Source organism: Urtica dioica, chromosome 5 (assembly GCF_054948205.1).
Source record: "Urtica dioica subsp. dioica isolate 48M chromosome 5, U.dioica_male_clone48M_v1_H2, whole genome shotgun sequence".
NCBI lineage: Eukaryota > Viridiplantae > Streptophyta > Magnoliopsida > Rosales > Urticaceae > Urtica > Urtica dioica.
The window spans coordinates 5,245,879-5,317,775 of NC_142760.1; the positions used below are offsets into that span (position 1 = coordinate 5,245,879).

Below are 71,897 nucleotides of genomic sequence, written 5' to 3' on the forward strand. Positions count from 1 at the left end.
GTCTTCGGCCAGAAGGTTCCATCTTGCCCATAAATAGAAGAGGAGACGATGATTTTGTTGGGAATATTGCCCACTTGAAGATAATGAATAAATGATTACTAAATTCGATAATAAGATTACTTTATTAGCATTATATGATTAGTGTGTTGAGTTCCAAACAATTAGAATCAATAACAAATATCTTCCATAGCCTCCGTATCTAACTCAGTCACGTGCTGGGCACCTGAGTTCGGGCGGTGAGCTAAAACGAGGTCGATGACTGATATACGCCTGGAAAGCTATATCTAAAGTCATATATGTGGAACACATAGGTGAAGGCTGATCACTATGTGGGAGCATTCTACACTTGTGGTAAGTGTACGACCTGGACAGTTCTTGGTGTAGATGTGTCGTTTAAGGACCATTACGACACACTAAACGATGCCACTATGATGGTCACAGTGAGACTTGATCTAAATCTTAAAGTGATCATGGACACTGGGTTATGTTACTGAGCTCTTTGACTCATTCGCTAAAAGGCTATTCATGCTAATCATAGCTTATGTGTTGGGAGTTTTCTCATAGCATAATTCGAGTGGGAAGTGATTTACAGATACAGAATCCAGCCTTCCTGAAAGAAGGTTAATGTTCACTCACCTAAGGGTTGATTCCAGAACCGATAGGTTGCTAGCACTTTCGAAGTAAGTAACGTTCGAAAGAATCTTTCGCTGGGGAAGCAACAATGCTTAGGGCTGATATGTATCAAGAGAAGTATAACGGATAAATTGACTTCTCTCGATACGGGTTGAACCTGGAGGATCTTGATCACAACTGACTATATCAGTGGACACTCGTCACGATGAGTAAATATAATTCTAGTATAAAGGAGAGTTCAGTCTTGGCTTACAAGGTGGAGTATTTGACCAAGATTAGACGAATCGATGGACAAAAGAGAAAGGACTATTTCGTCTTTTTCATCGGATTTGTTAAGCTCCTATTACTAGGTCCATAGTCCCCGATTCGGCTCTGATAAAGGCGGATAAGAACTTTCGTATAATAATGTTTATCATTATTAATCTCACTTGCTGTAATTGTGATTGACAGCATTAATTCTGGAAAACGGGTATTCGCATAATTTAATAAATATTTATGGTAGAATTGTTTATTTATTGTTTGATCAAGTAAATAAACAATTATTAATTATTTGTTTATTATTGGACCAAGTAAATAAATGATTAATTGGGTTTTAAGCAATTGGGCCTTGCACACATGGAAAATTCGAATTTGGCTATTTGGCACTAGGGTTTGCGCAAATCTCCTTGGCCGTGTGCCATCGAATTCGAAAATACATAATTGGTATTTACCAATTTTTTCTCTTTAGTTGTTTAAATAAAGGAGAGAGAAAAATATAAGATATTGTCCTATATTTTCTCCTTATTTAAAGGAAAGTATTTAGGAGAATAATATATTCTCCTTTATTATCTCACTAAATAAATTATTCTCTATTTAAATAAAAGAATAATATCCCATAGATATTGATCCGATGGATGAGAGAAAAAGTAGGATTAACTTGTTGAGATCCAACTAGATTAAATCCTCTAGTGTGAACACAATAAAAAGAAATAAAATATTCTGGAAGATTCCATGAATATCTCCTTTTACTACTATAAATAGGGGTTCATGAGAAGGCAAAAATAAGCAATTATTTTAAGGAATTTTGAGTGAAAATTTCGTGCATCACTAGCCTCCCTTGGCCGTACATCTGCCTTTCCCTCCCCTCGGAAATTCATTTCCATTCTTAGTAAAATAAGAGAGAGAGATCTCGAAACACCTAGTTTCGTGATCTAGTGAGATAAAGACTGTGCCCACTCATCTTTCTTATTTGTCACGGAGATTACGTTTCGGAAGACTAAGGTGTCATCCTCGAGTCCTTCATCAAGACGACGCAAGGAGTACGCGATTGGATTGGAGCGTTCTGTAGTTGAACCGAAAATCAATGTAAGTACTCGTTTACTCTTATATCGGTTGCTTGACTTATATGCTCTCGTGAATTAAATTAATTAAACATAACTAGATCTTGTTAATTATAACCATAATTTAATTAGCTTATGATCAGTAATTAATTATTTTTCCGCATTAATATGGTTATATGGTGGAATAATCTCAAACGAGTCGCATCGGAGCGATCGTCCGTGTCCGATGCGAGCTCGATCCACCGACAGATTTTCGCACATGCAAGTTTTCAGTCTCATTTTCTCAATTAATTCTATTTTGTATTCTTATATTAATTCATGGTCTTAAGCTCGTCTTGTTGAGCTCGTCACCTCGTCCCATTTGTAATTGATTACTTGATTAATATATTTAAATTAATATTCTTATATTATTATAATTTCTGCCTTCATATTGCTTCTTATACGACGTCCTTCGAAACCCCACCTAAATATAATACCTTAACAATCTTTTATTTATTTTCGATTGTTGATCGTTGTAAAAATCGACATCAACAAAATTCCTCCTCGGTCGTGTGCCAAAATTCGTCCATGCTATCATTAGTACTTACCAATATTTTCTCTTTAGTTGTTTAAATAAAGGAGAGAGAAAAATATTTAAAAGGAAATAAGATATTTTCCTTTATTCTCTCTCATGAATATTAGGAGAGAATAATATTTAAAAGGAGATAAAATATTTCCTTTATTCTCTCATTAATAAATATTCTAAATTTAAACAGGAAACAAAATCTCATAGATATTGATCTGATGACTAAGAGAGAAAGTAAGATTCATTAGATGAGATCCAATGACCAAGCTTTAATTCACTAGAACACAATAAAAGAAAATAATATATTTTGGAAACTACCAAGAATATATCATTTCCACTACTATAAATAGGGGTTCATGAGAAGGCAACAAACACAATATTGTGATTCAGAAAATTCGACCAAGAGTCTCTCCCTCTCTCTCTTGGCCGAATTCTCCCTCCCCCTCTTGGAAGTCCGTGATTCTAATCTTATGGCTAAGAGAGAAAGTAAGATTCATGAAATGAGATCCAATGGCCAAGCTTTGATTCACTAGAACACAATAAAAGAAAATAATATATTTTGGAAACTACCAAGAATATATCATTTCCACTACTATAAATAGGGATTCATGAGAAGGCAACAAACACACTATATTGTGATTCAAAAAATTCGACCAAGAGTCTCTCCCTCTCTCTCTTGGCCGACTTCTCCCTCCCCCTCTTGGAAGTCCGTGATTCCAATCTTATAAACACGGTGCGATCTAAACACGTGGTTGTAGATCGTAGTGAGACAAAGATCGCGCCCAATCATCTTTCTTATTCGTCTCGGAGATTACATTTCGGAAGATTACGGTGTCATCACTGACGAATTCAAGAGCATCGAGAAAAGCTAAAGCTTGATGAAGGAGCTAAAAGCTTGAAGATAGTCTTTTAAGACTGAAGACAGGGGAGTCAAAGCTTGAAGATTCAGTAGCTGATTCGAATCCTGTAAGTATTACTGAATCTCTGAACCTTGCTCTTAGTGGTTGCTTGACATTGCTTTCATGAATAATTAATAAGTAAATCTAGATCTTGCTAGATAACCATAAAATAAATTAGCTCTTGTTAGTGTAATTAATCTTTTCCGCACTTAATATGGTTATCAAGGTGCAATAATCACCAACAACAACCTTTTTATTGGCTATGACCCACATGTTATAATCATCTCTTAAATTTTTAGAGGCATTAGCACAAGCAAAGGGATGTCTATCTTCAGTGAGGATAAAGCGGATGCTTCCACTCACCAGCACAATATTCAGGTTTGACTTCCACTTACAAAAGTTTTCACCACTGAGAACTGTCGGGGAATCGAGCGCGTATCAGACACGAACAATCGTTCTGATGCAACTCGTTTGAGATGATTCCACCATATAACCATATTAATGCGGAAAAATAATTAATTACGCTGATCATAAGCTAATTAAATTATGGTTATAATTAACAAGATGTAGTTATGTTTAATTAATTTAATTCCCGAGAGCATATTTATCAAGCAACCGATTTGAACGAAAAACGAATACTTACATTGATTTTCGGTTCAGCTACAGAACTCTCCTAAACCAATCGCGCACTCCTTGCGTCGTCTTGATGAAGGACTCGAGGATGACACCTTAGTCTTCCGAAACGTAATCTCCGAGACGAATAAGAAAGATGAGTGGGCACAGTCTTTATCTCACTAGATCACGAAACTAGTTGTTTCGAGATCTCGCTCTTATTTTACTAAGAATGGAAACGAATTTCCGAGGGGAGGGAGAGGCAGATGCACGGCCAAGGGAGGCTAGGATGCACGAAATTTTCACAAAATAATTGCTTATTTTTGCCTTCTCATGAACCCCCCTATTTATAGTAGTAAAAGGAGATATTCGTGGAATCTTCCAGAATATTTTATTTCCTTTTATTGTGTTCACACTGGTGGATTAAATCTAGGCCATTGGATCTCAACAAGTGAATCCTACTTTTTCTCTCATCCATCAGATCAATATCTATGGGATATTATTCTCTATTTAAATAGAGAATATATTATTTAGTGAGAGAATAAATGGGAATATATTATTTTCCTTTAAATATATTCTCCTAAATACTTTCCTTTAAATAAGGAGAAAATATAGGACAATATCTTATATTATTCTCTCTCATTTATTTAAACAACTAAAGAGAAAATATTGGTAAATACCAATATTATAAAAATCGGTTTTTAGGCACACGGCCAAGGGGATTTGCGCAACTCCCATGCCAAAATTGCCAAATCCGATTTTCATATTTTGTGCAAGGCCCAATTGCTTAAAACCCAATTAATTATTTATTTACTGACTGCAAGCTAGAGGTCTCATTAAGAGGAAAATAAATAACTTAGATTTATAATAAGCCAAGCCTTGATCTCGGCCTTACTTAAATTATCTTAAACTTTGAATTATTTATATGTAAATCAAGAGTTTGGTTAATATTTTTTTTTTTGCGAGTTTTGCACTCGACTTCTTCAACAATGTCTCATATGTCAAGCTTGAGAGTTGAAGAGCTTGACTTATGTATGCGAGCTGAAGAGTTCATCTTACTAATATGAGCTGAGTAGCTCGACTTATGTATGCGAGCTGAAGAGCTCAACTTTTATTGTATAGAGCTTTTTTGAGTCTTCAAAGATATACTTTAAAACTTAGGCATTTTAGGCGGATGCACGAGGCGGTTCGTCCTTACCCTCGTTCAAGAGATGATATAATGACTTTTGAATTGTTTGTTTTGAGATTGGGATGAACTAAAAAGGGCTTAGCTGAACAAACCATTTGGAGTGGGATGAGCTGGAAAAAGCTCAGCTTGCTTAACCCATTCAGTGCAAGATAAGCTAAAGATAGCTGATTTCTTTAAACTTCTTCAACGCAGCCTAAACTAAAACGAACTCAGCTCAGTGAAAATATTCAAGGTGGACTGAGCTAAAACGAGTTCATCTCAACATATACATTCGAGGCAGGCTGAGCTAAAACGAGCTCATTTCACGAAACTTACTCAAAGTGAGCTAAGATAAAATGAGCTCAGCTCACTAAACGAATTCTAGTTGGTCTGAGATCAAGCGAGCTCAGGTTACAAAACTTATTCAAGGTGGGGTGAACTAAAACTAGCTCAGTTGAACAAATGCATTCGAGGTGGATTGAGCTAAAACGAGCTCAACTAAAACTAGTTCAGTTCAAAAAATAATTCGAGATGGACTGTATTAGAGTCAATATGTTAGTTATCAGTCAACTTGGTTAAACCTTGTCTACAGCTCAACCGTAGGATTAGAATCAGTTGAAGTTGTTAGTGACCGACGGTTGAGATGTAGTCAAGTCTGATTGTATTTATATCAAACAGTTGAGAGGCATAATTCAATGAATGAGAATCAGAGCTCATTCAGCCAAACACTCTCTCTCAATCTCTCTCTCTCTCTCTACTCCAGTTTGTTACTTCGTTCATGGTATCAGAGCGAGTTTGATCGAAACTCGATTCCGCTCAACAATGGCGTCTTCAGGAAACACACAGACATCTACGACGGCGTTTCAGTCTTCACTAAGCAGTCAATTGCAAACTTATCAAAGTTTTGCACCTCACATCAATCCGCTGAGTCTCAAACTGGATCGCAACAACTTTCAGTTTTGGAGCTCACAAGTCCTTTCAACAACACGAGCGCACGGACTGGAAGGATTTCTCCAAGGCACGATTCCAGTTCCAACTCAATCGCTCAACACAGTCAGCGCTGATGGATCAACGATTCAATCGCCAAATCCAGAGTATATGCTCTGGCTCAGACATGACCAATTCCTGCTCAGTTGGCTCTTCTCATCAATTTCTGAAGGAATGCTCGGTCACGTCAATCGATGCCTGAAATCTGCAGATGTCTGGACTACTCTCAATCAGATCTTTCAAACGACGTCCAAAGCAAGAGTTCTACAACTTCGTCTGGCACTTCAAACAACGAAGAAAGGAAGTCTAAGCATTGATGAGTACGTCCTCAAAATGAAGACGATTGGAGATAACCTAAGCCTTGCCGGATCTATGATCAAAGATGACGATCTGGTACTCTACATTCTTGGTGGCTTAGGCTCTGAGTATGAGTCTGTGGTAGTGAATCTGACGAGCAGATCTGACGATCTGTCACTACCTGAGTGTACATAATCAACAGGCTGCCCACTCCAACACTAGACCACAAAAGTCCTTTTGAAACCCTATATCACACTGTTCCAGATTACAAATTCTTCAAAACCTTTGGCTGTGCCAGTTACCCCTACCTAAGACCTTACAATCAAAATAAGTTCAGGTACAAGTCATCTAAATGTGTGTTTCTTGGCTATAGTCCTTTCCACAAAGGCTATAGGTGCCTCCATAGCTCAGGTAGAGTCTATATAGCTCGGTCTGTCCTGTTTGATGAAACAGAGTTTGCATATGACAGTTTATTCTCCTCAAATAAAGAACTCCCAGCTATGTCCAACAGTCCTACAATGTGCTTTTACAAACCTCAAATAAACACACAACAAATTTTTCCTGACCCTATGCAGCAACCTGACACAACTCCTGCTAGCAGACAAACCAGCACTCAGTCCAGTGGACCCAACACACAAACAACTGACCAGCACCATGTCCCAGTCACACCTATTTCACATCTCGAGGTAGTACTCCTATTCCCCAACAATGTCAGGACCCAGACCATAGCCAGTGAACCACAAAGACACCATGAAAACACTGAATCCATTCACAATACTACCATCAACAACCATGCCATGGTCACTAGGTCTAAAGCAGGCATATCAAAAGCAAAACTCTTTAATGTACAATCATCAATTGCTGATATAGTAGATGAGCCCTTATCTGTTAATGATGCACTGTCTAACCCTGGTTGGAAGCAAGCCATGGATTCTGAATTTCAGGCACTACAGAAGAACAAGACCTGGTCACTTGTACCTGAGGAACAAGCAAAGTCCATAGTCAGTACCAAGTGGTTGTTCAAGGTCAAGCAAAACTCCGATGGCTCGCTGAACAAGTTAAAGGCACGGCTGGTAGCTAGAGGCTTTTAGCAGACACCAGGAGTTGGCTACTTTGAGACTTACAGCCCAGTCATCAAGCCATCTACTCTCAAAGTAATCTTCACACTGGCTGTCACTTTCAACTGGGAGATACAACAGATTGACATCAACAATGCATTTCTAAACAGAGTGCTAAATGAAGAAGTGTATACATACCAACCAGAAGGATATGAAGATCAATCAAAGCCAAACCACGTGTACAGGCTTCATAAGGCTTTATATGGCTTGAAACAAGCCCCAAGGGCCTGGTATGAACAGCTCAACTCGGCTCTTATCAAATGGGGATTCTGCAACTCCACATCAGACAGCTCTCTGTTCATCTACAAGAAAGGAGAAAAGTGCATTTACATGCTAGTGTACGTTGATGACATCCTGGTCACAGGAAATTATTCGCAGCTCATAGCTAAGGCAATAAGTGACTTGGAAAAAACGTTCACTCTGAAAAGCCTTGGTTCCATTAGCTACTTCCTTGGGTTTGAGGCTGTGAGAGATGAGATTGGGATGAAACTAACACAGAGGAAGTACTTGAGAGATCTGTTGCGAAAGACTAATATGCTAGACTCTAAAGCAAGCCCCACTCCCATGTGCCCGAGTCACAAACTCTATAAAACAGACAGCCCTAAGTTTGAGCATGGTTCACTATATAGGAGTACCATTGGGTCGCTTCAGTACTTGACCATGACAAGACCTGACATTTCATTTACAGTGAACAAGCTTAGTCAATATGTACAAGCCCCAACAGTCAAACACTGGGCAGCATGCAAACGACTACTTCGATACCTGGTTGGCACACAATGCTCAGGGTTGCATTTCACTCCAGCAAAGCGACTCCAACTCACAGCCTATGCTGATGCAGATTATGCCAGTAATTTGGATGATCGAAGATCCACTACTGGCCAGTGTGTGTTCTTGGGAGATAGTCTGATCTCATGGTCGTCAAAGAAGCAAGATGTGGTGGCAAGAAGCTCTACTGAGTCTGAGTACAGAGCAGTGGCTCAAGCATCAACATAGTTAATCTGGCTTAAGTCACTTTTTGAAGAGCTGGGGGTCAATCTGGAACCAGGTCCAAGTTTAATCTGGTGTGATAACATTGGGGCTGGCTCCCTAGCCTCAAATCCAGTATTTCACTCGAGGACTAAGCACATAGAAGTCGACGTACACTTCATTCAGGAGAAAGTTGCCAACAAACAAGTGGAGATTCGATACATACCAACGACAGAACAAATAGCTGACATATTCACTAAACCCTCTACTATACCCTAGTTTGTATTTCTATCTTCCAAACTTAACATGTTACACGATGTATAAGTTTGAGGAGGTGTATTAGAGTCAATATGTTAGTTATCAGTCAACTTGGTTAAACCTTGTCTACAGCTCAACCGTAGGATTAGAATCAGTTGAAGTTGTTAGTGACCGACGGTTGAGATGTAGTCAAGTCTGATTGTATTTATATCAAACAGTTGAGAGGCATAATTCAATGAATGAGAATCAGAGCTCATTCAGCCAAACACTCTCTCTCAATCTCTCTCTGTCTCTCTCTACTCCAGTTTGTTACTTCGTTCAGACTGAGATAAAACAAGTTCGGCTAAAACGAGCTAAGCTCACTAAGTACATTCAAGCTGGTCTGAGCTAAAACGAGCTTAGGTCACCAAACTTATTTGAGGTGGACTGAGCTAAAACAAGTTCAACTCTTTGAGGCGGGTGGTAAACGAGTTAAGCTCACCAAACTTATTCAAGGTGGACTGAGCTAAAACGAACTCATCTCATTAAGTGATTTGAGTTGGGGTCGAGCTAAAACGAGCTCAACTCACTAAACATATTCAAGGTGGACTGAGCTAAAACGAGCTCAGCTCACCAAACTTAACGTGTTTCATTACTTGTTTGTTTATAACATGTTTAAGGTAGTTTTATGTAGTTCAATGTTTGTTTATAAAAGATCCGCATTGTTTTTAATAACATTCAATAAACATGCATTTTGTTTATAAATAAAAGAAACAAATGTAATGTAAGATAAGAATAATTTTCTATATTTTATGGTTATTTTTCGGTTTTTTTTTTTTAATATTTATTAGTTTATAAATGAATCTTATTCATATACTTGTTTCAAACGGACGAAAAAAAAGCTGGAAAATTTGTGCAACAGGCATTCATAAAAGAGGAAACAAGTCAGACGTGCGTTGAAGAGGGGAAAATTATGTTCAATTCTTATATGTAAACTTATTACAAAAATTAATGACTATAATTAAAGGAATCTTTCAAACGTGGAATGTTAGTTATTAATTAGCTTAAAAGGAAACGGTACGATATTGACGTAGAAGTTTTTTTTTTTTTTTTTTTTTTTTTTTTTTTTTTTTTTTTGAAATAGTACCCACAATTAAAAAGAAAAATCTGACGGACTAAAGGATATATAGATATATCTTTATTCTTCTTCTGCAAAGACAACTTCATTTTATCTTAATGATTTTGCTGCATCAGCAATTTAGCTTATATAGATATTCCACTACTAATATTCTCACGTCAGTCAGCGAAAGAGAAGGGAAACAAATTCAGTTAATGATATCATCAATGGAGTAAATTAGTCAATTAACGATAATTTGTAATACTGATAGTCACGAACGAACTAAACATATCGAAATTGACTATCATTTTGTTCGTGAAAAAATTCACATACACTATTCAGTAATACTGATAGTCAATTAACGAGGGCTCCAGGATATATTTGGAGTCACATTTATGTGTCGTTTATGTTCTTATTGATCTTTCTTGTTTTAGTATTTGACTCAAAAAAGCGTTTTGCGATAATTTGTAAAATACATACGCTTAGTACAATACAACAAATTGTATGCATTTTGTTTATAAATAAAAGAAACAAATGTAATGTAAGATAAGAATAATTTTCTATATTTTATGGTTATTTTTCGGTTTTTTTTTTAATATTTATTAGTTTATAAGTGAATCTTATTCATATACTTGTTTCAAACGGACGAAAAAAAAGCTGGAAAATTTGTGCAATAGGCATTCATAAAAGAGGAAACAAGTCAGACGTGCGTTGAAGAGGGGAAAATTATGTTCAATTCTTATATGTAAACTTATTACAAAAATTAATGACTATAATTAAAGGAATCTTTCAAACGTGGAATGTTAGTTATTAATTAGCTTAAAAGGAAACGGTACGATATCGACGTAGAAGTTTTTTTTTTTTTTTTTGAAATAGTACCCACAATTAAAAAGAAAAATCTGACGGACTAAAGGATATATAGATATATCTTTATTCTTCTTCTGCAAAGACAACTTCATTTTATCTTAATGATTTTGCTGCATCAGCAATTTAGCTTATATAGATATTCCACTACTAATATTCTCACGTCAGTCAGCGAAAGAGAAGGGAAACAAATTCAGTTAATGATATCATCAATGGAGTAAATTAGTCAATTTATGTTCTAGAACGTTATCGGTACATAATTCAAATGATTGATGAAACCTCATGCAAATAAGCTGATAATTCTGTCAAATTAAGAAATATTGAGGCACAAATAATCCTAGGCGTTGGGCAAAATATAAATTATTATATTATAGCGTTGTCAATAGTCAATACTCACTGTCCCCACAGACTACCCACTACCCTATGCTATATATATATATACATATATATATATATATATAATATACATATATATATATATATATATATTTTTTTTATTATTATTATAAATGATACAATTGGTTTGATAATTGTGTTGCATAATAAAATATTAAAATTTGACCTTGAATTATAGTTATGCATATCTCTTGTCAATAAACAATTAAGAAGATATCATTCATCGGTTAGGCTTATGTTTAATAGCAAGCATCAAGCTTAAGCTTGTACTATAGCAAATTGGCGTTGTATTACCAACTCTCTATTCGATTCTTTGATAAATAAATCCATTGAGGTCAAATACCATTACGCCATCAAATAAATATTAAGGCTCAATATCTGCAAACCTAACACACGGCATAAGACTTTGGGTAAGCAAAGTCAAACCCCGTTGATATCCTGACATTTGTCAATGCAATTTACATAGCTATACGTCGAATATTAATTAGGTTCCAATGTCTCAAATACGAATGCAAAATTGCGTATATTCTCATGCAAGCAATGGTCTAGAACGAGTACAAAATCAGTACGACAGATTAGTAGTTAAACTAGAGTTGAAACATCACCCGAAAACCCTAATTTAAATAACCTCCCTTAAACCACACTATAATATATATTATACAACTTAGAAAAACAAAGTCAATCTACAATCCATATTGAGAATCATTAATAATGTATTTAAATTTTTTAAAAAAATCATTATTAGTATTTCAAATTTGACCACTCATTGCCTTAGCCAATATCTAATAAAACGTCATGGAATATTCAATTAAATGTTAAAAAAAAACCATAACTGATCACAGATTTTTCATTTCTCTCTGGTTTCTAAAAAAATATGCATTTTTTTTTTACATATAATATCAAATTTTATCAAAAGCTGGGTAAGAAATATGAAATTCTAGCAATAAATTGTTGAAAATCTAAATTTTTAATGACATTTTGATGATTTTTCTATATACTATGAGCATTCTATCGAGCGGTGAGGTTAAGAAAGTTCAAGATTTTTTTTATAATATCAACGTTATAGGTTTCCGCTTGTCGCTGAATTTTAGCAAACTAGAATTGTCAGTATTCATCCTAATGTAGGTTCGGGTTATATGGAAGATGGAAAAACACGATAGTAAGAAAACCATCTACGGTTTAATTTTTATTTCGCCAAAAAAACTCCACGAAAAAAGGACAAAAGAATTTTATAGTTTTTGTGCCAAAAAATTAAAAACTTCTGTTTTGAAGGCCTAAACGACAAAATTGGACGAAAAGGGCCAAAGGTAAGGGATCGTTTCTACTCAGCACCTGATAAGGCAATATCTGACACTGCACAACAAACCTCCATATATTTTAGACCTTTCGTAATGCATCACAACGACAACCAACCTTTTCAACTACAAACATGCAAAATGCAATGACAATTGCGATTTTTATCGTACTGTTTGGTCCGGGCCAAACTTGTCTAGTTACAATTGAAAGAGTCCTAGTTCTATAGGAAATGTTAATTCGGGGATTTAGTCCAGTGGTAGGATGCTCGCTTAGGGAGCGAAAGGTCCCGAGTTCAATTCTCGGAATCCCCATGGGTATTTTTTCATTCAAAAGGGTAATGGATAAGGTAAAAAAAAAAAAAAATTGAAACAATGGTGATAACTAATACATGTTGCAAGGTGAGAAGATAAGAGGCAAGTCAATTTCTTGGATGCTAGTATAGCTCTATGGTTTTGTTACCAAAAGGCAACAAGAACCAGCGAAGCTTTGACAAAATTGATAGAGACTACTCAAAGAAGAGATACCCCAATTTTAGCTCAGCAACTGTGTCGTTTTGTCCTTAGCACACAAAACAAATATGTCGTTTTGTTGTTTTTAACGCAGTAGTTTACATAAAGTGCATGGAGAGAACTATGATAGTAACGGCTTCACTACCTCTCTTTAATAAATACGTGTATTGGTTTCAAAAGTCAATTAAATTATAATTTGCCTTTACCTGTCTCTTCAATCGAACGTGCGAAAAAAATATTTCATATGTTGTATACATATATATAAATGTATCAATGTCAATTACCCTATTGACGATTCATAAAATATATCTGTCTATATATAGCTGTAAATTCTCAGTAGCTAGCTATAAATATCATTATTATAATAAACTCATCCTCATGCATGATTAATTAAATTATATGTTTTGAGTGTAAATTTTCCTAGCTGATATGACACGGCACAATAAAATCCTCTTACCAATGTGCTTTTTTGGAATTTTGTGTTGACGAAAGAGAACCGATTACAATATATCTCACAGTAAATTCATTCAAATAAAGAGACGTTGCATTATTTGATTCGCTAGTGTCTAATGTCAATACACGGCTGCTATTGGGTGTTGCTCCGCAAATTACTTTCTTTATGTTTTTTTAACAGCTTCACTAATTTGATGTGCGAAAGGCCAAATGGAGCAAGATAATTGAACCGTAAGGGTAACTTTGCGCGACCAATTATCGTGTGTAATCACGTCGCAAAATAGAAAATAAAAGAAGGAATTAATAACACGGGTTTTTGTCTAAGATCTGGTCATCATGAGATCCATGAATTACTTGGCATGGGAATTGCTCTTTTAACTTTGCTGTTATTTTTTTGTTTGTTTTTATTCGTCATTATTTTTACATTTTAGTTACGATAAAAAAATGTTCTCATAGTTGATTAACGGAGTCTTAACTGTAACGCTAAACCATAGTGTCATATATATTAACAAAAATGAAGATCTTAAATCCGATTTTTGGCATTAATTAAGGAGAATAAAATTTAGCGTGAGAAAGTATCCAATATCCAATCCTTATCTCTTTCTCTCATCACCTTCGACGCCGCTAGCTAGAGATATGAGAAAGAAAGGGAGAAGGATGAGATGGATTAAATTAATGAAACCAAATAAGAGGCATGATTCAACCTCATCCAAGGCAATGAAAAATAAAAATCATCTTCTCATTTCTTGTTCCAAATTCATGGATGAAATATCAAGATTTTTAGTTTGAATTTCTCGATTGAATGGTGATCTAAGTGGTAGAGAAGTTGATCTATGCGTATATTTGTTTGATGATTCTTTCTAGCATTACATAAGAGAGAGAGAGGTTATCAATCCCGTAGAGCGAATTGATTGACATAGGAGTGACTCAAACTCCTTGCCCCTAACGCTCAATTTACCAAGCGCATGGCTTCTAGGGTTACTAAATTCCTCAGGAATTAACGCTTGCCTCTTTTACTATCTATTTTACGCACTTCTTAGACTTTTGAGATTTATTATTATTATTATTATTTATTTACATATTTCACTAGGGCGGTGATCTCCGGGACCGTGTATTTCCTTCTCGTGAAATACTCATCTTTGCACCACCAAATAGGGGTGTGCATGTTTTGGTCTAGTCTAAAACAGACGTTAAAACCAAAATTGAGACAAGACCAAACCGTTTAACAAAAGAAACTAAATTAGAGATAAGCATTTAAGATCATTCGGTCTGGGTTCGATCGGTTTATTTGATTTTTTTTTACATATTTAATATGAGATTATCTCAAATATATTAAATAATTAAAGTAAATAATTAAATATCATTCGACTACAAAATACCTCTTTAGCGTCAATCATAAAAGCGACGTAATATATTTTGAGCGTCGCTCAACGTAATATATTTTGAGCGTCGCTTTTTGAGCGACGCTTATGCTAGTGACGCCTAAAGGTTTGGGTGTCGCTTATGGCTGAGCAATACTCCACGTAAGTGCCACGTTGCATTTGGCGTCACGTCGTCTCATTGTTTCTTCCCGCTGAAATTTAATCCTAGCGTCGCTTTTATTTTAAGCGACGCTCAGTTTTTGCCATGTGCCTCATCCTATAGCCGCCACCTCATCCCGAGTTTGTCAGATGTACTTTGGGCGTCACTCAGAAATTGATGTGACGCAAAAATAGCGACTTATATTGCATGTTCTGTAGTAGTGTTCAAATAAGAGAAACATAACATTTTTAGTCAATTAATTATCTTGACATCTCTCAGCAAAATAACCACCATGTCATATTCTTCTCTCCACACGTTAGCACTATAAAAATATATCTTGAAAAGCCATGGTAACTAGCTTAACCTTAGAAAAACTATTTCTCGATGACACATATATGTCGACTAAGTGAAGATTTAAGTATGACTTAAATTGCCCGCAATCAATAAGTTTTGTGAGAATGTCTGAAAATTGCCAATTAATAGGTCACATACTTCAACAAGCTCTCAGATAAAATTGCCAATTAATTTTGTTAATCGTTTAAAGGCGCACCTCACAATTTACTTTGGTTTCAATTCGCGCCAAGCTAAATTAAGTTATTAACATTACTAGTGTCTATGGAATTTGTATTTCTCGTATACTATACCACTTGTGTGACACGTACACGTGTGTGCATGAAGCTTTTGCAACATAACTCTTCCCACCGATGATTTAATATGCACTCATCAAATTTGTGCGGAGAAGTTCCAGATGTATTCTAATGTTGATTTCATTTATATTTCGGTGAAGAACGTTGGTTTGTTTTCCAATTTGATAGCACTATACACAATTCTACGATCGCCGTTTAATTTTAGATTACCACATGTAAGACCTCATGTGATAGCTTTCTACAAGTTCAAATATTTCTATTAGTTTTTCCATAAGCTTATCTCACACTACTACAAATGTTGGATTATATAACCCACTTTCTACAACGCTTATTGAGCATACAAGTTTTTCAGTTGTTCAACCACATGCTAGAAGATAACAATTGTTATAACATCTATTACCTTGCATTATGCATTGGTTGTCCTTGTCAAAAACTTTGCACGAATCTTGGCTACACATCACATGATGGTCATGATCGCCTTAAGTGAGCTAATTGTCACAAGAAATTTCAACTTATCAATAGACCTCTGCATTAACTAATATTATATTTCTACATCTCATGTGGAGGTATAAATCTCGAGTACAGCGCTTAAACTGGTTAGCGATTAGCCTATGCCTGAGTCATTAGAACAGAAAATCACGTATGCATCTCGCTGTAGGATGATGCTGAAAAGTGAGAGCATTTTGTATGAGATACCATACATGACTTCGACAGGTTGCAATTAAATACATCATTTAAATAACTGTTATTATGAGACGTATTGCAATTATAAATGATGGGCGGTGGTGGAGTGAAACAAAGAGGAAGAAATAGGGATTAACTCGAGACCGGAGGTGGACGCGGAGTGGCCGGAGAGCAAAATAAAAGGGGGAGAGTGAGAGTTTTAATATTAAAAAAACTGAATGAATCGATGAAGAAGACGAAATGCGATTTTATAGTGTGACCTAACTTTCATAGGTGACTCTAGAAGTGACATGTCGCTTCTAATAGATAGGTCCATAAAAAAAATATCGCTTCATGGTAAACTCAAATAAGTAGCGAACAAAATGAATTGCTCAAAATTTTCACCAAATTTGAAAATGACATATAGCTTCTAAAAAGCGGAAAACTTTTAAAAGCGACAATTGTCACTTCTAATATCAAAATATACAATTTTAAAAGATCGCATCTTTGATATTTCAAATTTTAGCTTAGAAGCGACATGGCAAAATGTCGTTTTTTAGGAGCGCCGTTGCTTCTAAATTTTTTTTTTTTTTTGGTAGTAGTAGTGGTTTCTCGTGGCCAATCTGAAAAAGAAAATGTTTAATTAAATTATGTCTTAAATATATAAGTTAGATGTGATACAAAATGAGGTTGTTCTATTTGCGTTGAGTGTATTTTATATATTGATTCACCATCTATTCCTACTTTGTAAAAAAGAAAAATGATTGGGATTATCAGAAAGTCATGAAAGAAGGGAATAGGGCTAATAATAAAATATTTCATCATGTCTCTGGAATTGTGCGTAATTTTATATTTACATATATGATATATGTGTATACATAGCATTACAAAATGAAAGAAAAAAGGGAGCTTTCGAATAAACCTCGCCAGGTCATTGTTTTCCAGAAATTTTGATTTGGTAAAGGTATTGAGAGATTAATTGTCGTCTTTGACTTTTATTTTTATTTATATCTTTCAGACTGAGAAATAACCACTACGAGACCATTTTGAAGAAATATCTCACAAAGATCTTTCGCTGAAAATTTCGTGCTACTGTTTTTCGCTATATATGCTCATCATTAATCGCATCACTGGAATATGAATCCGACGAAATGATAACTCTTGGAATATATATATATATATATATATATATATATATATATATATATATATTTATATTCCAAAGTTGCTTATTATAACCGGCTCAGCCAAAATTATACTCGTTAATATTCAAGGTTTCCCATGCCAATATGGATGAGTTGTACAACATTTTAGTTACTGAACCAATAGGGAAGATTATAATGCCAACCAAAAGTCAATTTAGCTTTATTACATATTTATTCACATAATTTGCGTCTGTATAGCTGCTTTATTATCTTTAATAGTATTTTTTAGACACAAAGCCAGGTCAAATTCACACAGAAAGAAATAAGAAAAATAAACCTCTTTAATTCTAGGCAATTAATTAAGCCACCTATGGCACCTAAACTACAAATCATTGTACTTAGCAAGGGCTACATATCCATACTTATCTTCTTTTCAGGGCCACCTTTACATGGATTTATATATTATACACATTGTTGATTATGATTTTGGTCTTCTTGATGATGAAATGCATTTCCCTTTTTCCTCTATTTAATCCTATCTTCTTTCCGTTGCCTCAATTTCAAAGCAAGAGATTCTAGGGCTTAGAGAAAGACAAGCAGAAGCATGTTTTATTTGCCCAAAAATCTGAGTCCCTTCGAGGACTAAAATAGTATTATTTTCGGGAGTGAGTGCTTTTTGAAATTGGATAGTTTCCTCTTGGTTATTTCTAAGGGGTTGTGGTTCTTGGCCTCCCTTTTCTCTCTCTTGATTATGATTTTTCATTAATGAACTCTTAAAGTAGGAAAACCAAGGTCAATGAGTGATACTTATTCTAAAAGCTTTGTATAATATATACCTTTCTCTTTGGTATTTTATCCTTTATATACTAAATTATTGTAATCCCACTACTAATATTTTAATTATACAATCCTTGTAGTCAATTTAGGATATGTATCCTCTGATATACTATTAAAATAATTTGATCTGTAATTATTATAGTATTCGATACTCCTCAAAACCAACATTTCACATATAATCATCATTAATCACTACATAGAATCTAAACATATATAATCCATTACATAATCAGAATTTATATGCAGTCAACCCTAATATAATTTCATTTATTAAGTAAGCATTACTTAAGGTTTTGATACAAATCTAATTTTATAATCTGACTAATCACTTAAGCAATAATTAACTGCTTCCTCATGCATATAACATAACTTCCATAATTCATAAAAGGTCGAATGATAAAAAAAAAAATTAGTACAGATAAAAATTATAGATTAACTGGAAATTTTATGTTAATGAGCCTGTGGAAATTCTTTTTTAATTTTTAATTTTATTAGAGCAGGGATCTGGATGTTAACTATAACCAAATCTCATCTGAAATACAGTGTATCTAAGTCCTTAATTAGTATTTTTTTCAAGACTTACTTGTACTAATATTATTAAACTACGAGTTTTGTGTATATTATAAAAGAAGACAAGTAAGGACAATATATAAACATAAATATATATATATATATATACATACATATATTTATATATATACATACATATATATATATATATATATATATATATATATATATGTATTCACTCATCAGAATCAGGTTGTCTGCTCATTTCCATAAAAGAACAAAAACGAAGAAGAAGAAGAAATTTTTTATCTTACGAAGAAAACTTTATAGAAAATTTTGAGAAACCTGTTTCGTTTTCCTAGATGCCTAAATATTTCAAATCTTTAAATTATAGGTTTACTCCGCGGATTTGTTATTACGAGAAAGTTCAAACGTACACCAATACTTTACTGTAAACTTTTCTAATTATTTATTAATTAACTTGCAGTCAAATAACATTAGAAGAGTGACATGCTAGATAACGAAAATTCTATTGACATCTCAATCAATATTAATATAATATTAATGGAAGCTTCAGATATATAGCGAAGAAAAAATGTTCTCCAAACGCAAAAGGAAATGGAGAGCTAACTTGGTCATTAATTTCCCTGCAAGTAACATACATACATATATATATATATATATATATATATATATATATATATATATATATCTTTTTACAAATGTATAAAATATTGTTCTATGGGAAATAAAAACACAGCTGATGTGTCGTAATTAAGAGTGCCTCTAGGAAACGGAATACATTTCAGGGATAATAGTGACAAACCAAAAGTATAGATGCTTCTTTTGATCAATAAACTGTAGTAGTATGTCAAACGAATTAGCATATAAAGTAATAGCTTAATAAAAAGTGGAGCAATATAAAATTTAGTGAGAAGAAAATTCGTTGTTATACTTTGTCGAGTTGCAAGCATTGTATAATGTAGATGATTGAACTAATCCAAAAAGGAAGAGAGAGAGAGAGAGAGAGAGAGAGAGAGAGAGAGAGAGAGTTTTGACGACACAAACCCTAGGAGAAGAGAAATGGGTTGATGAGGTGTAAGACTACTTTGATTTTTGTCTTCATAATAAGCATCACATCATACCCACTATTCCTACCTATAAATCCCTGGTCATCTCTCCCCATTTTTTCCCAACAGCCACTTAGCTTTCAATCTATTGGGTCTCCCTTTTGCTCTCAACAAAATCAAGCCGAGAGAGAGAGAGAGGTGGAGAGAGAAAGAGAGAAACCGATCAAAATCATCGAGACAAACCCCACGAAGACATGGGCCGAGCTCCGTGCTGCGACAAGGCGAACGTGAAGAAAGGGCCATGGGCACCTGAAGAGGACACCAAGCTCAAGGCTTACATCGAAAAGTTTGGCACCGGAGGCAATTGGATCGCACTTCCCCAAAAAATTGGTGAGTACATGTGTGAAATCTTTACAAAACCCTAATTTTCTTGATCTACATATACATAACACATGGATCTTATACCTCCCTTATTGAATTGATCATCTTATCTGAGCTGATTCTATGAATAAATTTTTAGGTCTGAAGAGGTGTGGAAAGAGCTGTAGATTGAGGTGGCTCAATTACTTGAGGCCCAACATCAAGCATGGTGGTTTTTCTGAAGAGGAAGATAACATTATCTGTAGCCTCTACATTAGTATTGGAAGCAGGTACACCTGTCTCTCTCTCTCTCTCTCTCTCTCTCTCTCTCTCTCTCTCTCTCTCTCTCTCTCTCTCTCTCTCTCTCTCTCTCTCGTTCTCTCAATTTTCGGGAAAATTATAATTAACCTATTTTTAATTACAAGTAGCTAGTCTTTGTGAAACAAGTCTGATGCTGAGCAATATGTTGTCTCTAGTCCCTTGTCTTAGATTCTTTGCCTAGCAATTTATAGCAACATGTTCACTATATATTAATCCTGCTCACATGGTCATCAATTAATGTTTCCTTGTTCATATAACAGGTGGTCAATCATCGCGGCGCAGTTGCCCGGAAGAACGGACAACGACATAAAGAACTACTGGAACACTCGGCTGAAGAAGAAACTCCTCGGACGGCGCAAACAGTCCAACTTGGCGCGGCTATCGAGCCTGAACGGCCAGGACGGTCTCGTTGGTGGGCCCGGCTTGGAAGACACGGAGCCGTTGAGCAGCTCGGCTATGGAGAGGCTTCAGCTCCACATGCAGCTTCAGAGCCTCCAAAACCCTCTCTCATTCTACAACAACCCTGCACTATGGCCCAAGATTCACCCATTTCACCACAAGATGATCCAAAACTTTCAATCTCTCAACCCCAATAACACCCCTATGATGATGACCCAGAATAATGATCACCCAAAAGTTGATGCACAGTACTTCACTGATCATAATCACCACAACCACCAAACCCCTGGGGACACAAACCCTTGTTTGAACGAAGAAGCGTACGTGAAAAGCGGAGACAGTGTCGATCCCTCGTCGGCTTTCCAGGCCGAGCTCGAAGGTATTCTCAACGGGGAAGCCGTTGGTCTAAACGCGGCACAAGAAGGAATAATCAATCAAGATCAAATGATGGCCGATTTCGATTGCTTCAAGGAGATGAACAGCGCACCGAAGGACGGTTTGGTCTCGTGGTGGTCGAACGAGTTGATCAATGGCTCGAAATCTGTGTCGTCGAGCTCGTGGGATTCGGCTTCTGGCTCCGGGCTTGATGGCCAGTCCAATGTGATGTTTCATGATTATGATCAATTAGGTTACGGCCTCTGATCATACACAAAAAAAAAAATATTCAAAAACTAATATAGGGACTGGATTTGTGGTTTTATTGATATTTATAAATTCACTATATAAATGTTGATTTCTTATATCGCCATAAGATGAAGAATCATGAAAGAGATGAATATATATCATCATGTGATATATTATAGGAGGGGAGGGGTTTTGTAAATTGTGTTAATTAATAATAATGTGAATGTTCTTTCGGAATTTCTATGTTTATTTGTCTTTAAGCGGTCAAAACTATATATGTATATATATTTGGCTAATTTTTTGTATATATATATATATATATATATATATATATATATATATATATTATATATATATATATATATATGTATGTGTGTGTGTGTAGTGTATATATAGGTATATCACTCACAATCTGAAATTCCAATCCATTTTATTAATAGATATTGCTGAAAACGTACGGCTTCTAATTAAATGCTAATGAAACATCTCGAATTGATTATTACCCTGCTCAAGTTAGTACAGGGGAGAATATATTCCTTCGCATTTAGCAGATAGGTTATGTGTACACACAAACAAACAAATCAATAAATTCCCTGACACCAAATTGACAAAAACCCATACATATATGCTTATTACGGAAAATTATTTAGTTTAGCCTTGCTTTACTAGGGGTTTTGCACTTTTTTTTTGTATTGGGCTTTGTTATTTCGCATACATAGAGATCGAGAACATGACTCAAACACAGATGCCAACATCAGTATACGTTCCATTCAATTTCTAAAGATCATAATCAACAATAGAATAAATGAGTTAATACATGATATGATATTGTATAATCCATCCACATTAAATGTGATTATACATCCATATTTGATGTAAGAAGTATAAGTGATAAGTGAAGCGTTTAAACTGATCAATGACCAATCTATGCTGAGATAGCTAGATTTCAGATCACATATGCAGCTCGCTAGTGGATAGATTTTCATTGAGTGAGAGCATTCTGTATAATTGATATGTACATGATATGGACAAGTTGCGATTAAGCATCGTTTAAGTTACCGTTACGATTAGATGTATCGCAATCACAAATAATGGCCACAATGTAGATCAATACCTAAATTTTAGAGTGCTCTTGTAAGTCAGGTTTATATACTTGACTCTTTGATTTATTCGTTCACAGCTACAGAAGATATACTTATGTTTTAGGAGACCGGGCTATAATCAGTGATGGAAGGGAAAAATCAAAAGTGGAATCCAACTCTTAATAAAGAGAGTTAATGTCTGCGTACATTTGCAATATGAGAGACAAAATAATATTTCCCTAGAGAATCGGTGAAACTCAGGGCTCATAACCAAAGACGGAGCCAGCTAAGGCCAAGGGTGTGCTCCAGCCCCCCTCAAAAATTTTGTTATTACATTTTTTGCCCACTTCAAAAATATTTTACTTTTTTTACCCTAAAAATTTACACTTTTGACCCATTTTTTTAAAAAATTTTGTATTTTTACCATGAATTTTTTTTTATTAGCCCCCCTAATTTTTTTTTTATCAAATAAGCCCCTTATTGAGCTTTTCTGGCTCCGTCCCTACTCATAACTGACTCGAAGGTATAACAGTGTATTTGACCAATTCGTGTCACGAGCTGAACCTGAAAGGTAGACTATACGTACTGGTTATAGAGAAATTGCCCAATTTGCCACCAATTTTATAACATTTTCCCACTTTCCAGCAAAAGACTAATTTGGCGCAAAATGCCACCATCTATGCCAACAATGTTGACATCTATTTTTGCCATTCACTATTAGATGTCAACATTGTTGACATATCGGTGACATTCCAAATTAGTCTTTTGGAGGAAAGTGAGAAAATGTTATGAAATTGGTGACAAATGGGGCGATTTCACCTGGTTATATCAATGGACACTTTATTTAAAGGATGGAGTAAATATAATTTTGATAACTTCAAGAGATTCAGTCTTGTGATTTTAGTGAAATATCACCAAGGCTTTATGAAAAAAAAAGAAGAAGAGAGGTAACAGTGTCTACACTCTCGCTCGTGTTCATCATCCCCTAGTCGGCTTTGACAAGATGGACAGTGATACTCTTGTAGTAAATATGAGATTTGACTACGAGCTCACAACATAGTTTTGATTGTAGCAATTTAGCAACTTTGAGAAATATTACATGGATTTAAATGGGCTTTTGGAGAACATTTAAATCAGTCCACGAGACTCAATGAAGTTTGTGGTAGACATGTACACTTAGTATATAGGCCTTGAATTTGTTTGATAAAAGTCCAATAGGATTGAGACTTTTCTCAAATAGGAAATAAATATTATATATTAAATGTGATCCAATTTGATGAGTATTTAATATGAAAATTATTTATGAGAGTATCATGAAGATATTCTCTATTATTCTATTTATTAAATAGTATATCTTATTTTGAGAAACAAATAATATACTAATTATATCATTCAATGAGAATATGTATGAAATATTATATATTGTTCAACTACCTGAATGATATATTCTAATATGAGAAGAAAATAAATATTAGATTTTATTTGAATATTTTATTTCTTAGAATATATTGGAGATATTTGGTTTGTTTATTCATAAAATAAATATCTCATATTAAATAGAATAAGATCAAACCAAATAAAAAAAAGTGACTATTTTGGTCTAACCTATACATAGCAAGTTGGAAAGCTATAAATAGGGATCAAGGGTAAAGGAAAAAAAACTCCTAAGAGAGCACTTTTCCATTCTTTGAAAACGTGCAACCCTCCCTCTGTGTGTGGTCAACGTTTCTCTCTCCAAGTTTGATAGGATTCGTCTGTTTCACTTCCCGAAAGAGGGAAAATTATTATGATACCTTGGCGGAGTAATTGTGAGACAATAGAGTTGGCATACACTTTGGTCCTCGTGCATTAGTACAACGGCTCGGAAGAATTGGTGTCGATCCACAACGAACACACGAGGATCTCAAAGATTTGAAGAGTGTCAGCCTGCGTGAAAATTCAAATAGCGGGAGTGAATGTGAGTTATTCTAATCTCTAATATTTATATGTTTTTATTAGTTTTTTTTATAGTAGCTCCTTGATTATTAAAGTTAAAATGGAAACTAGATCTACTTTCGTGTTTTCGTAGAATCTAAATTGTTTAAGATTCTGCAATAGTGAATCACGATAACTTCCGACATTTCAAGGATAGATAGGTCTTCCAAAAACGATTTCATTTGACAAACCCTAGTCTACTGGGTGCGAATTTGAAAACTTAAGATATGATGGAGGTGGTTGTCGTCGATGAAATCGAATGATGGTGCTAGCGGCTTATGGCAAAGAGGCTAGGAATCGGATCATGAAGATTCGATGATGTAGAGCACAACGAGTAACAGTGGCTTTACAAGAAATTAGCTTACAAATCCACAATGATAGCTCCCCTCAATCTCAATGATACTATGCCGCTGAAGATTTGGTCGTCGAAGATTCATGAGAGAAATCAGATGTTGTTATGGTGTGGGGCGTGAGAAGTCTTTCCGACCAGCATGAACTTGGTGCGAAATAGTATGACCAGAGAAGAAAGTTGTAAATACTTAGACTACGATGAGGAGACAAAACTTCATCTGTTTTTTCGGTGCGATTAGGCAAGGCGCCTTTGGCTGGTGGCCAAGTGGCAAACATGTCGTGGCCCCTATGTCGATGATTATTGGCTAATGGAAAGGCATGGATTATCATGATCATGAGTCCATCATATGGGCTTGTGTCATCATTGACTATATATGATGATGTATCACTTGGAGTGGATTGGCTGCTTGCATGATGAGAATGAAGGCTCGGATTACGTAGCAAATTTAGATGAGGAATCATCTTCTAACGAATGTATATGTTCATAGGCCTGCTGCTGCCATTGGTGGTGGACTTGCAGTGGTCATGGCTTTGGAGGTGGACGCTGCTTATTATCAATGCGTGGCTACTGCTGGAGTGGTGGTTGAGAATCGCGAGGGTGAGGTGCATTGGCTGTTGAGAAGTCTAATTAATGTTGTCGAGTCCACAGTTGAAGCTTAGCTACTCACAGTCTACCTTGCTGTGGATTTAACCAAATTTATAAATCTCAACTGTGTTGAGATTGTTGAAGACATGAAGTTGATTATGGACAATCTTCGGTTTAAAAGGAACCGTCCGATTTCTTTGCTTTAAAGGGAAGTGTCCGATTTGGTTACTTTCTCTGTTGCTTAAGTAAGTTTTGGTGAATGTGTTTTCATTTTCTTGTGTAAGTTTTGTTAGGGATCCTAACAATTTGAATATTAAAACCTTGCGATTTTTACGCACACGCAAGCGCACGTGTCGCCCAAGTAGTAAAGTGTATTTTTAAGTATGGATGTTCGATCACACGAGGAAAATTCTTTAATTAATGAAATGACTAACTAGCACAAATTGAACTTATGATTGATGATTGTGATTGAGTTAAACAATGAAAAACTAAAGCAAATGAAAGAAGACTTTTAACAATGATGAGAAGGAAAGAACTACGGCTTCACGAGTTATTCATATGGTTTGGACTCTTGGAAATTAAACACCAAACATGCATTCCTATGCTTACTAATCACGTTCACAATAATAATAATCGAAGATTTCTCTCGAACATCTAAGAATCTAAACCTATGTCGGGATATCTTCTCTCGATCTCAACCCCTAGAAACACAAGCAAGCATTAAAAACAAGAACGTTCACACGATTCCCTAACAGCCTAGCTATACCTAGCCTGAAGGTGTATTACGGTGATTTAATTCTTAAGCACGAATACCTAATCTCTTCCGAGCATCAAATAAATCCTAACATCATGAATGGGGTTGCTAATCACATCCAAGCATTATACCCAAAATTAAATCAAGCAAACAAGATAGAACACATGAATATTAAGCAATGAACATATGATGAATCCACAACCACATTCCAAACCCGCTACACCATAGTCCTTAATAAACTTAATTCACGGTAAGACGGAAAAACACAAAAAAGATGAGAAGAAAGAGATCATAATGATGAAAATAAAATTATATTATAAAAACGGGAGTTCCAAAGATTCAGATATAGAGAATAAAAACTGTGAAATTGTGTGGACAAGATGATGGTGGTGGTGATGACGTCTCCAAGTTCTTCTTCTCTCCCAAGCTTGTTAATCAAGAGAACAATGAACAAAGACTAAAAACAAAAGATAACCCTCGTTTCAGAATAGACTAAAGTGTTTTTATAGGTTTCCTATGTTATTCGGAGTTCATCTCAACCGTTGGATTAGATCCTACGGCTTAAAATACGTGAAAATCGCAAAGGCCGTTCTACAAGAATCGAGGGGTGTGCACCGCACACCACCTTCTGTGCGTCGCACATCTGTTTTCTGGGCAAGTGTGCGCCGCATAGGTCCCGCACAGGGCAGACACACAAGACTCTGTAAATTTGTGCGTCGCACTGCCTTGAAGGAGATCACTGAACCACCTAAACGGAGCTCCGTCAAGAGCACTAACAAACACGTATATAACGCGCTTATCAGTGTTTTAAATGTCGGTGAAAATCAGCGACTTTCGCCAGCACCGTCGCTGCTGGTGACCTAGCGGCTGAAGAACACAAAATTTATCGTTTGGTCGTCGTTTGTCGTTTGGTAACCGCCGAAACAGCGCGTCGTTCCACTTAAAAACGGCCGAGAAATTGTGTTACTTTCTAGGCCAAAAAATGCATTAAAATCGAAGAAAGTATGAGAAAATCGGGAAAGAGGCAGAAAAGATCGATTTTCGGTGTCCACGAAGAAGCCATGGAGACCTTCACAACCAGGGCCGGCGAGATTCGCAAAAACGCCGCCGTGAATTTTCTTCAAAAGAAAATTTTTAAAAGACTGAATTATGCCTTTGTGGAAATAAATTGGTGGTCTGGTGTTTTTGTTTAGGGGTTCGTGGTCTGGTGATTTGTGTTGTCGGCGATGGAAAGATTGTTGTCGAAAGTTTTTTGAGGTATGATGAAAAACATAACTAGGTCTAATATAATGTTTATTGGGCTTTGCATTTGTCTATATTGGGCTTCTTTTTTTTACTATAACTCATTTCTTATAATATTGTTTAGCTATTATAATACTCTTATTGTAATTTAAAGGGCAGTTATTACGGTGAGTGATGCATAAGACCGGTTGCTTTAATCAATAGCAGTTACTAATTATATATACATACACACACACATATATATATATATATATATATATATATAATATTACCTTTTTTCCTCGAGTGCCAATTATAGTATATGTATTATAATATCATTTTTTTATAAACCTTTACTTTTCATTGTTATTAAGGAGCAATAATAAGATATATATATATATATATATATATATATGTATGTACATATATTTATACACACATATATATATATATATATATATATATATATATATATTGAGTATAAATACGTTATGTGCGATTGAAATTAACGAATTGTTGATATTAGACATTATATTGGTGCAAAAACAATTAGGTATTAGGTGTTGAAGATTATAAAATGCAGTCGACATAAATCTCGAATTTAAAAATCGAAATATATATATATATATATATATATATATATATATATATATATATATTTAAGTAACATTATTTCTGTTCGATTTTCCATTGGCGTGTCGGTTTTCCATCGAAAACGGCATATCATTTACTCTTTTCCGCATTTTTTCCGATCAATTTTCCGTCGGAATGTCGATTTTTTGATAAATCGGGAGGCTCGAAACGGCGTCGAAAATGACATTTTGAACCTTGATTACAACCCACAAAATTTGTTAAGGGAGCTTGAGTATAGTAGCCAATTGAAAACATGAAATTGTGAAAATAGCAAATGTTTAGTTTATTTATTAAAATAGCCAACAAAACCACATTAACTAGATTGAAGAGTCAATATTACTCTTCATTAACAAAGAATTCAAATTGAAATCTTGCGGATTTTGCGCGTAGAATTGTCAACCCATATTATCATTAAATGCGAAATTAAATGGAAACAAAGTCATCATAACAAAACAAGGAATATAAGTGTATACTATTTCCCGAAAATCATGCAATTAAAATCTCAAATCCATTTTCAAATATTCTGAAACAAAGCTTTAGAGTGAAAATGACGATTTCTAGGAGATGCGATATTTGAAGTCTTCTAAACCCTAAAATTCATGACGAGCGGCGGTTTCTTTGACGAGATACACTTAACAGTAATTACTTGAGAAGAGGATATCCGTGTTCATCTTAAATCCTAAAATCGGTAACTAGGGATTTTATTTTAAAGAAATTGGGTATTTTTTGCTGGTGCGTTGTTGGTGAAATTTCTTGTGTTTATTAGTGTATATTACATTCATTTATGAGTTTAGGTCGTTTATGTTTCAAATCGTACATGGGTATTTCATGAGATGCTTTAGAAATATGTTGATTTGTATATATCGTGTTAAAAGATGCAAACAAAAATCGAATAGTTTAAGAGATCATTTATAAATGTGTTAATTTATGTATATGGTGTTAATACATGTAAACAAATATCGATTAGTTTAAGAGATCCTTTAAGAATGTGTTAATTTGGGTATATGGTGTTATTACATGCAAAATATTATCTGGTAATCTCTGTTAAAAGCTGTACTTGGTAATTTATTTTAATTTTTGTTTATATTAGAATCTGTGTGTTATTATACTTATATATAGCTAATTTGTGTATATGATGTTACTACATGTAAACAAAGATCAACTAATTCAAGAGATCTTTTAGGAATGTGTTAGTTTGTGTATATGGTGTTAATACATGCAAGCAAATGATTTGGAAACTTATGTTAATTTGTTAATATGGTGTTCAACAGAACACGAAGACAAGATCGAGTGGGAAAAAGAAATTGCCGGCAGTTACCGTTCTAATATTTTAAGTGCTCAAAATAAATTGACTTTTAAATATTACGTGATCTTCCCAATCTGAGAACAAATTTGTTAAAATTACCTCTTTGACTTATTCATACATGAATTTTTAGTTTTCTTATATTCTATTTGGGTTTGCGTTATCCTATACATTAACTTACAATTCTTCATTATTATACACGCTACATGGACCCATTATTTACTATTAATTTGTTGATAAATTTCTAATGTGACCATTTATAAAAAAAAATCTCTCTCCCGATGAAGATATTACATTCATATTACACATTTTTTTTCTCTCATGTTTTCTTTTTTCCTTTTTGATTAAATAACACATACACTATCAAAACATGGCATTCAAATTATAAACATGCATATTTATTACAGTATAATCGAAAGATGGCATTCATATTTTAAACAATGCACTTACTGAAATTCTTTTATGCACTAAGGGTTAAATTTTAAAATATAAGAATACATATTTAGATTTCACTTACAAAATAGAAAAGTGTGGAAAATAGAATTTTTTTTTGAAAAAGAGCCCTACAAAAGAAAATTATATATATATATATATATATATATATATATATATATATATCTTGAAAAAAAGAAAAGAAAAAGAAAAAAATGTCATTTAAGACTTTAGGCTATGATGTTTTGTCAATTGGGCTCGGTCCGTACGGTTTGGGATTTGCATCAAACAAAGCCACCCTAAGACACAAGCTACTCACAATGTTTAGGGAAATGGGCAGATCTATTAATTCCTACAGTAACTTTTCCCATAATCAACCAAAACCATAATTTGACAACATCTATTAGTCGGCCCGATGTGCAAATCATTTGTTACTCTTAACTTTTGTTTTTCTCACATTCTAACCTATTTCCTAGTTTTCCCTACTAAAGTCTCGCAACTATTCAATTTTCAAATAAAATTTTGATTGGGATTTTCAGATTCTCATTACTAACTCCACTCATACTTGCTTTAAGCTATGTAACTCTTTTTTTTTTTTTTGTACATCTCGATCCAAAATTTGTAAACATACAAGTATACAACTTATGATATTTGTTGACATACAAGTCAACAAATATGGGATTTGTTGGTTTGTATGTCAACAAATATCCATTTGTTGACTTATATGTCAAAAAATCTTATCCAAAGTTGTTGACTTGTATGTCAACAAATCTCGGATTTGTTGATTTGTATGCCAACAAATATCATGATTTGTTGACATATGTGTCTAGAAATATCTAGACATCTGAGTTTGTTGACATACAAGTCAACAAATACAAGTAAACAAATTAGAATTTTTGTTGACATAAAAGTCAACAAATCCTAGATTTATTGACATACATATAATCAAATAATAGATTTACACATGTTCATTTCTGTATTTGTTTTCAAATAAAAATATACATACACGTAATTAAATAAAAACTAGAGTAAACACATGAGACGATGAATAAATTGACCTAAAATTACATGATAAGTTTGACAATAAAATAATATATATGTGATAACCAATTGTCTTTTACCGATAAAAAAAAAAGATGGAAAATATCACATTAGAAGAGTGAACCATGAGCATTCCCAATTGATGAACCAAGAATACATATGCAGCTGTCTTCAACAAGGCTATTGGAAGCTTCATGAATATGACCGGAAGCAGCAACTTATCGCAAAAGAAATTTAAGATAACGCTCACTCATCCATGTATCTTCCCCTATAATCTTTTCAATTTCTTTGCTGCACAATCTTTCTTGGCTGCAAATACATTACAAAATAGAAACTCACGTAAGTAAAAGGTAGAGAATCCCGGTGTACTTCTCCTTCATTTTTCTTGAGAACATCTTTCTCGGCTTCCTGAAAGGGCAAGAGATGAACAGAAATGAACACACACAAATACATCTTTTTTCCCAAAAAAAATAACCTACCATGAGTCTTTACAAGGGATCAAAGTAAGATACCAAATTGAAACTTTCTTTTTCCAACTTCGTCGAGAGACTCAAATCCTCGGTAAATGAAAATCTTTAACCAGTGAAGGTAATTCTTACTCTTATGTCTAATACTTTAGAAATTCAAATTGAATTTATGCAATTAAAGATTAATCTTTACAATATCAAAACACATAAAATTTCATAAATCTTTTATTCTTCATAGTATACAAACCAGAGCATGAGAGATACAAAGACAATAATATTATTGCATAACAATTATGCCTAATAACAATAAAACAATATACGACAAGAACAACACACACACACACACACACTAAAATGCAAACCACACGAAAAAGAACAACAAATACACTAAAATACAGACTTGCACTTGTTTCATAGAGAGTGACGGTGGATTTTTCTCCGCTCTCAAGTATGTACAACAATACAGCCTACAATTAAAAAAATTCTAATGGAAGAGAAAAAACGTACACAAACATTTATTTTTCAAAATATTTCTATCTTGTATCTTGGAACCTAATCCCGGACCTCATACATTAATGTATGTCATGATAAAATGATTTCTACTAAAATCTTTCATCAACAAATTCCTCCAACTTTCTTTTTCTATATATCTATATATATATATATATATACACACACACATATATGTAATCCCTACAACCAAAATCGACTCTTTAAAACAATATATCATGAGTGTAACATATCTACCTTCTGTAAATGTAACTATCCTAGAGGAAACACACGAAGAAGATCTATTCTGTATAGTTTGTTTTTTCATTTTGTAAATACTGCGTTGGATTTTTCATATGTTATAGAGGTGTGGACTTGTTCTCCACTTCACTTCAGCCACTGCTACCATTGGGGAACAAAATGATAGTGAAATCTATATGCAATGTTGCATTTTCATCTGCAAGTATGATAGCATATTTAGAATCAAGGAAAAGCGCTAGACGAACTCAAAAATTATTTAGATGAAGTCAAAGAAAAAAGGATCCGCTAGAGAGAAAAAGCAACACAATGAAACAGTGAAGTAAAAGTTAAAAAGAAAAAAGTTAGAGAGACTTACTCGAATCTCTTCTGTTCATCTGATATAATGAAAGAAATTTTAAAGGACCTTTTAAATATTTTTATATCAGGCGGTTAAAACTCACTTCCCGAAATATTTTCATCCTTCGAAAATCAAATAAAATCTTGTCCCTCATATCACGAGGAAACCTTAGATGACGCTTCGAAACCATCAGACTTCAATCGCGTGACGCAGTGGTCAAGCGCCACATGTAAGAGTGTGCATAAAATCAATATTCCAATATTTTAAAATAACGAATTCCCTAAGGAAGTTATTTACCAATCAAATAGTATCGGAGCGATCGTTCGTGTCCGATATCCACCAACCTATTTTTCCGTCAATTAATATTAGAGCGATTGTTCGTGTCTGATACCATATTTTTTCCCAACAATTGGTATCAGAGCGATTGTTCATGTTTGATACCAACTTGTAACTTCCCAACACCAATTAGTATATGTACTTCTTTGATGTTCCTCGGAGGTTTTATGTCGAGCAACGCCTTGATCTTTCTCGGATTGGCCTTTATGCCGCGTTCATTCACGATGTATCTGAGGAACTTTCCAGCAGAAACACTGAATGTACATATCAAAAGGTTTTGTTTCATGCGCCAACATCATAATATTTCAAAAGAAGTTTTAATATCCAAAACATGATCAATAGATTTTTGACTTTTAACAAATAAATCGTCAATGTAATTGAGATTCTCAACTGATCGACGAACATTAAGTTCACTAACCTTTGGTAGGTCACCCCTGCATTCTTTAAACCGAAAGGAATGACTATATAACAATATAAACCTCAATCAATCAGAAATGTTACGTGAACCTCATGGCGTCCATACATCGGGATTTGTTATATCCCGAATATGCGACCATGAAACTCAACAATTGATGCCTTGTTGTAGCGTTGACCAGCTGGTTGATCCTTGGCATCAGGAAACTATCCTTTGGGTAGGCCTAGTTTAGATTGGTAAAATCTACATAATTACGCCACTCATAGACTTCCTCTTTGAGATAAGTTTCCCTAATCAATCGATTAGAGATAAGTTTGTCAACTTCCTCGTTGAGAGCTGCATATCCATTAGCATTCATAGGCTTTCTTTTTTGCCTAACCGATGATGCGGGCCGAATTCTGCGTCCAAATCTGTCGGTCCAACTTCAGAGGGCCGTATCTTTTGACTCGGCTATTGAATTTACGCGTACAACATATCAAATCGAAGAGAAAGACGAGATCTTTAATACAACATGGACAGTTTGATAAAAATCAAATCCCAGACCCAGTTTATTCTGCTTCGAAATATCTCGGTGCATTTAATGTTTTAGCAATTTAATTGTGTGACTTTTGGGTTTGTTTGTCCTTTGGTTTTCTTGTCTTTTGGTATACTTGTAACCATCATTTGAAGTTGTATTTATAGGCTACTCAATCTGAATGAAGATTATGAATCAACATTTCTGAAAACACTTTTGTGAGAAAATACTCTCTAATTTCTTAGGTTCTAAATCGTTGAACTTATCAAGGCAAATAACTTTGTGGCGTTCTTCGAGTTCTAGACTTATCAATAGTTTCATTTCATAGACTATTGTGGCGTCTTTCATTCCCCCATCAATCTTATCAATAGTTCAAATTACAAACTATTGTGGCGATTATCACTCCACCCAAAACACCAAACCGACCCTTCCTTTTAACCTATCCAAAAACCACCAAAAATTCCCTACAACAACAAAACCGCAAACCTTCATCCAAATTGAAGCAAAGACTTATTGAGGCAACCCACGTAATTCCACAACGATTTGAGCTTCGTTCATCGCAAAGGCAGCGAGGTTCACATCATTTGGTATCAGAGCCGAAGACGATCGTGAATCATGCAACTTTTTGCTGGATTTATTGAAGATGACTTTATGTCACGCGTCTTCAAGATTGACGACGAAGAAGATGAAGAATATTTCTTCGAGGCAATCTGTGATCCGATCTACGATGAAAGCGATGATGAAGAAGAAATCATTGGTGAGCATTTGAGCAGCCAAATTTTTAATGAAATAGAGAAAGAAGAAGAAGTGAAGATAGCATTCATCTCAACGATCAATCAAGCTTATGGAGTTCACGAAGACTTTGTTAATATGTCCAGTTTATTTGAGGTGGAGCTTCGATCTTTGGAGTTCATCATGAAAATAATTCTCCTTCCACAACACCTGAAGATGCATCGAATTCGAGGACGAATTCTTTCCAACCCGGAGAGAATGATGCGGGCCGAATTCTGCGTCCAAATCTGTCGGTCCAACTTCAGAGGGCCGTATCTTTTGACTCGGTTATCGAATTTACGCGTACAGCATATCAAATCAAAGAGAAAGACGAGATCTTTAATACAACGTGGATAGTTTGTTAAAAATCGAATCCTAGACCCAGTTTATTCTGCTTCGAAATATCTCGGTGCATTTAATGTTTTAGCAATTTAATTGTGTGACTTTTGGGTTTGTTTGTCCTTTGGTTTTCTTGTCTTTTGGTATACTTGTAACCATCATTTGAAGTTATATTTATAGGCTACTCAATCTGAATGAAGATTATGAATCAACATTTCTGAAAACACTTTTGTGAGAAAATACTCTCTAATTTCTTAGGTTCTAAATCGTTGAACTTATCAAGGCAAATAACTTTGTGGCGTTCTTCGAGTTCTAGACTTATCAATAGTTTCATTCCATAAACTATTGTGGCGTCTTTCATTCCCCCCTCAATCTTATCAATAGTTCAAATTACAAACTATTGTGGCGATTATCACTCCACCCAAAACACCAAACCGACCCTTCCTTTTAACCTATCCAAAAACCACCAAAAATTCCCTACAACAACAAAACCGCAAACCTTCATCCAAATTGAAGCAAAGACTTATTGAGGCAACCCACGTAATTCCGCAACGATTTGAGCTTCGTTTATCGCAAAGGCAGCGAGGTTCACATCAACCGACCTTGCTTTTGGGTTGATGTTTAATCTATGACAAACATGAATAAGATCTATTCCTATCAAATCGGCTTGTTTCCAAGCAAAGACATCTAAGTTATTTTCCAGTACGGAAACGAGTTCGGTTTTTACCTTCATTCATAAATTTACCGATTGGCAAGGATTTATCAGGCTGGTCGGGATCTGGGGTGACCATCTCTACGTCATCTCCTGAATCAATGTTGCATTTTCTTGAAAATCTCGGGTCGAGGTCTTCATGCCCCATCATCACCGAGTGTCCACATTTATCCTGACTCGTCTTGTCAAAGCTTCATCTAGGTTCGAATCCTACTGAGAGGTTCACTGGCGGTTACCTGATCTCCTTTTGCCTCTCCAACTTCTAATTTTGTTGGTATGTAGAGTTAGTCTAATTTTGTTGCAACTCCTGGCGGTTGCCCGTAGAGTTAGTCTGTCGATCATGACGTTGAATGCCGAGGAAGACCCAAGAATGACCACACATTTGGAGTTGACATTTTTCGTCATCGAATGCTCACCAATTGTGAGGGGAAGTGAAATGATGCCAATTAGCATGATGGAGTCTCTTGTAAAATCGTACAACTGTATTGGAGATATCATGATAGAATCTATCTTTAGATCCATCTTCTGGATGTATTTCCGTATAGTATATCTATAGAAATTCCATTGTTGATCGGAATCTTTTCGATCACATGATTCCCAATTATAGGTATGACTACTATCGGGTCGTTGTGGGGGGAGTGAACCCATGTTCCATCAGCCTCCGAGAAGGTCATTTCTTCTAATTCCTTTCTCAGAATATTATTCGGTTGATGTTCTGAAGAGAACATCACCACACGACGTAATTTTTCTGTGCTCGACGAGTATCACACCGAGGTGTGGTCCTTCCGCTATGATAGCTATTTTGTTGTAAGCATTCTCATGCTTTTCTTCTTCTTCTTCTGGTCTATTATGCCCGTTTTCTCAGTATTTTTGTAGCCTTGCTCTTCTGATCAGAGCTTCGATCGCTTCTTTTAGTGTTGTGCTCGATATCATGGTGGAATGCGGAGTATTTGGTGCTATCCCTCTTTGTGATGTCTTTCTTGATCTTCACCGGCTTCATAAAATTTTATTAGTGCTCGATGAGTGCGAAAACTTCATCTATCCCCATGGTTGGGGGATGATACTTGTCGTACTGACTGAAAAATGGCTTGTTCGGCACTTGCTCTGACCGATTCTTTTTCGGATAGCACCAATCTTCTCTCCGCCGATCATTGTGGGTCTGTTCGTCTCGATGCCAGCTAGAATGTTGATCTCTGTCATCGACATCTGGTTGGCTTCTAGGCTTCTCGATTACCTTTGCTGCAAGATTTGCCTCCTATGCGTTGGTTCACTTCTGAGATTTCAGGAGGAACTCCTTGTAGTCTATGGGGTCAGTCTTTTGCAACGACCACCAGAATGTCGAGTATGTACGCATCCCCAACGTGATTCCAAACAATCTGAAATCTCCATTCAGATCGTCACTTAGTATGGCTTGTTCCGAATAACGGTTGATATAATCATTTAAGGATTCATCTAGCTTTTTCCGGATTGAAAGAAGTTTTTACTTCAGAGTCCTTCTTGCTCGGGATTCCATGCCCTATTCCATGTATATGTCACACATTTGTTGCCAAGAACCAATTGAATTTGGTCTCAACTTTCAGTACCACTTCTTAGCATTCCCGATAAGGTGATAGAAAATGCATGGCACATCACTTGGGGTTTTCCCCTTGTAATGCCATCCAGGACTTACATGTGTCGAGGTGATCTTCCGGGTCGGGCTTTCCATCGTATGGTAGGATGTTTGGCATTTTGAAGCCATGGTGTGGGAGATGTTGTAGCACCTTCGAAGTGAATGACGACGCAGTGTCTGCTCCGCACAATAAAGCATTTTACTAACCCAAAGCAAATTATTTTATTCGGCGTTCTAACCTTCTGAAGTTGGTCTAGGTAGTGTTATCACTCTCTTCGGTATCATCCTTCGGTATCACAACTGCACTACGCACTATGACACACTTGGTTACGATCTGGAAGATTGATCAGTTCCCATGTTTGGTAACTGCTCCCGTTTGAATGAGGTAACTGCTTTGATAATTGGACATTAATTAATTATCAAGACAGTTATTGTACTTACGCGGTCATTGTAAGTGTTATTTTTACTAGTCTTTTATGAACCGAGTGCTTATCCGATACTTTAAATTCTGATAGTCAGTATTCGAAATTTAGCTTATGTTTATGGTCGTTCCTCACTTAATTGCACCTCGAACAATCCCGTTTTATGGTTATTCGGTATTACGAGGGGGTAGTGATAATTTCCCCTAGTGATAATGGCTAACAATAAATAATTTAAATATATATATAGTTTTACTTAAATGTCTTTGAACACATGCTTTTCTAGCACATCATTTAGCCTTATGTGAAGACACAACTATCTCAGGTAATTTCAAGAATGTTCGCCTATTGCCAATATACAAAAGAATTGTAAAAAAAGATCGTCTTTTTATTTTTTTATTTTTTTTTATTTTTTTTCATTTTGTACGCACTGCATTGGATTTTGGCAATGCTGTGGACTGACTTGGCTCTGTATTAGATCACCTGTTCTGCCTCGATGAAGTAAGCAACATTTTTTTTTTTTTTTTTCTCATTTCTCGTGACCTAATGTAAAGCATTCTATTAGTAGTTTTCGTCAATGTTGTTTGTTGATAATGGACAAAGAGGTAAATACAATACAAGCACTGCAGGCTCGGCAAGAAAAAGAAAATCCATAGATCTTTTTTTTTTTTTCCCTCTTCATTTCATCATAAACCAGGTAAAGTACAGAGGAAAAACTAACACCGTTTATATAATAATAATAAATAAATAAGTTCAAAACTCCTATTTCTTCTTCTCTTCTGTATTGGGACCATCGCTTGCTGAGAAGGCGGCCATGACCGAAGCACCTGCACATGCGCCCACAGCGGCGGCGATCAAAGCCACAGTTATGGTCGGAGCTAATATCACCACCGTCACGGCCGACCACAAAGTAACCATGTTTCAAAATATATCACAGCTTTTGAGCTCAAGTTAAAAGGAAAGAATATGGATGTACTACTGAACTGATTAACACAGCAAGTTAGAACTTTATATAGAGGGTTTTTAAATGCATAGGAACACGGACAGTCATTGCGTTGCCTTTTTCAAAACTTCTTCAATTAATTAATTCTGACTGTTCAAGTCTCTACTTATTTAAGAGATTCAACGAATGTGTACTAACCTTATTGAGACTTCAGGATAGTGCTTCACATGAAGGCTTTGCGCTATTTACTCTCTCGGAAGCATTTTCAACCTGGCCATAATAATTACATAAATATAAATCGGATAAACATGATTTTTTTTTTAAAAAATATATTAGAGGGGCTTTGTTTAAATTATTATTTACTTCTTTGTTCCAATCGGTGCTCATTGTTATGAGTGAAAGACACAATGCTTGGAAAAACAAGGCCACTATGATTCCCATCCAAAGCCCCTGAGAATATGCAAAAATATTTGGTTTGGATCATTATTGAACATTCTTTCTAATCAACTAAGAAGTGTATGGTTTTTACCTTTCCACCAATGTGATAAACAAAAGCTAACAAAACGGCGAATGGAATGCCCATGAGATAATAAGCCGCCATATTCACGACTGCCCCGATCTTTTGCCGCCCAGACCCTCTAATCGTGCCTGAAAAATATATATATCGAAGATTAAAATGTTGATTTCTGATGCTTGGTTGGTGGTTTCATTATAAATAAATGCCAGTTGTCGATAAAAGTGTCCCCTCAAATTAAAAAAAAAAAAAAAAAAGTCAATAGAATATTGCATGCGACGAAAAAATTGTTATTATCTATTGATAAAGAAAAAATTTGTAGAATATTGGAGAAATTTCAAATTGTTTAAGTTTCAGTGGCTCGTCCCGGTATCCACCAAAATACGATAAAACTCCGGGATATTATTGAATATAGAGGATATTTTAAACTTTGGTTATTGTGAGAGTTTAATGACCCTATGTTTCGTTCAGTAACCAAAGGAGGTACTTTCGGAGGAAATGGATATCAGTAGTAATTTATTTAATGTTTTCACAAAAAAATATAGAATTCCAAAACTAAAACTATCACACAAATGTGGAATTCCAAAACTAAAACTCTTAATGAAGTCATAAAAGGTGTTAGTTTTTTTTTTTTTTTTTTTTTTTAAATAAAAAAAGGAAGGAAAAAAAACCTTTGTGTTCAGTATTTTTCATGTCCTTTCTCTACTTTGGGCTAATTTAACCTTCTTTTGTAGCAGTTTTTAGATCATTGAATTCTAGTTTTTTTTTATTTTTATTTTTTATATTATGTTTACTTTTTGCTCTGCAGGGGCTTTCCAATTTTTTTTTTATCCTCGTTCTAATACCATTGATTAAAGCTGCATCTTACAAAAATAATTTTTCGATAGACCAAAATTTTCTGGGTTACCGAATTACTTTCCGTTTAATGGTTATTTGTGATCAACCAAAAACGCACACTAATTTTTTCAAATGATTTTTTTAATGCCGCAAATAGTCCCTGAATTTTAATGATTTCGTCATTTGGTTCCTAATTTATTTTTTTGGATCAAAATAGTCGTCAAATTATTGATTCTGCACCATTTCGGCCATTTGAATTATATATTTTTCAAAGTGAAACCCAAATAGTTTAAATATATTTACATTCTGGCCCTAAAAGTGATAAATAAAAAAATATAATTATTATAAGTCGTTCAGGTCCAGGTGTTTAAATTAATTATTTTTTGTTAAAAATACTACAATATCAATTGTTTGAAAATCATTTTGCTCTGGAAATTCGAGGACTATATACATATATCCTATTAGTAAACATGACGATCAAATCTTATTATAAGGATTCGGAATCTGACCCGAAAGCACGGCTTGAATTCCGTCGAAGAAGTGGGAAACCGAGATGAGGATCATCATTTGAGCGACGTATTTCACGACTCTCTCTTCGCCGCTGTAACAATACCCCCAAACGTGACGTCCAAGTATCATTACGGCTCCTACGAAACTGCCTTCCGTGATGACTAAAGCTAGTGAAACGCATATCGCAAGTTGAGCCATTCGTGGCCTCTTCGCACCGAGCTCGTTGGAAACTCTCGCGCTGAGACAATTAAAGGGAAAAAAGAGAGAGATTTGTTAGGGACATAAGCATAATGATATATCGATTATGGAGCTAAACTCGCGTACCTAACTACGCCGCTGATTCCAAGGGGTATCATGAAAACCATTGAACATGTGTTGAGACTGAACATGAGAATAATTAATAATACTGTTAGTGAATTAATTAGACCGGATATAGAGCTCGGTGGTAGCAATTTCGATAAGGTATGAACCTGATTGACAAAACCGAAGTTTCGAGTCTTGGATTAGGAAGTAGACCGGACAAGAGGACCATCATCTCAAATGACCAGATCTCCAAGCTGCTCACAATACAAAACCAAGAAAATTTCAAGCTCTTAAACACAAATTATACTGACATAAAAAAAAAAAAATAGCTATATGACTGTGCGACTGATTTTGAAAACAGTTTTTCAAAAACTCAATAACAAAAGAAAACAACAATTTTGAGAGAAACATCATGAATTTTCCTCTTGTCCTGTAAAACTCACCAATATATGTGAGGTGAAATTGCTTTTGAACTATCACTGTTTACTGTCTCTGATAACAAAAAATCCGTGATACTTTCTTATTTACATGATAATTGTTTATATAAAAGACAATCTAAATGTGTTTTGTAAAACTGTTTTAATTGTATTTTGCAAAGTGAAAACTGAATAAAAATAAAAATGTATACTAAAATAACAAGAGAGGCCAGCTCAGTTGGTAAGCATTCCTGCCCCAATAATAATATATAGTCGAAAATCAAAACAATAATAATATGTAGTCGAAAATCATACGTCAACATGATGGCCGAGGGAACAGAGAGCGATAGAAACTTGGGAATCCCACGAAAAGCTTCGAACGAAAAACCGGTCCACGTCTGCTTACACGAAGTCGACAACCTAACGTACGAAAACAGAGAAAGCGCGTTGATCCAATACGACACAGCGTTGGCCAACGCGGCGCCTCTGCTCCCGAGCCCGGACCTGAAAACGAGAGCCCAGCACACGAAAAAATGGAGCAGCGTCGCAGCCCCGGCGCAGACCACCATGGGAACGACGTTGTTCTGCGTCTGAAGAAATCTGGTGTGGCATTGGGTTATGGCGTACGCGAAGAGGCTCGGGATCATGAAGCGCGCGTAACGACCCGCCTCGGCCGAGATTTCCGGGTCCTGGCCCAGCGAAACGAGGATGGGGCCCGCGTTGGCCCATATCAGGGCGAGAGGAACGCTGACGAGCAAGAGGACCACCGTGGCTCGTTGGAGGTGGATCCCCAGCATGTGGTATTGTTTCGCTCCGAATGACTGACCGCAGAATGTCTCCAACGCGCTGCTCATCCCGATCTGTTCTTTTTTTTTTTTCTTCAAAAAATTAGGTAAATAGCTGACTAAAACGTTTGGAATTGCTATATAGTCAACGGTTCGTAAATCTTAGGTAATTGTCATAAAGATAACGTGACCTAATACATGGAAGTGACTATTTACCTAAAATTTAAGTCTGTAAATATATGAAAGTGCATATTTATCTATGATTTACATAACATTGACTATTTACCGGACGAGCTCTTTTTTATTTTTATTTTTTATTAATGGTCGAAGAAAATTCAAATTATTTGGATACTATAACTGCAAATGAAGTTTAAATGTGCCACTGCATTGCACATCACATGCTTCTTGGTGTTTAACATTGTGAATTAAGTACTGAAACATGCAATTTGAATTTTTTTTTGGTAATTTTTCACAAATACAAAAATTCAAACAAACTCTCTAGGTGAATGAGAACAGTGGTTTTAAATTACGTGCCGGTTTGATACCACCATCTGGCTATCAAATGTGAATTTAATTTTCTTTGTAATATTTTTTTTCAATCTTTTGGCCGTTTTGGAGAAAATTCAGTAAACCGAAATTTCGAAAAATTGCCGGAAAAGTGAAAATCTCAAATTCTGGAAAATTCTCGGCGATTTGTTTAACATATTATTTTTAATATTAATAGCGAAGAGAACAACGTATAATTGTCACAAATATCTTATCAATATTACATTTTTAACAAAAAATTATTATAATTTTTTTATACACCCTTGTGAATAATTTGTATTCTTATACACCCCCAGTAAAAATTTAGAATAATATTTTTCTAATCAAGTTTGCCAATTTAAATCCTGGCTCCACCACTTATCATGTGGTTAAAATTAATAGTGAAGGTCATGTCACAGTACACATGACAAAACCAGATTCATGAAGACTCTAAGATGAATTAAAATCAAACTCGTTAAAAAAAAATTAACAAAAACAATCAAACTTGTCACGGAACTTGGAGAAATATGAGGTGTAAACATTGATAATAATCTCTCAAACGAAAATAAGATTTAAAATATAAATAAAAACCCAGATTATCAATTAATTAAAATCAAACTCGTTAAAAAAAAATTAACAAAAATAATCAAACTTGTCACGGAATTTGGAGAAATATGAGGTGTAAACATTGATAATAATCTCTCAAACGAAAATAAGATTTAAAATATAAATAAAAACCCAGATTAAGAATGTTTGTTCAATTAAAAAAAAAAAAAAAAAAAAAAAAAAAAAAAACAGATATAGAAGAATTAACTGACCAATAAGCTGAAACCAGTGACCGAAGCGAATGAAGTGGCCATTGAAGCTCCGGCCAAAGCAAGCTCTCCAAGATGACCCACAAACATGACTGATATAACTTGCAAACAATACGTCAGAAGATTCACACAAACAAGTGGACCTGCTAATTCCAGTTGCCTCTTTGCCTCTTCAACAATCTCATCTTTGCTCAGTCCTTTTCTCAAACAGTTTGCCTGCACTTGAGTGTCTGAATCCCACTGCGAGAGAAGACGAACTTTCTGCTCCTCTACGTCCATATTTCTCTATATTATTGCTGAAGAAAAACAAAAAAAAAACGCGGAGCACTGAGACTTGAACTAGCAGTTTAGAGAAAAATGGATTACTAGATTTTTATCATTTGCTTTGAACAAGGGTATTATACTCACTTACAAACTTTTTTTCTTGGGGGGATTTAAAAGGGAATTTTGCATGGAAAGTCGTTTATATGTTTGATAACTAATTTAAATCTAATACAAATAATTTCTTATTACTTTACATTTAAATTTTAATATACAATCAATTGGTTAATATATTAGAAAAATAGAAAATAATTAAGTTTATTGTTTATGCAATATTGGTATAATATTATTATATTTGTAGTATTTGACGATCTATTTCTAGAGTAACTGAAGGTATCAGTAGAAGTTCTCACAATTTATAACAATCAAATAGACTTAATAGAAAAATTAACAAACAAATAGACGGGGTCCACAATATATATATATATATATATATATATATATATATATATATATATATATATATATATATATATATATATATTGGATAAGAGCTCCGTTGTTAGATTTGTTATGTCACATACGAATCATATCTATGTAGTAGTCATTCAGAATGGATAATAAATGTGTTAAATAGATATATTTGTTTTTTTCAATATGAGTTAAATAGCTATTTTGTTTTATGTAAGTGATTTTAGGTTCCCACAAATTTTTTTTTTCTTCTTCTCTTTCTATAGATTAATAATCAATTATAAAAAAAATAAAATAAAAAGTGTGCTTATAAATTCTTTGGGACATAAATTATATATTCTATTCGTGTGATTATAAAATTATTGAGGAGGGACAAAAAATATTCCCTGGTTGTTTTATTGCATGTTTTGGCCTTTATATTAACTTCCCAGGTATATAGGGATATATACATACTAGCAAAAATTTGCGTTTGCGTTTGTGCTTGTATTTGTGTTTCTCCGCGATTTTGTCTCATGATCCCATCTCTGAGTCTGGACTCTATACCAAATTGATCCGCATAGAAGTATATAATAATGTTATCCAAAATAGAGGTATGTAATAAAATTATATGTGTTGTTCATTTTGAATCTGAAGACTTTGTTTAGCAAGTAATGTACGTATAAACTAATACCATCAATGCTAATCATTAAAAAAAAAAAAAAAAAAAAAAAAAAAAAAAAAAAGCCTTATAGGAGTTTGGTTTCTTTTTTTCTCAGGTTTCCGCCTTAATTTGTTGAGCGTCAATAGTCAACGAGCTATTCAATTAATTTTTGTGATATCATCGATACAGTGCACGCGTTTTTTTTTTTTTTTTTTTTTTTTTTTTATATATGTTTTGACATTAAAAATTTATCTTATTTTTATATCGTCTTCTCTTTGTTTTATGTGGTTTTATTTTTATTCTTTAGATGATTAGATCTGAATGGTTGTTTTTTTTTATGGTCATGGCTTACTAGGAATTGATCCCTGTCCATTAATTTATATCTTATTCGAGATTTGTGTTACCTGAAAAAAGCTAATTAAAAATTGTTTTTACTAAGAATTGATCCCTGTCCATTAAGTTATTTTATTATCCATTTAAAAAAAAAAGTTATTTTATTATCGCTTGACTAATATTATAAGTTGTTGATATAGTGTTTTTTTATTTTTTTTTATAATTTGAAAAATTAAACCAAAAAAAGTCCTAATTAGCTAACTAATTCACCATTAAGGCACTAACAGCCTAATCTAACACTACACGACAAGGTGTGTTCTCACCGTCTCCGCCACCGTGTGATTCTAACCGTCGCATTATAAGTACTATAAGGTGTGTTCAGAGCTTAATATGCATATGTAAGGTGTGTACATAATGTTTGCTATATTAGAAAGAATAATATTATACATATATATTAACAGTGTTTGCTATATTAATAACTTGTATGTTTGCTGTATTAGAAGAATAATATATTATATATTATTGTTTGTATAATTTATGATACTGCAATGTCTTGTGATAAAATATTAATTTTTTAATTGTTTGAATGGTATTAAAATTGTTGGTTGATTTTTTTTTTTTTTTTGTAAGGTTGTTGGTGTTGTTTGTTTTTTTAAATAAGATTACATGTTGTTTTTTTTATTAATTTTTTAATTCGAAATGTAAACGACTCGACCAGGGACCCAAAAAATTTAAACGGGTAATGTGTCAGTCACATTTATACCCGTTTACTCGCCGGGTACACCCATTACCTGGTCTGCTTTAAAAACCGAGTAACAGATCTATTTTTAAACTGGGTCGGGGTAACCGAAAGTGGATCCAGCTAAACCCCGTACTCATTGCCATTCCTAGGATGGCCTCGCCTATAGATAAAAAAACATGGGAAAAATAATCAACAATTTGCATATCAACAAATATAAGGATTTGTTGACATTGATATGTAAGTCAACAAATCGTCATATTTATTGACATATGTGTCATCAAATATCGGGATTTGTTGACTTCCAAGATTTTAAAATATTGAGAATTATAAACTTACAATCATTCCAACCGCGATAACATAATATTGTATACTTTTTCATGGGCGTCATTTTGTTAAGTAATATTTTTGTGTTTGCTACTGTCGCTCGATCCTCGTGATCGTATCGCTTATGGCCCTCGTGGCTCTGAAAATTCTGACCTCCGTGGTTTAGGGTTGCTCGATCCCCGTGATCATGTCGCTTATTGCTCTCGTGGCTCTGAAAATCCTGACCTTTGTGGTTTAGGGTTGCTTGATCCCCTTTGATCGTGTCGCTTAAGGCCCTCGTAGCTCTGAAATTCCCAAATCCCATGGTTTAGGGTCGCTCAATCCCAGTGATCGTATCTCTTAACGCCCCCATGGCTTCGAAAATCTCAACCTTCATGGTTTAGGATCACTCAATCTATCTGACCTCCGTGATTTAGGGTCGCTCTGTTAGGGCGTCATTTTCACAAGGTAAAAATGACACCTCGAGAGCAAAAACGACAAGGTAGCCCATACGTAAATCCCAATTTCACAAGCGAAGTCCTTTGGTCAAACCTCGAGTCAACATTTGACTCTTGTTTTCAACTCGGTTTTGGCCATAAGACAAGCTTTGTCTTCAACTTATTTTGGCCACGAAACATGTGTTGCAGCCAACCCATATTGGCCACAAAACATGTCCTACCGCCAACACGTATTGGCCACAAAACATGTATTTCCGCCAACCCAATTTGGCCATAAAACAAATCTTTCCTTCAACTCATTTTGGCCACCAAACATGCCATGCCGTCAACCCATATCGGCCACAAAACATGCTTTGCCACAAACCCATATTGGCCACAAAACATGTCTTGCTGTCAACTTAATTTGGTCACTAGATAAGTTTTTCCTTCAACTCATTTTGGCCACCAAATGAGCCTTTCCTTCAACCCATTTTTGGCACAAAACGAGCCTTGTCGCCAATTTTACCATGCCGCTAACCTGCCCAAGTCTCATTTGCAGCCAATCTGCCAATGGCTCTTTACTGCCAACCCCTTCTCTTTTTGTTGCCTCCAACTCCACCATGCCGCCAACCTGCCTAAGGCTCCTTGCCGCCAACCTTCAAAGGGATTCTTGCCGCGAACTTGCCCAAAGCTCATTGCCGCCAACCCCTTCTCTTCTTGTCGCTGCCGACTAAACCTACTAAGAGTGGTCTTGTCGCCAACCCCACTTGCTACAGGGCAATATTCCCTCAATCCTCTCTTTCCTTCAACTCCTAATCAAGGTAAGTCTCAGACCCGTATAAATAACTATCTCATTCTCATTCAAAGGTAAGTTCTCTTAACTTGTCAAAACTCTACACAATTGACACCCACAATTTTCTCTCTCTAGAAAATGAAGAAATAAGCACAAATCCTTTACCAATAACACAATACAACACGACTAATGTTGAGCGTCGGAGTGCGCATAGAGGAAAAACCCTCCGTGTCTCTCTAGATTCACTTTTTTCTTGTCCTTAGGTGAATATGCGAGGATTCGAAGGCTCGACGAGGAACACAAAGGACTTGAAGATCCAAGAATGACGAGGAACGTGAAAAACACAATGACGTGAAGACTCAGAGAGGAGATCAAAGGGTTGAAGGCAAGAGACGAGGAACGCGAAGAGCGCAAATAGCGATTATGGGTTGAAGACGATGATTCGGAAGAGTTTCAAGGCAAGGCTGCGGAGAGAGTTCCAAAGGGTTGAAGACTCGATGAAGTAAAGACTCAAGAACTCGACGAAGAACGCAGAAGACCCGAAGACTAAAATACTCAAATGTCCGAAGACTCGAAGATCCAAAGAATGTGACGAGCACAACAAACACAAAGAAGGTTGATTATCAAGACAAGGACCCGACGAGAAGAGAAGAACTTCACAATAGTCAACCTACTTGCAGCATAGGGTCTGACCCTAGACCAAGCCACGGACAATTTTGTATGCTAATAAAAAAAACGCGGTTAACACTCTCGGACAATTTTGTATGCTAATAAAAAAAACGCGATTAACACTCTCTACTATCATCATTATCCCAAATTACTTTTTTCATTTTTTTTTGTTCTCTGAATGTGTGTGTTTGTGAAGAACGTTTTCTTCTTTTTTTTTTAATTTATTTTTGCTCTCTGCTCGTGCTCAAGAGAATGAGAGAGAGAAAGTCTCCTTTTTTTTTGTTATCCTCGTGAGTGTCTGTAGGGTAGAGATAGGATTAGGATTTCTTTGTTGCTTTCTTTTTGTCTTGGCTCACGACGTCCATAATGGCATTTTTTGGGTTTACCAAAATATCCAATAACACATAACATACTCTATATTGTTGTCACGTTTTTGTTGGCTTTATTTTTTAGTGCAAGTTGTGTGGAAAGATGTTGGTCGGTATGCTTCTACTTCTGGTGTGACATCTTTCCTCCTGTGTGCAGACTTTATTTCAGGCAAGTTTCCAGAATTGACAGACTGCTTCGCTGGTGACTTAATTATGAGATATTCTCGCTGCTGTCTTCATTGCAAGATATTTGACTCGCTGCTGTCTTCATTACAAGATATCTGCCTCGCTGGTGTCTTTACCATGTGATATTCGTTTGATGCCGGGTAAGGAAACCCGAGATTCACTTCCAGGATTGTAAAGCTGCTATAAAAGACATGCGCTTCCCCTTAGCAGCCTTGACGCTTTTGATAAAACACTTAGAGCTCTTAGACGTGCAAGACCGGCGGACTGGGAGGCTTTGTGTTTTGTTGATCACGGTGTTTTCTCTCAAACACTATTCCTCAAAGATTGAGTGTCCTTGAGAGTTGGGTTTTGTGTTCACGTGATTGAAGGTTCACGAACAGCTGAAGACTAAAGGTCATCCGAGCCAGGCGGTTGCTCGAAGGGTGGAATTGAGACGGAGCTCAAATTCAGGGGGAGTCCCTGTCTAGGTGATCACTGGTGGTAATAATCTCTAGGTTTTATTGATTTGTCGATTGTAATCATATATAAACCTTGTGTGTACTATTGACTACAAGATAGTGAAATCCTTTCCACTGGCAGAGTGCCCCCAGACGTAAGTGTGTTTCACCGAACTGGGTAACCATATTGAGTGTATTTTATTTACTGCACTTTCTGTTGTTCATCCATAATCTGCTGTTCAAGCAAGTTGTCGGACACATTGTGTGCGACATCTTGTCTTTGAGACTAATCAGAATTTCAATTGGTATCAGAGCAGGCACCTAGATCTTTTGGTGGTTTCTTGGATTTTTTTTTTCTGATTACCAGATATGGATAGTTCCAGAGAGGGAGGTTCGGTCGATCGCCCTCCAGTACTCGATGGAACCAACTATGGTTACTGGAAAGCCCGCATGAACGCCTTCATGAAATCCCTTGATAGCAGAACTTGGAAAGCTGTGATACACGGGTGGGAAGCTCCAGTTAATCTTGATGACAAAGGAGCCTCTACTAGTTCAAAACCTGAAAAGGACTGGACCCCTACTGAAGATGAGGCGGCTCTGGGTAACTCTCGTGCACTCAATGCCATTTTTAACGGAGTTGATAAAAATGTTTTCAGGCTTATAAACACCTGCACAAGTGCCAAAGAAGCTTGGGAAATTCTTGCTGTTGCCTATGAGGGAACCACGAAAATCCGTGAGCAAAAGCTGCAGTGCCTCACAACCAACTTTGAAGCCCTTACTATGCTTGAAGATGAATCTGTCGGTGAATTCAATGTTCGTATCCGAGATCTTGCCAACGAATCCTACTCTCTCGGGAAACCCATGACTGATGAAGACCTTGTTCGGAAAACTCTGAGGGCTTTAAGCCCAAGATTCAAAATGAAGATCACGGCTATTGAAGAAGTCCATGACCTTAAAACTCTGAAGTTTGATGAACTCATGGGATCCCTCATGACATTTGAGCTTTCTCTGCCCAAAATGGAGAAGAAACACAAAGGAATGGCCCTCAGAAGCTCTGTTCATGAACAAAAGGAACATGTATACTCGGATTCTGACAATGATATTGACGATACTATAGCTATGCTGGAAAAAAAATTATAGCAGGGTTATGAAGAGACTCAATCAGATGAATGGGAAAAATGTCTCGCAAGATGTCAAAGACAATTTCCAACAGAGATTCCAGAAGAACCCTCACAGGAATGGTAAAAGTGGTGAACGCTCCGGAAAAGGGAAAGGTATTCAATGTCATGAATGTGAAGGTTTTGGACATATTCAGAAGAAGTGTCCCAACTTCCTCAAGAAGCGGAAGAGTGGGTACAACGCCACTCTATCGGATGAAGAAGATGAAGATAGCGACACCGACCAGATAAGTAACTTTGTGGCATTTACTGCTTCCATTCATACTCACGAATCTACTAATGAGATTGGTGAATGCTCTCAGAAATATGGTCTAGATGAGGAACTATCTGACGATGCTATGAATGATGCATACAATACTTTGCACACCAAATGCATACAATCCTTTTTTTTTTTAATGATCATCTTTGTATTAGCTGTTTTTTGCTATTTTAAAGACCTTGTAATTACGTATGTAATGAAGACCTTGTGATGGCAGCCTTTTATACACTAATACCATGATGTCAATAAACCTTGATAATTTGTATGACGCATTTAGGGAAGGAATACAAAGCAAATATGACAAAGAAAATGGGCTTGATAATTTTACGTTAGCTGTTCATCTTTCCGAAAGGGGCAATATTATAAGTTTAGATTTACGTTGGTACTGACTCGAATAGTACAGCCTTCTTTATCATTACTCAGTCCAAGTTGGTAAATCTGAAACACGATTATCTCAGTCCAAGTTGAGTGAACACGAAAAATAATTATCTTAAAGCACTAATATGAAATAATAGATTGTTAAAAGTGGAATTATTTTAGAAGCTGACATTTGATTTTTGGAAGCAACATGCACTACCACATAAAGCACATTAGAAGACATGAGATTTAAGACGTTCTCTGAAATACACGACTTTAATAGTCTAAATTTTTGTTTAGCTTTACAAGTCATTTAAAAAATGTCTCAAACAGACCTTTTAAGTCATTAAAATAATGTCTTTAAAAGGTGTATAAAAATATTTTGAGTCAATTATTTTCTCTTTGGATGTTTTTGAAGTAAACATATTGTATCAGCGTTGTAAGTACTTTTTCGAATTCGGCTTTTGTGTGCTAAGATTTATGCACAAACTTATAACCGCACTTGACTTTTACACCGTTGTCGATTCACATGTAAGCGTGTGTGTGTGTGTGTGTGTGTGTGTATATATATATATATATATATATATATATATATATATATATATGCTTTGTATGTATTATTGATATCTTCTTTTTAGAACCCTATTTGGTTATTTTGAAAATGCAGTTTGATAAGAAATTATTATATACGGTTGCTGAAATCAACGAGGTGCGAGCTATTTGGGCGGAATGTGTAATTGAAGGATTACAACTTAAAGTCTAACTTTAAGTTATGCAAGCAAAATGAAAGCAGCGACCCTCTTCCCAAAGTGAAAGTTCAAAGTCGTATAGTTTTTTATGGTGCAGAAGGTTGATTGGACATCTCTGGAAGCGTTCAGCTGCAAGGCTCAAGGTAGGCTCTTTTTTACACTCTTTTCTTTTGAATATAACATTGTAGCTGTTTTTTTTTTATTAATCTGCAAGGCAGAAGACATACTATTTTTTTTTCCACTATTTTTTTCATATAACATTGTGGCTGTTATTTTTGGTTTTACTAGGTTTGCATTTTGGAATGATATATTGCATTTGGATTGATATGTTGCATTTTGGATTGCCATTGTGAATTTGAATATTATAAATGAATTTTATTTTTATTTTTGGTGGTATTATTTTTTTAATATTGATCAAATATTAAATATATGATTATAATTATTTAAATTTCTCAAAAATAATAAAATTAAAGCATCCATTTGAAGTCGTTTTCAAGAGGACTTGGAGTCGTTTTTTTTAGTTCTTTAGAGACATCTAAAAAATGTCTTCAAACACTTCTCCACGTCATCATCTGCTGTGGACCCATTTGAAGTCATTTTCTAGAGGAATTGGAGTCGTTTTTTTTAGTTCTTTAGAGACATCTAAAAAACGTCTTCAAACACTTCTCCAGGTCATTATCTACTGCTGACGTGGACCCATTTGAAGTTGTTTTCTAGAGGAATTGAAGTCATTTTTTTTAAGTTCTTTAGAGACATCTAAAAAAACGTATTCTAAAATATATAGACTTTTTAAGTCACTCACTTAAAGATCGTTTTCTGGTACGACTTTGAATGTTTTTAAGTCACCATTTCGATGTCTTAAAACGTAATGTTTGTAGTAGTGATGTAGCTCTAAATGTATCATCGAAATTTAGAAAAAAAATTGAGTAAAAAAGTTGTAAACAAATTGAATTTTCAACTTTAAAAGCGACATGGTGCTTTTTATATTTTGCTACACTTTAAGAAGTGACAGGTCTCTTCTAATTTTAACAAAAAAATGAGTGGGTATGAATTTTCCCTTCTTATTCCTATTCATTATTTTGAGCTCTCTCTCTCTCTCTCTCTCTGAATCTCTATGTGTGTGTGTGTGTCCGACTGTTGCCATGCCTGACCTTTGCCACGCCATCTCTTTCTCTTTGTTGCTCTCTCTCTCTCTCTCTCTCTCTCTCTCTCTCTCTCTCTCTCTCCACTACAATATGCACTTTTAGACACGAAAATAAACAAATGCAACAAGCCGTCTCTATTAGACGCGGCATTTTTGGATTCACACGTGACTAGTTGTGTCTAAATCTAAATTTTCTTGAAATTTTAAGTCGGTTAACTTGCCCCTAATCTTTATAAACATAAGCCTTATTGATACTATAACTCGCGTCTAAATTAGATTCTCGTGTCTAAATATTATGTCTAAGTATTATCTTTTTTCTTTTCATCATTTTTTGTTTACTCTCTTTCATCACTCTCTATATCTTATTCTATTTGTCGCTCTTTCCTTTGAATCGCCAACCATCACCGCCGCTCTCCGGATACACTCACTAGGTACCTTAGCCTCTCTCTATGTGCTTTCTACTCTCATTCTTCCTATGTTGAATCTAAATTGCCACCTCAACCCTTCATCGCTCGTTGCCACTACAGCTCGCGGAGAGTTCATTTAAGAATAAATGACATGTTTTACCCCTAAATTATAGCCTTTGTAACAATTTGCCCATTGTAATATAAAAACTCGATATTTACTCCTCAATATCATGTTTCGTATAATTACAGTCCTTTTAATTATAAAATCAATCCGTCAGTTAATTATGCATCCTTTTATCACATGATATAGAAATTTATCGAATTGCCCTTTATCTTTTAAAAGAAATGAAAAAAATAAATAAATAAAAGAATCAAATAATATCTCCTCTCAACTAGAGAAATTTCATTTTATAGACCTATAAGTTAACAAAATATCGGGATTAGACCTCACACTTTAAAAATATCTAAAAATGGACTTTTGTCCCAATTTCGAACATAAATACCCTTTTGAACAAATACACTCATTTCACTTGAGATATCTTCTCAATCTTTTCATTTCACTTGAGATATCTTCTCAATCTTTCATTCGATCTTTCACGCTTGATTCCGATGAGATATAACTAAATTCAATGAGATATGAAGGAATCCGACGAGCTATGATAACATAGAATGACAAAATTTCACGTGAATTTGACTTTTTCCGCTTAAAATGTCCAAAAAAATATGAATTTTATCGTATAACATCGTACATTATCGATGCCGTACGATGTCATACGATGATATACGATACATTATAATTATAATGTATGATAACATTCATATAAATTATAATGTACATTATAATTGTAACGTACGATGCCGTACGATGAGATACGATACATTATAATTATAATGTACGATAAAATTCATACAAATTATAATGTACATTATAATTATAACGTACGATGTCGTACGATGCCGTACGATGTCGTACGATGCCGTACGATGTCGTACGATGCAGTACGATGCCGTACGATAATGTACGATGACATATGATAAAATTCATACTTTTTGGACATTTTAAGCGGAAAAGGTCAAATTCACGTAAAATTTTATCATTTTATGTTATCATAGCTCGTCGGATTCCCTCATATGTCATTGAATTTAGTTATATCTCATCGGAATCGAGCATGAAAGACCGAAATAGGGATTGAAAAGATAGAAAGTGAAAGTGAAATGAGTGTATTTATTCAAAAGGGTATTTATGTCCGAAATTGGGACAAAAGTCCATTTTTAGATCTTTTTAAAGTGTGAGGTCTAATCCCGATATTTTGTTAACTTGTAGGTCTATTAAATGAAATTTCTCCTCCACTACCCCTATTTCTCTCTCTCTCTCATGTGTATAGACCGAGCTCTCCGGAAGTGAAGATGTGCGTACGAATCTCAACCACGAAGACGAACCAAAACCCCTTTTGAATGGACTGTTTTACCTCGAGACCAATTTTAATTTATAAACTTCGGAGCTGGTCTCTGGCTAAAAAAAAGCTCCAAACGAGCTTCAATGGCGAATCCCCTTCGCCAAATTAAAAAAAAAATAAAAAAATTCAACCAACATTGGATTCAACATTGGTTCGGTAGATCTCCTCCTGGAATTGGCACCGCAGCTCAGGAGCGGAGAACTCGACGGCGACGATCCACATCGCAATGACGCTGGACGCCACGTACATCTGAGGATCCGTCGCCGACGTGTGCTCGGTCCTCCATGATCTCCTCTTCTGTCCTTCGCCGCGTGCTTCCCCGCCTCCGTCCGCCACGTCATCTACACCGGCGTCATGGTCTGGCAACGTGGATGCCGTTGAGCACCGCTGGAACCAGCACGGCCTCGACAGATTTGACCCCGACCAGTGTCGCGAAGTCGAGAGGATTCCGATGCTAAAGTTATGTGATTGAAGACAAAGAAGACGCCATAAGAAGGCACTCTTGACATCCATCTAGAACAGTTTGAACTTCTTGAGACGAGAAATACCGAGCAGCAGGCGAAGGGCTTCATGTCTGGCCACAGGAGCAAATGTCTCATCAAAGTCTAAGCTCTCGATTTATGAGTATCCCTGAGCCACAAGTCTGGCTTTGTTTCTCGTGACATTTTTAAGAGCATCTGACTTATTCTTGAAAATCCTCTTGGTGTCAATCAAATTCACCTCATCAGGTCTTGGAACTAGTTTCCAGACGTCATTCCTCTCAAATTGCACTAGTTCTTCCTGCATAGCATTCATCCAGAACTCATCACTCGCAGCCTCTGTGACATTCTTGGGTTCTATCCTGGAGGTGAAGCACACATTGCTTATCATTTCCCGATAAGTTACTGGCTCATTCTTTCTTGTGGTGACTCATTCATACAAATTTCCAATAATAGTCTCTAAGGCGTGATTCTTCTTCACTTTGCTAGACACCTTAGCAGGAAAATCAGATGTAGCCCTTTCTTCTGTGACAGCGGAAGCATCTTCAGTGTCTAAGACATCATCAGGAACACTAGTAGAGATTTCAGGAGAAGAATTGTTAATGACTTCATCTTCTTCAGAGACTATGTCTTCATCATCTATGACCACGTTTCTTGACTCCATTATGCACTTGGTTCTCTTGTTGAAAACTCTGAAAGCAGCTCCACTGGAAGTATACCCCAAGAAAATAGCTTCATCACTCTTGGCATCCAGTTTATTCCTTGGTTCTCTGTCTGCAAGAACAAAGCATGGGCTACCAAAGATATGAAAATATTTGACATTAGGCTTCCTCCCCCTCCAAATTTCATAGCTGGTGCAGGACATGCCAGGATGAATGGACACACGATTGTGAATGTGGCATGCTGTGTTAACAGCCTCTGCCCAGAAGCGATAAGAAAGATATTTCGCATGCAGCATGACACGAGCCATTTATTGAATAGTCATGTTCTTCGTCTCGACATTTCCATTATGTTGGGGAGTAACGGGAGCAGAGAACTCATGCATAACCCCTTGGGAGTTACAGAACTCAAGAAACTTGCTGTTCTCAAATTCTTTCCCATGGTCACTTCGAATCTTCATAATCTTCCCAGAGGAGTTCTCTTTCTCACGTTGGAGCCGCATACTTAGAATTTGGAAAGCTTCAAACGCTTCAGACTTTTCTCTCAGGAAATCTACCCAGGTTTACCTGGAGTAGTCATCAACAATCACTAGGATATACCGCCTCCCACAAGACTTTCAACTTGCATAGGGCCCATGAGATCCATGTGAAGAAGTTCCAACATGCGAGAGGTGGTAATAAAGTCAACATTTTTGTGAAAGGCACGAACTTGCTTTCCAACTTGGCATTGACCACAAATTCTTCCTTCTTTGATCTTGAGCTCAGGTAGCCATTGTACTGCCTCTTTGGAAACCAGGTTTCCCAAGCTCCTCATATTTAAGTGGCCAAGTCTCTTGTGCCAGAGATCAGTGACATCAACCCTACTCAAGAGACAAGTAGGAGAAGGTGTTGAAGGTGCGGACCATATGTAGCAGTTGGCAGGAGATCTCAGTCCCGTCATGTACACGGAATTATCTTCCTGAGTGACTGAACAGTCATTTTTAGTGAAAGGTGACAGTTAGGTCTTGATCACAAAGTTGATTGATGCTTATCAGATTAGCTTTGAGGCCATCGACAAGGAGAATGTTGTCAAGAACTGGTAGACCGGAGACATTCAGCTTCCCTTTGCCCACCACGGTTCCTGTAGAGCCTCCTCCAAAGGTGACATGACCTTTGGAGCAACTTTTCACATTGTTAAGAAAAGAGCCCTCCCCGGTCATGTGTCTTGAACACTCGCTATCAAAGTACCAATCCTCTCTAGCTGTAGCATTTGGAGAAGTGTAGGCCACATGAGCCCTGTGATCCTGCTTGATCCTCCACTCTTGGTGAGTCGATTGGCAAGAAGACTACCTCTCAGAATGTTCTCTCAAGTCCACCTTCATCCTGGGAAATCTGCTCTGGGCAAAGAGAACGTTCTGACCAGTGTTCTTCTTCTCTAGGAATCTGCTATATGGAGAGTAACAGAAAGTATGGATGTGCCCCCATCTTCCACAAAAGTGACATCTCCAATCAGTTTTAGGGGACTGCCTTGGCAAGGCTTGACTTGATGCTTTGTGAGATGTGAGAGACACCTTCCGCACTATTTCAGTTGGCAGCTGAGATGGAGAAATAAAGAATGTCTTATGGGAAGAGGATGAACCAGAATAATATCCAAGCCCTCTATGACTAGAGGAAGGTTGACCAATCTTTAGAATCTCATTCAAGCTAGAAGTTCCTGAGTTTAGCATCTGCACTGACTTGGACATATTAGTCAGATCAACGTTGAGCTTGGAAATTTGTTTATTGAGACTTCCAATGACCTCGAGAAGATGAAATTTTTCAACCAGAAGAGATTCAATTATGTTCTTCATCGCTTCAAGAGAATCCTTCTTCAATTCTTCAATTTCCTCAAGTAGAGTAGATTGCTTGGCTTCTAGTTCTTTTATCTTGGATTTATGTTTGAGGAAGGCATTAGACTCATCTGCCCACTTAACGAAAAGAGTCTTGTAGGCATCCAATAAAACCTCATCACTGAGTTCATCTTCCACTTCTCTTGAAAAAGACTTAACACTACCAGAAGATCCTTCTTGGGACATTATGACTTCATAAGCATGAAGAAGGAATTCATCGCTAAGTTTCCCACTTCAAGCTGACTTGAAGTCGTGGGAGCATTCAGAAGAAGCCATGGCAACTTTCCCTTTATTCTCCTCTGAAGAAACTTCCTGAGAATCCGCACTCTGAGCCATGAAGGCAAGAAAGTTGTTCCTTCCATCTTCTCATGCATCACTTCCAGATTCGCTATCTTCATCACTGAGAGTAGTATTGTAGTTCTTCTGTTGACGCCTCAGAAAGTTTGGACATTCAGCCTGAATGTGTCCAAAACCTTCGCATTCTCTACACTGAATTCCTTTCCCTTTAGTTGTATAAGGAACTCTCCCATCATCCCTTCCTTTCTTGTTGTACTTCCCAGGTTTGTAACCTTGAGAAATCTTCTCCTGGTTGAAAGGAGCAGCTGATTGCCCTGAGAAATTTGGTGACCTCTTCTCAAACCTCCTCATCAGCTTTCCGTAGTTCTAGACCATCAAGGCCAGGGACTCTTCATATGATTCTGATGGCACATCAACTTTAGGGGACGAAGGTTCGAAGGAGGTGGACTTGAGTACAAGACCCCTTGGTTTCTTCTCTGAAGGCCCTGAGAATGACATCTCTTAGGTGAGAAAGGAACCAATGAGATCATCTACTTTCATCATAGACGTGTCATGAACTTCATCAATAGTAGTCACTTTGATCTTGAATCTCTCAGGAAGAGATCTCAAGATTTTCTTGACAAGCTTAGCATCTGACATAGGTTCTCCCAGAGAGTGAGGTTCATTTGAGAGATCTCTAATTCTCACATAGAACTCACTGATGGTCTCTTCCTCATACATCTTCATGTTCTCAAACTTGGTGGAGACAATTTAGAGTCAAGAATTCTTTACTTTGTCAGTTCCCTCGTACGTGGTTTCCAGGATGTCCCATGCCTCCTTGGCGCTTTCAGATGTATTGATCAGTCTGAAGACATTTCTTTCAACACCATTGTAGATGGCATTGAGAACTTTTGAGTTAGATAGAGCAGCTTCGTCTTCTGTGGGACTCCATTCAATCTTCGGCTTCTTCACATAGGTAACGCCATCAGGCAAAAGCGTTTTTGGGGCTTCCCATCCTGTGATAACAGATTTCCACGTTTTGTGATTAATGGACCTGATGAAAGCTCCCATCTTAGCCGTGCAATAAGCATAGTTATGTCCATGGAGGAGTGGAGCTCGAGAAATAGAGCCTCATTCCCTGAAGGTGTCCATCTCAAGCAACAACAATAAGATAAGCACGAACCTCACCCTGAAATTTAGGGTGCCTGCTCTGATACCACTTGAAAGTCCAGATCTACTGAATAAGCTAACTTGTTAGGTGTTGTTAAGAGGTGTGAGAACAACTGCAAAGACAACAAGCAACAGACAACAAGTAAACAAAGACAAGTAAAAGGACACTAAGAATGATAACCTAGTTCGACCTCAAGTGCCTACTCTGGGGGGATATGAATCTCAGTGAAAATAGTCACTTCACTAGACAATAGTTTAAGTACAACCACGGAATACAAATGGATAATAACCTTCCACTATTCCTAACTCCAAACTATTCTACGTAGTCACTAATCCAGGCTCCCCCTAGACTTGAGCTCCCATCACTTTTCACTCTAACACTCTCTCAGTATATCAATGTATATCAACCAACAGCAAACATTGTAAATACTAGGTTTGTTCTCACCGGAAAGACACAAAATCTAGATGACAAAAGACACACTTTCTCAAAAAGGTTTCGGAAATAAGTGTGTAACCCTAACCAAGGGTGAGACATTCTCTTTTATAAGAGACAAACAAAAGAAACGTATTCTGATCTGAAACAGAGACAGTTGGCGCATTTACAATAGACAGAAGGACTATAATGATACGAAATATGATATTCAGGGGCAAAAATCGAGTTTTTATATAACAGGGGGCAAGTTGTTACAAGGCATGTAATTCAAGGGGGAAACATGTCATTTATTCTTCATTTAAATATGATGCATGCATCATCATAAAAAAAAATAATTAGGTAGGTCCTCAAAGACAATAATATTGGATAAGAACTCTATACTTGGTGCCTACTTTCTCGCTTAGAACGAAGAACGTATATGTTCGATCTCGAGCGTTGAAAGGACTCGGTGGCTGTAGTGTTGAAAGGACTCGGTGGCTGGAGACATAAACTATTTTTTATGAGCGGCCGAGAAACCCTCATCAAATCGGTCATTCAGTCTATCCCGACCTATGCAATGTGCTCCTTCATAATTCCAGTTGGTATGTGTGTTGAATCTGAGAAGGCTTGCGTTGATTTATGGTGGGGGTTGGAGAACGATCGGAAGAGATTCCATTGGAAGAGCTGGAAAAAGCATTGTAGCCCTACGGGTGATTGGGGTCTTGGTTTTAGAAGTCTTATGGAATTCAACCAAGCCCTCTTTGCGCAATAGGTTTGGCGGTTGGTGAGAGCACCATAGTCGCTGGCTGCAAAAGTTTATGGATGGAAAGTAATATAACGAAGGCTCTATTCTCAGGGGTAGCATAACCTTTACCTGCTCCTTTATTTGGAAGAGCTTACTGTGGGGTAAGCAGTTGTTGGATAAGGGGTGGCGTTGGAGGGTTGGAAATTGTGATGGTATCGCTGTCTACGGAGATAGATTGATCCCCCTATTTTCCGGCTTCATAATTCAATCTCATCGCCTACTCGATCCCAATTAAAAAGTTAGCAGGCTCATCTTTGAGTCGTGTGAGTGTGTTGTGACCAAAGTGGAGCATATTCTGCTGATGGCGAGACCTAATGTCACAACCGGCGACGGTGGATGACGTCACATATCATAATATCAACATATCAATATATATCATATCAAAGACATACAGAAGTAAATAAACATGATAACCATAATACTTACATTAAACATAATATGATAATACATAAGTATTGAAAGTGGTTATATGAAAAACCCGGGTAAATTTTTTCGTTTTTCTCAATTCTAACTTTGAGTCTCATAACGACTCTTTATATGTACATATAAGCTCCTGAGTTTACGTGTATTACATGAGATAGTTTCAGGAGCGTAGAATTTAGAAGGGGTTCAACAAAATATAGATATTATTATAGAAGAGGATCCCGGGTGAGTTCCCATTAGCCCATAGGTCAAGAGATACTCGTCCGGTCTTCGTCTTCAATTCCCTAATTTACATCGCCACCTTGCCATTCTCTACATTACCAAGGGTCATAAAACTATGAGTCCATTGACTCAGTAAGTGTGAGTTTAACTTAGAAAGTAAAGCTACTAATGTCATGTGATAACATGTGACGTGCAAACAAGCACATAAGAATGTGTGATGCAAATCTAACTAGTTCTAGAGTATGACTAATGTGTGCACATTCTAACTACTACTTGTCGTCCATAAGGTTACACACATCCCCCGCTATAACCTTCGAAACGACAAGAGACCAGCTTTAGACTTCGAGCAGTAGTCGTTCGGCGGCCTAAGAGTTTTATCGCTTGTCTGGGATCCACTAATGGTACCAACTCCGTTCGACGTCGGTGCGACCCCCAGGCCCACATAGCCCGTCAAGGTATATTCCTCAGGCCTTCACAGTCTGGCACCAAAGTAGGGTACGACTCTTTGTCGACTCCCCGATATATGAATACTCAACGCCATCCCCCAGGCCCACATAGCCCGTCAGGGTTCTCTATATTTTGGTACCATCGACATCAATTCATTACGGTTTAGGTACTCTGCAGCACTCAGAATACACACCTATGCTACTTATAGGAGAGCGACTCAAGATAAACCCTGAAAGAGATTTCATTCCCCTTTTACGCTCGTTAGTGTTTTCAATTGAAGACTCGGGACGTGACTCCCGGTACTTCTACCCTCGATTCGAATCCGAGAGTTAAACATGGCTCTCATGTCTCCCCCGTTCTAACGGGTCAACCGCAGAACTTAAGGGATGATTATATCATGTAACAGAGGCTGGGTTTCACAAATCTTGTGTTTGAACTTATCGGGCGAACTCGAGCTAAGTTTTCAAGAAAAACGGTCGAAACCTTAAATCTTTGAGACTATTCGCTTTATGGCTTTTCCTACTCTTGATTACTAACACGTAACAATGCACGTAAAGCGGTCGAAGCCTTAAATCTTTGAGATTATTCGCTTTTATGACTTTTCATACTCTTGTTTACTAACACGTAACAATGCACGTAAACAGAGTTATTCCCTTGGTATGTAAATGACTTAAGTATCCACACTTACCCGGAATAGTTATCGGAAAACTTGTTGACTTCCAGAAATTCTTCACTTTACACGCTTCCTGAGACTCTTGCCACGTCCTGAAGTGTCGAGAGAACTAGAATCCGAAGTTGAAACATCGTTAGTTATTCGATTCGGAAGATGTTGAAGAGTTTAAGGTTCGTTGTCGGGATTCGTTGTGAGTCGGTTCGGGGTTCAAGAATTTAACTTACTTATTTCTTGGCTTTTCGGAAATTAAACTTATTTAAGACTCATACGTGTTCGTACCGAAGAAATCGTACGAAATAAAAGTTCAACGAGTCTTAAATAAATAAATTATCCGAATCATACAACCGAGAATTTCAAAATAATAAACTGAAACTAAATTTTCGAACGTCTTTAAATAATTAATTCACAATTATTTAAAATAAATCCAAATCATTAAGGTGTAACTCAAAGTCTAACGCTACAAAGCGATAACACGACTCACGAGAGAGATCGAGCTTCACTCTTTTCTCAATTCTTTATTTTCCGACTTTGACGCGTTCGAGTCCACCAGCTCTCGCTCGTCCCGACCCGATCTGAACAAGTTGTAAAATCCAAAAACGAGCTTCGAGTCAATTTCATAATCCAAATTCAGACTCGAATCTTAGAATTCCGGTTCTCGGTCTCACTCCGAGATCCGAGAGATTCCCGACCTAAATGACGAACCATAACCTCAATCAAACCAAGAAATTTCAAACCGAAATCGAATAACCAAACAACAATTTTCCACCAAACTAACATGTCAACAAAAACAAATCAACATGTTAATAAAACCAACTCAACATATCAATAACCCATCTCGGCCAATCAAAGTCAAACATATCAACACGAAGACTCTCGACCAATCAAAGTCAAACATATCAACACCAAGACTCTCGGCCCAACTCAAGCACAAGCCGATATGTCAAGAAAATTTCCGAATCCAAAATCGAACAATCAAATAACGAACATCAAACTCAAAATTCCAGATTTTCCAGCTTTGAAACATCGATTTCAAAAATTCATATCTCATTCAATTCTTAACGGATTTACACGTTCTTGGATGTTTTAGAAACCTCATAAAGTCTATTATTCAGAAAAAAAAAATATTAACAAATAAAAACTTAACCGATACTGAACTCTCCACGTCGATTTACAGAGGCTGTTCAAACAGTTTTTTCTTCAAAATTACGACCAAAATTCAAGAACTTAACACAAGCAAAGCAATTCTCAACATTAATGAACGCCAAAACGAGTCCCATCTCACTTCGATTCCACGAATCAAGTCCAAAAATCAAAACCCCAATTTATGAACCCTAATTTCGAATTTTCGGACAAATTCAAGAAATTTCAAAGAAAACAACTTCCAATCCACAAATTCAAGTAACATCCCATACGAACCGAGTTCAATCAACCCTAATCACTCATCAATTTCATAAAAATCTTCATGGAAATCCAAAAGCCCCAAAATCAACTCCAAACCCTAACTTTCAAATCCAATTCGGATGAAATGATTCCTCACCTCTTTTCGTGAAATTACTTGTCTCCGGTGCTCTCTCGTCCTTTTCCCGGCGATTTCTTCTTGGTCCGGCGTCTCGGCGGCTCACGGTGGTGGTCCGCTTTCCTTGGTCGGAGCGCGCGCGCAAGCTGGGGCTCGGTGGTCGCGCGAGGACGAAGTTCAGGGTCTGGGCTCGTGGTGGATGACGAGGAAGAAGATGATCAGAGTTTTTTCTTTGTTCTTGTTTGCAGAACCGCGCATGGGAGAGGAGAAGGGGAAGAAACGAGAAGAAGAAAGAAGAAGATACGGAGAAGTGAGAAAAAGGTTTTCTATTTATATGAATAAGTTGTCTGAAATTATTCATTAAATCCTTCTTTTCTTTTTCATCTCAAAATGACCCCACCTTCAAAATTTCATCCAAAAGGTTCCTGAATATTGTTACAATTATATCCTTCATCACATAACTATTTAATTAAATCTGTAACCGAATGGATTTTAATTATATGATTAAACCGATAATTTTCTTGTTCGTTCTCGATTAATTTAAAAATATTTAAGGTTTCTCGGAAATAATTCTCGTCCTTGAGAATTTATTTCTTAAATTAAATTACGGAATATTTCCTCGGAAAATAATTTATTATTCGAGACGAACTCGATAAATCCTTTATTTATTCCGAGATTTTTCATCACCTTAAAATATTTTAAATTAATTCGATAAACTTATCTGACCATAATTCACTAAAGAATTTAATTGTAACAAACGGAAGCTCGTTTATTAAACGTGAATTTACAAGTCGAGAGATTCAAAAATTTATCTTTTACACCTAAGACTAGGAAAGACGACTCAATTATATGGCACTTTGACAAAAAAAAGAAATTTACTCCATCCAAACACAAAATTTAAGAATTTATTTCCCTTCAATAATAATTAGAGCAGTTCTGCTATAACTGCTTAAACATTTTTAAGAACATGAGCGAACCACAAGACATTACTCTGAGACTCGAGGCGTGCGTGCATAAGATTAACAAACAAAATAGAAAAAGAAGAGAATCGAACTAAGAAAATTGAAAAAAGTATTAAACATAGTCCCCACAAAATAAATCATAGAAAACAAAAGTCAAACAAGTTACAATAGAAATTGTGTGAAAATGGCGACATGACCGTAGTTCCCCGGCTAGTCATGAAGGTGATGGAAATTTTCTTTCGAAGAAAACTCACACGATGCAAGTGCACATGTCGTCATGTGATAGAAGTACGATAAGCACGGATATTGATCCCGCGAGGACTTTGGAAAGTTTTCGATGTAAACTTACTAGCTTTTCTTTCGAAGTGATGGAAATGTAAAAATGGGAATATTTTTTTTATGTTTTTAAGGTAATATCCCCAAACTTAAATACTACATTATCCCGAATGTAGGCGAGGAATTTCAGGTGATCTCGGAGTGCTTTTTTGGGGACGGAATGACGCTTCTACATGTCATCATTGGGGTAATATCCTCTGGTGGTTGTGGTACATCAAAAGAGCATTGATAGGGATAGACCGGAAGATACGGGTTCCGCTGATCCTCATATTGAAAGAGCAAGTCATCGACGATGGTGTTTAATTTGTTGTCATTTCCACTTGATTGCTTGAACTCTAATTTTGATGTCATTTTCATTTTATCTTGAATCTTGTTTGGTTGATTTCAGATTGCTCCAGTTGATCTTGATTAAGACTATTTGAGATTGTTAGAATTGGATTTTATTTAGCTTTGGACTGTTGTCTATCGTTGCCTTGTGATGATTGTTGATTATATACTTAGATGTCTACTTTGTTCCTCGTTTTGATGATATTACTCATTTATAGTGTTTTGTTTCATTAAAGTCACGAGTAGCTAAACACTTAGTAGGGGTACGATGTAGTTGGAGATTTAATTTTGGTTAGTTGATCACCTTATATTTGTGCTAAACTTATGGTTAGAATTTGAAATTCAAGGGAATTGGGTTGTTATACATCACTTGTTTAGTCTAGCTAGCTAATTATCAGTGAATTTCTAGGCTTGTTTAGAAATCGAGAGGTAATAATAAACATGAAAGCTCTACCATTTTCCCTCATTATTCTACCTAGATCCATAGAAAGACTAGGTGGTATGTATAGTTTTTTGAAATATCGGATTGAATGCATTTATTTGTTTTAAAAGAACCCAAGACGAGAGAGGTGTAGGTTTGTCAAATATTTAGGTCCACTTCTACCCGAGAGCGATTAATGGATAATTAATAAGATGGATTTAGATTACGCTTTCCCAATATAGTTGTACTTAGAATCCGCAATCTAACCAATCGAATCAATGAACCAACGAAGTCACAGACCTTCCCTTTTAGTATCGTTTACAAATCACGTTCACTCTCTTTTAACATTTTAATTTGGTTACAAAACAAAAACACAAAAACCCCTCTCTTTTTATATTTTCATAATTGAAATAGATTTTCTAGTTATTTTTAGTTGAGAAATAGAACGAGTTCCTCGGATGATCGATACTCGTGCCTCGTTGCACGCTTTATTACTTGACGACACGTAAGTTTGCGTCATGAGAAATTTTTGTATAACAAAAATTCACCATCAACGCATGAAGTTGTCGCAATGTGGCCCAAAAGTGGGCCTCGCTACATGGCCTGAAAGCCTAATGTGGGGCTCCCACCGGAAGAGCCGAAAGGTTGCCTCGACACATGGCTCATGGCTTCCACTTCATGGGTAAAAGATTCCATCCAATAGTCCGCATATGCTGACCATGGATGCGACTTTTGGCTGTCGGGTGCGACTTTTGTTCTTGTGAACTTGCCACATTGGCCCAGTCAAAGGCGGAGCCAGGTGGGGGCCAGGGTGGGCCAATGCCCCCCCTCAATTTTTGAAAATTATTTTTTAGACCCAAATTTTTATATTTTTTTATAATTTTACCCCTAAATTTTACTAATAATTATGTTTTTTACCCAAATTTGTAAGTTTTTTTTCAATAATGCCCCTCCTCAAAAATATTTCTCAAATTTGCCCCCCCTTAGTTGAAATCCTGGCTCCGCCACTGGGCCCAGTTGCATGGCCTTGCGCATGGCCATGTGGGTGAACCCTCGGCATGTAGTTAGGTTGGTACTACGCAGCTTCATGTTTTTTAGTAACTAAGTTTTTTAGCGTGAGTGAAGCTTAATATTATTATTGGTTGTTTTTTGGTGAAATATCATTTACCAAGTCAAAGAATACACTTAGGTAAAATTAAACCCTTGTATTTGCTTTTTTTTTTTACAGCATTCTTTTTTTTTTCAAATTATAAATATGTAGAAGTAGGGCAATGATTTCACACAACAGGCGTTTGAAAAAGATTTAAACATAGATTTTTCATTTCTACTACTTTTCAAATTTCACAATTATATTTTGGTGGAATACTGAAATCACTAGAGTACGTTATTAGAAAAATAGAATTCAAAAAACGGTTTATGGGGACTAATTTATAAATTTTTAGGGTAAACAAATGTAAACATTTATGAAAAATGGGCAAAAAGTACAAAAAAAATAAAAATTGAAGGGGGCCTGCTAAAGCCGCCCTGGGCTGGCTGTGGGTCTGTCCTTTTTTTTTTTTTTTTTTTAAAAAAGGCCTCAGAAAAACCCTCACCACCCCTCGGATGGGTGCGACGGCGAGGAAAAAGAGACCCTCGTACCTCTACTATTCATACCGGCCAAAAAGCCAAACTTATCCCGGACAAGGGCTGGGATATCCCCAAAATTACAAAACTCAGAAACGCGCTCTTTTGCCGCCCATTGACAAACCGTATGGGCCGCGACATTCACGTTCCTCCTAACCCAAAGAAAAGAAACATACTCAAAATCATCTAACATATTTAAAATAGCATAAAAAACATGTAAAACTCTCCAATCCGGGCAATTGGACTTCACAAGGAAACTACGCACGACCACCTGATTATCTCCTTCAACCACAAGTTTTTTGACATTCTGGAACTTGGCGAGGAGTAAGGCTTGGTAAACAGCGATCATCTCAGACTCAAACGCCGAACCAGCCTCAATCGGACTCCTCCAGAACCACTTGAAATCGCCAGTGCTGTCTCTAACGACGATTCGAACCGCAGGGACAGATAGGCCAAAAGCTGCGTCAACATTAAACTTCAGAAACCCCTCTTTCGGCGGAGCCCAATCGCTGGAGGAATCACAACCGGTATTGACATCGCTCTAAACCAAGCTAGGAGTACGCTCAGTAATGGCGATTCTGATTCTATCCCTAATCCATGTTCTGATATTAGCGATCGAGCGGTTTAGATTCAAGGATTGGGGCCGAAAAATACAATTATTTCGTCATTTCCAGATTTCGTCGAGGATGACTCCCGCCTTAATCAGCAACTCAGGCCGCCACATACCCATTCTTTCACAATCCTGATTTTTGGTGAACAAAGCTTTAATAAGCTCGATGCCAGGGGTGTCGTTCCTGAAATCCCACACCGAACCAAAAAGCTCCCCAAACCATAACCTTCTAGCATTCTCACACATAAAGAAAACATGGGCCAAGGTCTCTTCTTCTTTTCCGTACACCAGACAACTGTTTCCGTCTCCCAACCTTCGCCGATCCAGAGCTACCGCTGTGGGGAAACAATTCGCCGTAATCCTCCAGAGTAAAAAGCTGCTTCTCTCCTAAGTTTTGATTTTCCAAATACCCTTCCAAATATCATCTATCTGATCTAAAACCCCTCACCGCAAAAGAGCCGCCGCCGATTTAACAGAGAAACTCCCGTTGGTGACATTGTACCAAACCAATCGATCATCACTGGGGGTTCTCACCCTCCTTATTTTCTCGATCTCTTTGGCATCATCGATCGAAAACATTTCTCTGAGTAAAGCTGAATTCCAAGAACCCTCCCTGTCCCCCAGGAGCTTAGTGACCAACATATCTCCATTATGATCTCTTGTATAAGGGATAAATTGGTCTTTATGCACCCAGTAGTCTTTAAAGACTTTGACTCTACTACCATCTCCAATAACAAAGCAAGAATTGGACTTAATGCAATTTTGAGAGGAAAGGATATCTCTCCATATGCTCGAATTTTCCACTTTGAAATCCACTTCAAAAAACTCGAGGAAGCACAATACTTTTTTCTTGAGAAGTTTCACCCAAAGGAGATTGGCATCTACGGCTATGTTCCACCCAATTTTTGCGATGAGCGCCGAATTGGTATCTTCGAACTTTCGGAAGCCCAACCTTCCGCGATCTTTGGGTTGACAAACTTATTTTCAGTGGTGCCCAAAAGAAGAGTTGTAATCTCTATATTGTACATTTGATGTAATAAAGTCTCATGAAGACTCTTGCTTGTAATTGTTTATTCATTAATAAAAAGTTGAAACGTTCAATCATTCTTCCGTGTCTGTTTGAAGCTTTATGATAAAACATTAGTCTTTAGTCCATAAACAAACTAAACAACTTACGAAGAGACAAATTTAGATTTGCATGAACAAACTCTTCGTAGCTTGCTTAAAACGATATATTCGCAATCTAAGGGTCAAAGGACTATTGACCTTAGTATGATTGTTAGAAGAATCTATGATGTCTGGTTATGAGGCATTGAGAGTTGGAGACTCTATAGTTCTTCTAGGTATCTTCCGAAGGTACTGAATTGACCAGTGCACTTCTAGAGACAAGATAAGAACAAACCATTTAACCTCTTATGTCTCGAAGTCACTACGTATGAATTGCATCGTGCTTACCTTAATCCTGAAATGAGACATGTCATTTCACACCTTAGTATTCTCATTTGAGAAAGTCAGAGTTCAGACTCACTATGTGATTCCGAACAAGGCCTATTGGTGAAGTACTAAGTTGTGAGAATGTCATGAGTAACATTGTGAAGTTCTCATAGATATGGAATTCATGTACAAGATTGTTGAAATGCAATATATATCACCTTATGCTTTGTTCCTAGGAGTGTGAATAAATAAACTGGCCAGTGTCCAAATTGACTTGACTCTTTTGGATGAAACAATGTGACTTGTTAGCTCCTCGTCAATACATTGTTTCTAACTTATTCACAAGCGACAAAGGAGTTGAGGAAATAACAGCTAGAAAGGTAAAATGGTAATTTTGTAAATCTCGACTGGCTGATGATATTCATGAAGGGTAAACACTGATAATATTCAGTGGATCCACTCATTACAATTAGGTTGAATTCTTGAGTTGAAAATAAATTCATTTGAACCGAGAGATTTTCAGTGTCAACTCTTTAGTGGAGTCAGTTGACATTAAGATAAACTTGGAAAAGGTTTGTGAACTTTTGAGTCCAAGTATTTTAGCTCAAGCTTTGTTCATTTGGATCCATGAGGTCACTGTCACGAATCACATCGATTAGGAATAGTTAAACTGGAAGCTAAGTCAAAACAAGAACGAAAATTGTCAAAATGGTATTTTTGTCTTTTGAGACATAGCATGAAATGAATGTCAATAAATTTTTTGACAAGGTCATTTGATGACTTAATAATACTCGGCCATGACTTGATCATTGGGCCTTTTGGATTAATTTCATTTCATAAGAATTTTATTGAAAATTCTTAATGGGTTTTTCTCATGTTTTCATGAACAAATGAAGAAGCTTCTAGAAGCTCCTTCTAAATGAGAAATAGGCGCCCAACATACCCATAGGAAGAGAGAATATTTTGTGCATAAATGTATCAAGATACTTGCCAAAAGAAAAAGAGGAAACAAATTTCCCACACATGCATAGGGAATTTCGGCCACATGGGTCAAGGGAGAAGCAAACAAAAGAGGAAACAAATCCAATGACTTACTTGGTAAGTCATGGCCGTGCACCTCTATGAAGGAAAAGAGAAATTGGCTCATGAATATGTGATATTCTATAGAAGAGGAAACTACCTTATTGAAGGTGAGACCTCTTCTTTAAATAGGAGCCTCATTCCTCTCTTTTCATTCATTCCACATAAGTTAGAGATTGAGAGCCTCTCTCTCTAGAACTTGTGGCCGCCCCTCTCCTCTCTCTCTCTAGTCAATTTCGTTTTTTTGTTTTGGCACCTAGGTCCTCATTTGACCTAGAGTTTAGCTCTGCGACTTCAAGATTTGTTCTTAAGTCGTAGTGTTTAAAAGTCCCCACTCACTAATTTCTTTTATTTCGAGTGATTTAGTGATAGAAACTTTCGTGATTGCTCGAGGTGCCGAGGAAAGAAAGAGAGACGTGCTGCGAGGGAGACGAGCGTTGAAAAAGCTTCTCAAAGTTCAAGCTTCAAGAAAGGTTAGTAAACTTCTATGCTCGTAATAGTTTTTATTTACATGTGCTTGCTCTTTGTCTAGGTTAGTAAAAACCGTTTTACTTGAAAAAGAAAATTTTTAAAATTCCGCCGCTTAACGAAGCGTTAAACTTTTTCTTAAACCCTAGATCAATTCCAACAAATGGTATCAGAGCTATGGTCAAAGATATGCATGTACATGTATTTAAAAATATGAGCTTGAAAATCGTTTTCGAAAGTTTACTAATTTTGTGACAAGTTAGTATATTAGATTTTTTTTTAATTTATTGCTCATGCCTTTAAATTAAAATTCATATTGATTTTCTATGAGTTTGGGATGTTATTAAAACACATTAGAATCAGTTCTAAAAGTTTTTAATTTTTTATATTGAAAAACGTGTTTTAAAGGTTTGAGAAAATTTCGAGTAATTTTGTGACTAGTTATATTGTCTTGCTAGTTTCTTTTATTTACTTGAATCGTTTTATGCATGTTGTTAATTATTTTATATCATGTTATTACCTTGATAATAAAACACAAATAAAAGCTTAAACAACATCCTAAAACGTTCCGTTACACTCGATTCTTTTTCGCACCTAAAAAGGACCAAGCTTTAATTATTTCTTTTTCTTCGAGCTGGCGTAAAACCCGCAGTAAAAGTGGCATAACTCTCTGTTCAGAAATCTAAATTTAATGATTCTTGAATCAAATTAAATCTCTGTCTGTCCTCTGTCCAATGCCACCGGTTTCAGGTCAAAACAACATCGGAGCCGCCATTTATGGCGATTTTACTCCGAGGTGCGCGACTGTTCCGAAAGTCCAGTTTTTTAGAATTCCGGATTTTCAGCCCCACTACCATGAGTTATAGAACTCTAATGAGAAAAATTTCTTGAGCAAAAATGTTTTTCATAAGATTATAAACATGATGTGTAAGATTAAAATGTTTTGATTTTTGAAAGTTTAATTGAAATTGAATTTTTACAAAACTAGTTTGAATTTTGAAAAACTGTTTTCGCTTTCAAACTTGAAAAATATTTTGTCATCCAAATCAAATAAATTTTCAAAATGTTTTCAAAACTATATCTATATCACATATGTTCAAAATCTATATGCTCTTGAAAATTTGAGTGGGAGGTTTCCTTGTAGATAAACCGAAAAATAAAAAGATGTGTAATCTCAAACTTTCAAGTGTTCGAGTGAGTTGAAGTTCACACTTCCCTCATGCACTTTCCCGAAATAGAAAATAGGAAAAGATCGAGTATGTACCTTG

The 71,897-nt window shown here is 36.1% G+C and overlaps 2 protein-coding genes and 1 non-coding gene across 3 annotated transcripts; 2 read left to right on the top strand and 1 right to left on the bottom strand.

Moving 5' to 3' along the window:
- Nucleotides 1-12,713: 12,713 nt before the first annotated feature.
- On the top strand, nt 12,714-12,785 carry TRNAP-AGG (transfer RNA proline (anticodon AGG)). Its single transcript has one exon. It is a non-coding gene; the product is annotated as a tRNA-Pro (tRNA).
- A 7,019-nt stretch (nt 12,786-19,804) lies between these two features.
- On the top strand, nt 19,805-21,770 carry MYB36 (myb domain protein 36). Its single transcript, XM_089615279.1, has 3 exons — nt 19,805-20,219; nt 20,350-20,479; nt 20,771-21,770. Exons 1-3 carry the CDS (start codon nt 20,084-20,086, stop codon nt 21,549-21,551), a joined length of 1,047 nt encoding a protein of 348 aa, XP_089471405.1. The 5' UTR covers nt 19,805-20,083; the 3' UTR covers nt 21,552-21,770.
- Nucleotides 21,771-38,210: 16,440 nt separating this feature from the next.
- Nucleotides 38,211-43,824, bottom strand: LOC149394970 (protein DETOXIFICATION 16-like). The gene is made up of 10 exons (XM_089615804.1): nt 43,636-43,824; nt 43,231-43,523; nt 41,418-41,962; nt 40,854-40,940; nt 40,708-40,764; nt 40,383-40,621; nt 39,052-39,170; nt 38,886-38,972; nt 38,721-38,792; nt 38,211-38,406 (listed from the first exon to the last, which is right to left on the bottom strand). The coding sequence occupies exons 2-9, from the start codon at nt 43,504-43,506 to the stop codon at nt 38,733-38,735; spliced, it is 1,470 nt and encodes a 489-aa protein (XP_089471930.1). The 5' UTR covers nt 43,507-43,523; nt 43,636-43,824; the 3' UTR covers nt 38,211-38,406; nt 38,721-38,732.
- Between the last annotated feature and the right edge of the window lie 28,073 nt (nt 43,825-71,897).

Bases quoted from the DNA above. Each gene is read 5' to 3' on its own strand.
- MYB36 (XM_089615279.1), top strand. From the start codon at position 20,084: ATGGGCCGAGCTCCGTGCTGCGACAAGGCGAACGTGAAGAAAGGGCCA. The intron at 20,220-20,349 runs GTGAGTACATGT...ATAAATTTTTAG, and splicing joins CGCACTTCCCCAAAAAATTG to GTCTGAAGAGGTGTGGAAAG. The intron at 20,480-20,770 runs GTACACCTGTCT...TTCATATAACAG, and splicing joins TACATTAGTATTGGAAGCAG to GTGGTCAATCATCGCGGCGC.
- LOC149394970 (XM_089615804.1), bottom strand. From the start codon at position 43,506: ATGGACGTAGAGGAGCAGAAAGTTCGTCTTCTCTCGCAGTGGGATTCA. The intron at 39,171-40,382 runs GTCAGATTCCGA...TATATTTTTCAG, and splicing joins AATTCAAGCCGTGCTTTCGG to GCACGATTAGAGGGTCTGGG. The intron at 38,973-39,051 runs GTAAAAACCATA...GCATATTCTCAG, and splicing joins TTTATCACATTGGTGGAAAG to GGGCTTTGGATGGGAATCAT.